This window comes from Sorex araneus, chromosome 9, assembly GCF_027595985.1.
Source record: "Sorex araneus isolate mSorAra2 chromosome 9, mSorAra2.pri, whole genome shotgun sequence".
NCBI classification, from domain to species: Eukaryota; Metazoa; Chordata; class Mammalia; order Eulipotyphla; family Soricidae; genus Sorex; species Sorex araneus.
In genome coordinates this window covers 3,739,131-3,792,929 of record NC_073310.1, presented here as the reverse complement: position 1 = coordinate 3,792,929, position 53,799 = coordinate 3,739,131, and the positions used below count along the sequence as shown (strand labels likewise).

Sequence of the window (53,799 nt, the reverse complement as noted above, 5' to 3'; positions counted from 1 at the left end):
GTTCTTGGCTGGTTGGGCCTTTGGTTCAATGTGAGGCCTGAGGATGTGATTCTGCTTGGGCCTTGTTGGTGCCTGAGGCTGGCCACATGCGTGGCATTTGTACCTTTACCACTAGATTTTTTTTTTTGGGGGGGGAACCACTGGATTTTAAGAATATTCAGGTTAGTTCATTTCTGTTCTGAGTTTTATTTCCTTCCTTTTGCCTGCTTTGGGCTTCTTGCTAGTTTCTTAAGCCTTGTGGTTAGATTACTTATGCAGCCTTTTTCCTTCCTAACATACACTTGCATTGGTATGAATTGTCCTTTTAACACTACTTTTGCTTGTCCCACAAGTTCTGGTAGCTCGTGTCCTCATTCTCCCTTGTTTCTAGGGATTTGTTTTGGGGGGGGGTCACACCCGGCAATGCACAGGGGTTACTCCTGGCTCTGCACTCAGGAATTGCTCCTGGCGGTGCTCAGGGGACTATATGGGATGCTGGGAATCGAACCCGGGTCGACCGCGTGCAAGGCAAACGCCCTACCCACTGTGCTATTGCTCCAGCCCCTCTAGGGATTTTTTGATTTCCTCTTTGACCCATTGGTTGTTCTGTAATGAGCTTATTTCCAGATGTTTCAGTTTTCCTCCAGTTTGGGGGGTGGGGGGAGTTGAGGGATGCCTGGCAGTGCTCAGAGATCACCCTGGCTGGGCTTGGAGGGACCATATGGGTGTTGGGGTTCAAACCTGGGTGAACCACATGCAAGGCAAGTGCCTTATCTGCTGTACTATCATTCTGACCCTCCGTTTGTGATTAACTCAGTTCATCATGGTCTGAAAATATAGTTGGCATTATTTCTATCCTCTTGACTTTATGGAAGCATGTTTCATGGCTCAGCATGTGGTCTGTTTTGGAGAATGTCTCATGTGCATAGAAGAGTTTGTATTTAACTAAAGGCCTTATCTGCTAAGGCCCTCTTCCATTGTTAGGGTTATAACAGTGACAGAATTTGTGGTGTTGATGTACAAGGTTATATTGTTGATATATTTGGGCTTGAACTGGCCATCTACGATCCTTCCTATTTAATCTTTTTGGGACAAAAAACCCTGCACAGCAGTGCTTTGGAAATTCTTGGCCTGGCAAGGTGCACAGAGCCAGTGGTGCCATGACGCTGGGATTGAAGTGGGATTTACTGGGTGCATATACAGTACGTGCTCCAATGCTGAGCCCTATCTCAGCATTTAAACAAGTAGGAATGTTAGGCTTGCAGAAAGGCATAGAAACAGTTGGGCTTCCCTATGCCTAAACCATCTACCATATTATGAACATCTACCAGACTATTCAATCATGCTCTGGAATCAGCCTGTTTGATCCCAGGAGTAAGTTCTGAGCACCTCAGGGTGTCAGCCAAATTCCATCCCCCAGTTAATTATCCAGTAAACTTTTTTGTGGGGGCCATACTCAGGGGTGCTCAGAGATTACTTTGTTGGTATTGGGCAGCTAGGTCAGCCTCATGCAAGGCTTTACCTGCTCATCCTATATGGACTCCAGAGCACTGCACCAGTAGTAGCCTCCTGGTATCATAGGGGTGGCCCCCAAATAAAACTGGTCAGGTGTTTTCCTGAATGTCTTTAGGGGTTGTCATGTTTTCCCTTGGTTTGGCAGAGAGCATGTGTTTTGGGAAACAAGACCACAGGAAAATGCCTTTCTCATCACTTTCTATCAAGGGTGGGTGTTCTCAAGATGACTTCATTTGGATGAGGTCGCGCCTGTAAGGTTTCAGTACTGTGGCTTTTTGGGTCACACCCAGTGATGCTCAAGGATTATTCCTGGCTCTGCACTCAGGAATTACTCCAGGCAACGCTTGGGGAATCTTACGTGGGTCAGCTGCATGCAAGCAAAGACCGTACCCGCTGTACTATTGCTTTCACCTGCTCACACTCTGAACTCTTTGGAAGGTGGTCACTGTGTAGCCTTCACAATTTAAGGAAGGGGTGTTGTGCTTTCCCCCCATCCATCACAAGGGCAGGGCAGAGAGTAGCTATAGAACTTAGAATGCTTCTGCATGGAGAAAACTTGCCTCTTCCATATGATCAATGTACAATGGGTATTCATTTTATAGTGCTTATTATAAGCCAGTGTTCTGGGAATAGGGACTTTGGGCTACACCTGGCTTTACTCAGGGAATTTTATCTGTTTGCCAGGGATTGAAACAGCTGCATGCAATGCAGGTACATTCACACCCCATACTGTTTCTGATACATTACCACTTCATCATGTTGCTTAATTCTTCCTAGAAGACTTGCTTAAGATCAAGATTCTCATTATGAGTTTTGGTGCGTTTTGTTCTAATCTAGGCATATTCCCTATTCTTTCTTTAATCCTTATTTTCTATTTTATTTTTGCTTTTTTGGGTCACACCTGGTGATGCCCAGGGGCCATATGGGATGCTGGAAATTGAACCTGGGTCGGCTGTGTGCAAGGCAAAGGCCCTACCCACTGTGCTCTAGCCTCCATAATCCCTATTCTTGATTGCAAAGACTGTATCTAGAAAAAATTGGGTGGTTATGGTATTATGTAGTTTCACTGTTGTGCTAGACTTTTTTTTTTTTGCATCCAAGTGATGAACGCTTTTAAAAGTTTCACTCTAAATTTTTCCGTGACAGATGAATTCTAATACTGTATTTCAGTTTTCTCTTCCATGTTACCATTAGGGAATAGTTTTATATTTGACTCCAAGCAGTACTAGAGTAACAATTCCTCACTTCTATTTACAGTCACCAATCTGCTAACTTTTTGCTGTCATAATTTTCTCTCAATTTCTTCTTTTCATACTTAGAAAGTGCAGCTTGAGTGAACTACCACCTTCTCTTACTCAGAGTTAAACCTAAAAACTCCCCCTATTCCTTGTACCCGCACAAAGGTAAAAGCAGCTCAAGGTTAGGCAGATAGAGGTAGTCGCTGAACATCCCCATCCCTCCCTCCGAACAGGCAACACACTGCAGCTTATCGTAGAATAGATTTATTTACCTGAAACCATGTCTGTGCAATGCTTGTTACCAGCACAGAAATAACTGATCTCTATTTACAGTCTAAAGTCAAACATGCGTTGTGATAAATTGACATTTAGCATTTTATTAAGATAAATGCATCACAATAGTTGTATCGCACCACATCTGTCTACTGCTTCTGATTTCATTAAATAAGTTACATTTGATACAGTGCAAAATAGCTGTTTGCACACTCAAAAAATAACTGAAGTTAACTGAAGGCCTACATTTTAACCATTCAACACCTGTAGTGTTTCCAATAAATTTATAAATAAGCAAACTGTACAGGGCCAATTAAAAAGTAGCATTTCATTAACAGTGTAGAGAAATCTGGCTACTTACAACTGAAGGCATGCATTACAATTGAATATTAAACATTTTTTATAAGCTATGACATTTTGCACAGAAAAATATGGAGACTTGGCTGATGGCTTCTAAGGTTTCAGAACCTTCTTGCGGCAAAGAAACCAAATTTCTCTGGAGAGACTTTCTGATTAAGTTAAATTGTACATTTGTAATTATTTTAAAAGCTAAAAACCCCACTGGTAATACACATTTCCTCCACATAACACACAATGAGTTGGGGACTTTTTTTTCTACTTTTCTTTTTTCCCCCAACCTCAATCATGCAGAGGGCTGGTAGATGTGTTGCTAAAAACGCACATGCACGCAACCGAACACCCTTATATTTCTGCAAAATGGTTTAGGAAGCGGTTACTCCAGTATTGCTGAAAAGGAAAGAGAGAGGAAATCAGCTTTATGAAATATGGGGTGAAAAAGTTAGAGTAACTATATAAGACGAATGGTGATAGATTAAAGGAATACTCAGTTTGATCTTTTAAGGCCAGCATTTCTGATTAAACTGTCCCTGAGGCACTGCCCACACGGGGTAGCATGTCTGGGTGCACTGGACATCGAATCCTCTTTGTGTATTTGGCTACAGCCCAGAGGCCACCATGGACTTACAGGACTCCCACCAGGCAGACACTTCACTGCAGCAGCAGAAGGGAGGGCTGGGTTAACAGTGCAGAGGGTGAGGATGATAAAAAGGGAGTGAGCAGTGTAGCATTCGGCACCGCCTTCTTTCCCCAGAGACCAGCCCAGCTTGGTCCCAGAAGGGGAGGCTACTCTGCAGATTCCCTTTAAAGGCAGCTGCAGTGTCCCGTTGCCTTGTGTCGGCATGGACAGAACTGGGTAGTAAGACAAAGGACTTTTGAGTGCATGCTTTAAAGACAGGCCCGAGTTTAGTCCTGGCCCCCCATGCATGCACTGCCAGGAATGACCCGGTGCACCATGCCAAGTGTGGTGTGCCCCTCCCCCCGCCCTTTCAAACAGTTTATTTTAGTTCTTGTGCACTGCAGAGGCGTAGACTCTGGGCAGGTGCTCCACAGACAATGAGCTAATGCTTGATATTTCTGAGGGGGATGTTGCCCCCTCCTCTGTAAGCTTTCCCTGTGGGGGAAATCCATCTCAGCTGCAGAACAAGCTACTACAGTGAATCCACTCTTGGGGGGCCCCTGGTGGGATGGGCCTGACTCCTCACCCCCTCATACTGCCTTGACAGCATATGAAGCCTCAGGTGACACAGGTCTGAAGCAGTGAGAAACTAGAGGCAGCAGCTGATCCAGGGCTATTTCGGACTAGCAGGTCTCTCCTACAGCCCCCACCAAGGAAAACAGGTGAAACAGCTTTGGCTTGTTTCCCCGAGAGCTGCACCCAGCAGCTCAGACATCTGTCAGCTGAGCCGGTCAGCCCACACCGTGATGCTAGGTTGTTTTGTACAGGTAAAACTTATGCCACCAGGCTGTATCCCTTAGGCTTAGGGAGCTGGAACAGGACTGTCCATTTAGCATTAGTAGCCATTTAAATCACATTTGGGGGGGGGGGGGGAGATTGGATTTTGCCCCGAAAAGTGAGAAAAGGTGGCTTATTAATTAAGATAGGGTTTGAGTTCCTGTTTCAGTTACTCGGTTTCTTTTTTAAGTGAACCAGGTTCTGGGACGAGTTCCTGCAGCTTGTAACAAAGGCCAAAAGAATCTGACAACATTTTGATTCATCTCAGCAACAGCAAAGGTACAGCATTCTTAGTCTGACCCAAACGATGTTTCTCTCCCCCTCAGGCTTTTGCTAGTCTCCGTGTCACTCACCTTGGGTCTGCTATGACCTGGGTGTACACAGGGACCGCCTGTCTTCAGCCTGCTACCCCTGGTTGCCTGACCATAGGGATTCTCTCACTAAGAGCTTAGCTCATCAGGCTAAGGTATCCAAATCCCAGGGAGAATACTCACGTTAGTTGATGGATGTTGGAAGGCATTGGAGAAAAACACCACAGTTAGGACTGTTAATGACTTATACACTGTTGGTAAGACTGATCTTGAACATGCGCAAACATTTATGATGGTGGTGGTTAGTGCCACAGTCAAATAAAAATAGTTCTATACAATATGTTCATTTGGTCATGTGCTATTTACAGATTTTACAAAACACATACACGCACATACACACACTTGCCCTTATGTTCTCTACACCAGGTTCTCTAAAACAGGCCAGCAGAAACTTGCATAAAATGTACATTGATGACAATTAGTGCCTATACATAAAAAAATAAGAAAATTCCTACAGCTACTAATGCAGCAGAACAGATCCTTCTTCCCCTTAGCGTAGAAGATTAAAGTCCTAAGAACTTAAGAGAAAGTTGGACACATCTATTGCAGTTGAAGCTAAGCCACTTGGAAGAGTTAAAAACAAGACCTTTAATTTTTCTCTGTCCATTTAAAATGTTTTATTTTTCGGTTTAAACTAGATTATGAAGTGCCACTGAAATAGGCAATGTTGGCAAAACAATGTCTGTTACAATAAAATACATTTAGACATTTAAATAAATAACTTTAAAAACTATGTGAGGGGACATGAACTCATTTGACTGAATCTGGAACAATGTTTTCTGCACAAGCGAGAACAGGCATACCTCTTAAGACTGATGTAAACAGAACCATGGAAACCCTACAGGAGAAGCAGCTGAGCAGGGCCGGGGTGTGGGTGGGGTGAACAGGGTGGAGAGGGTGAGGGGAGCGGCAAATCAAAAAAATACTGACTGAGGTAGCAGTACTCTGCTCAGTGCAGAAAAATTGGCTTATGATAAAATTAGACTGTGATCTCAGATTAAATCCAGATGATCATGCAAAAGACACAATACATGCTATTTAGTTTTAGAAAACACCACACACATTCATTTCCTAAAATCTGCTGCCAATTAATTTGCTCACAATGTCTGCTGGCTCAACTATTTTTTTTTTATACAAGGATGTATTAAACAGAACACTGTACATGCTTTTTCATCTACAAAAAAATATTTGCATAAAATAGTGTTAGTTCTCTGTACATGTCAATGGCCACTTTAATTATGTGTATAAAAAAAGGAAAATCTTGCCCCACTGGAGTCAGAAAAAGCAAAACAAAATCTAGAGTATGAAACCTCCTTCACCAGCCAATATGTTCATGTGAAAATTCAGCAGAAATAGACAGTTGCTTTAAACAATAAAAAAATTAATTGATTAAGTTAAACATCTTTATGTAAAACTGTCAGTCAAGACCAGAACATATCACTAAAGTTAGTGTCTGTGCTATAGACCCAGATCACCAGGGGCATTATGAGCAGCACAAACGGCCAGGAAATCCCATCGGTGCATGCCGAAAACGAGCAGGATTTGGTGGCAGGCTGCACACACTCTTTACCAGGTTGTTCCAGATAGTTGCGGGCCACAAACTTGAGTGTCTCATCCATTAGAATCACAGGCAAGGAGATTTTCAGCACCATCAGCCACTGGGTCAAATTCAGTGGTGTGATCTGGAAGATAAGCTGAAACGGCAAAGAAGCCTCATCAGGTTTCTAAGGCTCACTGAGCAGACAGTGGTGAAAGCCCCTAGCCAGGCCCGGCACCACTTACGGGCAAGGGCTCCACGTAGAGGATCAGGAAGTGGAGTGACATGGACAAGCAGATGGAGCCCACAAGCCAGATATTCTCCCAAGGAGGCATCCTCAGCAGGGACTGGTTTTCTGACAAGCTGCAGAACAAGGAGAGGCTCGTGAAGTATGCCACTAAGAAGGCAAAGGCACCCACCTGTCACCCAAGTGACCACATCTTAATCGTGTTTGTAAGGGGCTTTGTCCACTGACCTAATTCTACCAATTCACGTTTCTAACTATGGAGACTTCAGATGTAGGACAAACCCAATTTAAAAATCTAGGCTTTGGCACAGCAGATTCCATTTTAGTTGACTGGAAGCTTTTTTTCTCAATTGCCCTTGACAGGCTATTTAGAAATTTCCATTTTTGTCACCAACTTAATTGGACGATATAATTTGTCTCTGTGCTACAGGGCAAGCGCTCCTTCCCCGTGGGGAGGCATGCAAGGGGCAGGCAGTCCCTATTTCTGGCCTCTACTCTAAAAGAACATCATTACTTCCTGGAGATTTAAGATTTTAAAACCATATTGCTTGTTCTCAAAGAACTTTTCTGCAATCCTCACTTAACCATGACACACAGAAATCCCCCCATGCCCTGGCCAACCAGAGTTCCTGCCCCAGCTTGCTGAGAAGACTCACTGACCTGTTGAGTGCATTGCACATCTCTATGGTTACTAGCACAGAGAGCGCCATTGTCATTGGGTATGGAGATTCAAAGATTGCACAATCCACGCCTTCAAAGTCCGGATTGTCCTCTTTACACTGTAGGAAATGACTCTGCAATAAAAAGTCCGATCAATTAGGAAATGACTGCAATAAAAGTCCGATCAATTTCCTGATCAGCCAGGTAGATTTCCAAAACCCATTCACCAGTTCCACAAAGTACGACCATGAGATCTCAACCCATTTCCCAGAGAAGACCCGTTTCCTCAGAATAATATTAGATACAGTGCTCACTGCTAGAGCTGTAAAGTTACTTTGTTTTGGGGCTACACCTGGCTGTGCTCCGGGCTCACTCTGCGCTGTGTGTAGGGATCACTCCTGGTGGGTATCAAACCTGGGTCAGCCACACAGGCAATACAAAGTTATTTAACAAGACACCCAAAGCACAAAAAAAGTTACAGATAGGGGCTGGAGCAATAGCACAGCGGGTAAGGCATTTGCGGGTAAGGCATTTGCGTTGCATGCAGCTGACCCAGGTTTGATTCCCAGCATCTCATATGGTCCCCTGAGCACCACTAGGAGTAATTCCTGAGTGCATATGCCAGGAGTAACCCCTGTGCATCGCCGGGTGTGACCCAAAATCAACAAGTTACCGATAAACCTGATTGGGACGCTTAATGCTCCATCTTACAGTAATAAAGACATACCAGCTGGTAGAAGGACACTCTTGGACCACCATCGGCAGCAATAAACCACCAGGCAGCAGCACCCACAGTAGCAGCGCCAACATAACCTGGAAAAAAATGGCAGACACTGAAAAACACATGGCAAATTAGCAGTCTGCTGTGTTCACTGTAGGAGTCGCTTCAAAGGCCTGTTCCCAAGAGGACAGAGGAAAAGATGCTGATGACAGTGGGAGCCCGTGCTGTCACTAGCAGCATCTGCTCAGTTGCATCAGCCAACGCATTTAGACTAAAGTGTTTCTGGGTGGAGAATCAGGCAAGAACTTCTAGGACCTGTAAGAAAATGTACTGATTGGAATTGGTACGAAATCTGCTAGCTGTGTCCACCTCTAATTAGCAGCCAATAGTAATACATTAAAGACCGCAGGCTTTTAGTTTTAGGCATACTGAAGCTACAACCACCTTTTTGTTTTTATGCCACACTTCTTCACTGCTCAGGGGACCATATGGTGTGTGAAGAAGGAACCCCAAACCAGGTAAACAGCATGCAAGGCAAGTGTTGACTGCTGTACTAATCGCGTCAGCCCCAAATCTACTGGTTCCAATTTATTTGTTCCACCCAAGGCCTAGCAGGAACTCTGTAGAGAAATGCTGCTAAGTGCAATAAGGCAATGCCTCAATTTTATTCTGAAGCTATCCACCTCCTGCCCCACACAAACTGCTTCTGAATTCAGGAAGGTTACTATACAAAGGAGCAATGTGGGTCACCCAGAGACACGTAAACAGGACAATGTCCCAATTGATAGATAGCACCCAGCAAAAGGTACAACTTATATTCTTACTAGACAAAGCTAGTAGTAGGTGACTGGGGACGGGGATGTAGCACTATTTAAGTAATATTAAAATTTTAAAAGAGAAATTTAAAAATTTTAAAAGATTCACAAGATCAGGTTACATTAGAGACCTTTCTTCCCCTCACTAGGAAAAACCACATAGTGGAGCAGGTCCTTACTGCTTGGGTGCATGTTAATTTTCCCAGTCTCATTAACGGCCTTCTGTGATTTTTTTAGGTCACTGAACTACCTTCTGGTTCCTTTGTTTTCTGAGCACACCTGATGGTCAGAGCTTACTCCTGGTGGGCCTTGGGAACCATATGTAATGCTGGGGATTAAAGTCAGGTCAGCTGTGTGCAAGGCAAATGCTTTGCTTGATGGATAATTTTTCAGTCTTTCTCACTGGCATGATTGCTTTCATTATTCCTATGGGTGGTACTGGAATTTGAACTCCCAAATCATACACATGCTATGCAAGTTCCTTTTGAACCACTGAGTCATCTGAGCCCCATGCTCTGAACTTGAGCATATCAACACCTATGGAACCCTTAGGAAGTTACTTAATTGCCCTGTGTTTCCCCCTCTCTTTTGGTTTTTGGGCCCCACTTGGAGGTGCTCAGGGGTCTGGTAGATTATCTGGCGTGCCAGAGACTGAACTGGCAAGCTCCGACTGTACTGTCTCCAGCCCAAGGCTTCTCCTTTCTTCTCAATGAAATAGGGGAAGAGACTCAGCACCCTAGGTTAGGAGGAGAGCTGTGTAGGGACACATGTAGGAAAACCTGGTTGGTGGGCCAATCACTGCTAATGAAGGCATGGATTCTTTCTCTTAAAGTCCAAGAAAGAATAAGGATGCTATAACAAATGGCTAACTTTACTATAAACAGTCTGCTGAACTACAAGAGTGCACCCTCCATTATTTATGAATTTTTGCTACTCTAACACGAGAATGAAAAATACACAAGGGAAAAAAACACATCCACACTTCGCTTAAACCACATTATAGAAAACTATACTCACAGCCAATAGCCAGGTAACGGAAGAAGAGCCACCCACTGATCAGTGGTTCCTTTGGGTTCCGGGGTGGCTTATTCATGATGTCTAGATCAGGAGGGTTGAAACCCAATGCAGTGGCAGGCAGGCCATCTGTCACCAGATTGACCCAAAGCAGCTGGACAGGAATTAAAGCCTCAGGAAAGCCAAGGGCCGCTGTCAGGAAAATACTGTTCCCATCCAACGGAAGAAGAGAAAGACCCCAAATTATTTTTGGTCATCATATCATTTCCAATAGCATTACCAATCCCTTCCCCCATAAAAACCAATAAACAGCAGGTGAAATGTGTTACTTGGTACTGTTAATCTGAACACCATTCCATGTTAAAGGGTGTCTCACAGACAGTCCTCCAAGAGCCAGATTATCTCTCCCTCCACAAAGGCTTCCTTTGTAGGGCCTGGCCGCCCGCCCCCTCCTGGACTTGCGTACAAAGCCCAATGCCGCTGGGCACAAAGCAAACCTGGAGAAGCGGGAATTACAAGCCCTGGCTTAAGTGACCCACCACCAGGACACACCAGACAACTTCCCCCACGTTGGAGGAGATGAGGTAGCGGATGAACTGCTTCATGTTGTTATAGATTGCCCGCCCCTCTTCAACAGCGGCCACTATGGTAGAGAAGTTGTCATCAGCGAGCACCATCTCTGAGGCAGTTTTGGCCACTGCAGTGCCAGAGCCCATGGCGATGCCGATCTCTGATTTCTTCAGAGCAGGCGCATCATTGACGCCGTCTCCAGTCTGAAAGGAAATGCACCAACGGTCACTCACAACTGTCACCGAGCACTTACAGAAAGATGAGATAAAAATACCTCTTCAGTATTTCAAATCTGAAAGCTACTACTTTAATGGTGAAAATTATACTACATTTATGTAATTTGAGTCACATATAAAATGTATATACTCACCATAGCTGTGATCTCATCAAAAGACTGAAGAAATTCTACAATTTTAGACTTGTGGGATGGTTCCACACGAGCAAAACAACGGGCATTCAAGCAGGCATCTCTCTGTGCTGACGGACTGAGCTCATCAAACTCTCGTCCTGTAAAAGCTTTTGATGTTACATCCTCTTCTTGCCCAAAGATGCCAATTCGGCGACAGATGGCTACTGCAGTGCCCTTATTGTCCCCTGTGATCATGATGACCCGGATGCCTGCTTGTCGGCACAGTTTTACAGAAGAAGCCACTTCAATTCTTGGAGGGTCCAGCATGCCCACGCAGCCAACGAAAGTCAGGTTGGTCTAAAGCAAAATAATCGCCTTATGTTAAAACAGAAAATTCTGCTTTCTCCCCTGCTGTGGGCAAGGGCAGATTATGCACTAAGGCTCCCAGATTTGCTTACAAAAAAAATCTGTACCTTTGACTCTTACCTAACTTAAACAGTTTGGATTTTTGGCTTTAGGGCCACACGTGGTAGTGCTCAGGGTTACTCCTGGCTCTGCACTCAGGAATCATTCCTGGTGGGCTCAGGGATCAGATGGGATGCCCGGGATTGAACCCGACTGGCAACATGCAAGGCCACATGTAAGAACCTTACTGGCTCCAACTCAATGGACAGTATTAATTCTAATCTAATCGGAAACAATAAAAAAAATTATTTTGTAATAATCAGAAATAAAAATGAAACACTTAAAAAAAGAGTGCTTGAAACAGGCTATTCTTGTGCACTATCAAAGCTATTTCCTTGTCCTTTCAGCAAGTCTCATATGATAAGAACAAATTCTAGAAGGAGAAGAGGAATCTCTCTTAACTCGGATATCTTGGTCCTTAATAAAGTTTTAAATATTTCCACTTTACAAAAATATTTGTAAAATAACAAAACAGGTCGTATGAATTTTTATTTTGCTCCAATCATGAGTATTCTATTTTGCAAATAAGAGAAGGGCAAACTAAATAAACTACAATGGTGATGGAGCTGGCCTGCAGAGAATAACACCTCACCTACTTTTAGGGCAAAAAAAAGACTCCAGACTTGTTTGGCCTTTTATGAAAGGAAGCTGCTAAACACAATCAGAGTGCAGGGTGGGGGCGAGTCAACTTTTCACTAGCTAACCTCGTATTTAATGAAGTTGGCGGAGTCCTCAAGGTTCATCTCTTCTCTCCTCAGTGGATTGTCGTGAGTGGCCAGTGCCAGACACCGCAGGGTGTCGCTGCCACTCCCCCATTCCCGGATGACAGACATGATCTTCTGTTTGACCCCAGGGGTCAAAGGGACTTTAGTACTTCCAACTCGGATGTGGGTGCACCTGTCGATCACACCCTCGGGAGCACCCTGGAAATGTTAGATTTAGATCAACAATTATTATTTACTGGCCAGCCCAGGATCCTGGTCCTGGTAACAATAGATCTCAGTCACAGTGTGAGTTTCACTTGCCTTCACAAACATTTTGCTCATTGATGTCCGGCTTGGTTTGTTTGGTGTGCAGTAAACTGACATGGATTTTCTGTCACGTGAAAACTCTAGGGTAAACTCTTTTTTCATCAACTGTTTAATGACCTATAAAAAGAACACATTTAGAAAAAATTATTTCCTCCCCAGGTTCTGAAGCAGCTTTTTTTTTTTTTTTTTTGGGTCACACCTGGCGATGCACAGGGGTTACTCCTGGCTCTTCACTCAGTAATTACCCCTGGCGGTGCTCAGGGGACCATATGGGATGCTGGGATTAGAACCCGGGTCGGCCGCGTGCAAGGCAAACGCCCTACCCGCTGTGCTATCACTCCAGCCCCCAACTTTTATTTTTTTATTTTAAAATTTTTTATTAAATCACTGTGAATTACAGAACTACCAAGTTAGTCATGAATTTAAGGTTTAAGTTAATCATGATTTTAAGGTTTACGATGTTCCAACACCTCTCCCTCCACCAGTGTCTATTTCTCTTCACCAATGTTTCCAATTTCCCTCCCTCCCCCCCCCAGCCTGCCTCTCTGGCATGCATTTTTTTCCCTTTTCCTCCTTTTAGGCACTGTGGTTTACAGTACTGTTACTGACAGGGTACTGTGCACATCACTACCTCCTTTCAGCTCCTAGTCCTGGTCCAGTGACCACTTGCCTCTATCACTGTCCTAGTGCTCTCTCCCTGGCCTATTGCACGCCCCTCTTCCCATAAGCTTCCTACCAGGGACCAATTCTCCATCTATGTTTCTTTGTTTCTATTGCCTTTGTATTTTTATTCCCTACTATGCTTCTTTATATTCCATGAGTGAAATAATTTATAATGCAATTAAATGGCAATTCTGTAAATTTTCCACCAATTCAACAAATATTTATTAAGCAACTATAATGTCAACTGCTGCACTGTAGCACTGTTGTAGCATTGTCATCCTGCTGTTCACTGATTTGCTTGAGTGGGCACCAGTAACGTCTCCATTGCTAGGCTTATTGTCACTGTTTTTGGCATATCGAATATGCCACGGGTAGCTTGCCAGGCTCTGCCGTGCAGGCGCGATACTCTCGGTAGCCTGCCGGGCTCTCCGAGAGGGAGATTAAATGTCAATCGCTGACAATTAAAAAAATAAATTAAAAAAAATTTTTTTTAAAAATTAAAAAAAAGAGAGACAAGTTTTTGTCCTCATGCAACTTGTCCTCTAGTTTGGGCAAGAGACTAAAATTCAAAGTTTACTATAGAGTAAGCAATGCAGAAAAAGATTTTTGTTTTTTGTGCCACACCAAATGGTGCTTGGGACTCAAGGAATCGAATCTTGGCTGGCCATGTTCAAGTCAAGTGTCCTGCCTGCTGTACTGTTGCTCTGGCCTCACAAAATATTTTCTGATATTTACAATGGAGTCGTCGTCTTTTTTTTTTTTTTTCCCTTTTCGGGTCACACCCAGTGATGCACAGGGATTACTCCTGGCTGTACACTCAGGAATTACTCTTGGCAGTGCTGAGGGACCATATGGGATGCTGGGAATCGAATCCCGGTCGGCCTCGTGCAAGGCAAACGCCCTACCGGCTGTACTATCACTGCAGCCCCCATTGGAGTCTTCTTTAACCCATGGATTTAGAGCTTTTCGGTTTGAAATACTTGGGGAATTTGCAAATAATCTTTTTGCTACCAATTCCTACTTTAGTTTTATTCAATCCCTTTTAAATTTGCCAACTCTTGATTACTTTGTGGCCAAACAATACACAGTCTTAGGGTGAATGGCCCTCATGCATCTGAAGTCTATTTAAAGATGGGTTGTTCAGATCTCCCTTAATCATTCTTAAGGATTTTCTCTGCTTGTTCTATCAATTACTGAGTAGTTAAGAGACTACTGCTATTCTGGGCTTGCAAGACTAAGCAGAGCTGGGTACTGAATCCAGATCTCCATCAACAAAGCATGCTCAATGGCTGCCGAGTCCTCTCCCCAGGTTACTGTATGTTCTTCAGATGGGTTACCAGAGGGCCATGGAGAAATGGCTCCTGGGCCAAGCACTTCCCTTGCATGCAGGTCGAATATCTCCCACCACACAGTCCGCCCCCCCACGAGCATCACCAGAGTACCAGAAGTAGCCCAATGTGGCCCAAACACCTCTTGTAAACAATTAAATATAAACATGCTATTAAGTATATACACATAAATGAAAGACTATTCAGAGCACAAAATCATGGGAACTTTCTTAAGAGTAGATTCAAGAAAATTATTTAAGAGTGAATGAATAAATTAAGACAGCTCTTTTGAGGTGGTTATTCTGAAAATAAAAAAAAAGTGGGGTACTTAATGAAGTAAAAATAAAGTTTTTAAGATCAAATGTTTTTCTCCTGTGCTGATATTTAGTAGAGATGGAAAAGTGAAAATCCAAGAAAGGAAGCAGATTTTATTCCTAAGAAAGAGCTGTTTTTGCTAGGAGCAAGGACAACCTATTCACAGCACATGGAAGAAAAGGGCCTCACAGGCAGAGAACCAGCTACTGATTCCTTTCAGTCAGATAACCAGATCTCTTTACCTGATGGCTCTGGGGCAGGGGATACTGCGCATCTGAGAAGGGCTAAAGTTATTCATGTAAGGTGAGAGCATGTGCCAAGGATCTAAGTGGCTATGACCAAATGCAAATACTGACCGAGTTGCAGGCGTTTGCGCGTTCTATTTTAGAGAGACCTTTCAATTCAGTATCAAATACATTCATCTTCTCTACCAGACAAGTGAGGGCAGTCTCTGTTGCTTCTCCAACTTTTTCATACACACCTTTTGCCTATAGATTAAAGACGAGAAAGTCCAAATGAAGGAAGTAGCAAACAAGTACATTTCTCTTTACTGAAAGACTTTTTCTTCTCAGGAGGAAAACTTATATTCCATTACCTTATTATTCAACAGGTCATTTTTTAAAAATCTTACTCTAGAGCACATGATTTTAAAAATTAAATTCAAAACAGATGCAAACTCTTATTTCCCTCAACTGCAAAAAGTCACTATTCCCATTATCACTGCAAACATAGAATAGTATTTATATAAGAACACAGAATAGTCTTTGTAATCCTATATTCTGGTTATTATAAAAACATTATACTCTGTTCCTCAGGGGTTGAAGAGATGAGTGCTTGCCTTTCATGTAGCTGACTCTGGGTTTGATCCCATACGGTCTCTTGAGCACCGCCAGGAGTGATTCCTGAGTACAGAGCCAGGAGTAACCCCTGAGCATCAATCACTAGGGGTGACCTCCCAAACAAAACAAATCAGCAAAATCCTCCAAAAATCATGGCTTGCAAATGCAGAGGCCCGGAGTTAAATCCCCTGAGCACTACTGGGCATGGCCTTGATGGGCCCCTACAGTGGTGATAATGGGAGGTGGGCAGGGGGAAGACCCCCCAAATATATATTTATTTATACCTACATTTTGGCCTTCTTGGGTGATACTCAGGGGTTACTCCTGTCTCTGTACTTAGAATTACTCTGGCGGTGCTCAGGAAACCCTATGAAATGCCAGGGATTAAATCTGGGCCGGATGCTGCAAGGTTATTGTCCTACTTGCTGTTTATCATGCTCTGGCCTCTACAGAACAACTCTTAATTCAGTAACTGAGAGGATATATTATGCATATATTATTATATATATATGTGTGTGTGTGTATATATATGAGAAAGGCTCTTGGTTTTCTCTGAGTGGGTCACACCTGCCCTGACTGACAAAGACAGTCTCTTGAGAATGTCTGGAAATAGAATCAGGAACCCTTACTTTCCAAAAGGCTGGTGAACAGGCCGGATTAGATCGATCCAGCTCTAACTCCTGTCCCGGAAGGAGTCTTACCTCATTGTAATCCAGCGCAGAGTCATTACAGAGAGCACAGATTGTCGCCAACTCTACAAGACCATCATACTGATGGCACTTCACTGGCTTATCATCTTTATGCCTATTGAAAGAGAAGATGCCATGAGAGTATATGTAGTGATCTTTATTGATCTTAATTATGTAATACTTCTAGAAATAACATTTTTAATAATTTAACTAGAGTTATTTTGAGATGAACTGTTATGGACAACAGACTGAGAAGTACTGAAAAGAATCTGAGTCATGTCTCTTAAAAATCTGACAGAGATAATAAATGTGTATTTGACATTAGGAATCAATGGATAAAAACCAGAAAAAAAGGGGAGGTGGCAGGCCCGTGTGCGACACCGACTCTACTCAAGCTCACCCCTGAAGATGTTCAGGAGACCCGGAGGGGCGCTGGGATCCAACCAGGTTGGTGACATGAAAGGCAAGTAGCTCTCTGGCACCCCAAACTCAAAAATCCTTAAGTTATCAGAATTCCTCCACAATTGTTACCAAAAAACAGAACCCAAAGATGTGGGCGACACCCAGGGAGCTGGGGCACACGCTTTGCATGTAAGAGCCCCAGTAGGTTTAATCCTTAGAACCCAGTGACACCAAGTATGGCTCAAAAACCTGAAAGAAAATCTGCTTCAAACTGGAGCTAATTAAAAGGGACAAAATCACAGGCTGTAAGTCACCGTCTTCGAAGCTGTGCCTTTGACTAGTGAGGCCTAGCCCCCCAGCTCGGGCCAAAGATACTGTCACTGTCATCCCGTTGCTCATCGATTTGCTTGAGCGGGCACCAGTAACGTCTCCATCCTGAGACTTGTTATTGTGTTTGGCATATCGAATACGCCATGGGTAGCTAGCTTGCCCGGCTCTGCCGTGCAGGCGGGATACTCTTGGTAGCTTGCCCAGCTCTCCGAAAGGGACGGAGGAATTGACCTGGGTCGGCCATGTGCAAAGTGAATGCCCTACCCGCTGCGCTATAGTGCCAGCCCACAGAGATACAGAGAGCAGTAATCCAGTAACTGCACGAAGCCCAGCCTTATCTTTACACACTGCAGGCATAAACTGCACAGATGAATTGAACCGCCAGAAGAGATTACTCACACTTCTCCAATAGGTGCATAAGTTGACCCAGTTATTGTAAACTCATTAAGGGAGCAAGTATCACCTTCAACTTTGTCCAGGATGAACATCTAGAGAAGAGTGGGAAAAAAAGTTTAGAAGGCATAAAAACCACCTCTGAGGCAAAAAACCTCACTAACTCAGTACTGTGATCACTGTATCACTGTCATCCCGTTGCTCATCCATTTGCTCGAGCAGACACCAGTAACGTCTCCATTGTGAGACTAGTTACTGTTTTTGGCATATTGAATATGCCATGGGTAGCTGTCAGGCTCTCTGAGAGGGGAGGAGGAATCGAACCCGGGTTGGCCGCATGCAAGGCAAACACCCTACCCGCTATACTGTGGTATTATCCCTTATTCCCACTAGCTGCTGTTTTAGACAGCGTCCATCCACCGACAGCCCGAGGAAAGCATACACGAAGGCGCTAAGTCGATAAGCAGCGAAAGCACTTAAGACATAAAACTCAAGTTGTTAAGTTCCTGGGCCAGTCAATTTCAAAGACCATTCCAACTCTGCCACGTCCCAAATTTCAAGTGACTGAAAATGAAGTCCTCTAATGACCTTAGAGCTATAAAAGTCTAGAAAAATAAACTTATATTTTGGTTGCATAAACAATTCTTCAATGAAATAAGACAAACTGCTTCTGTCCTCCTGCGTTTTTATTGAGGCAACAGTTCATTTTTACTTATATTTTTGGTTTTGGGGTCATTCCTGGTTGGCAATGCTCAGGGGCCACTCCTGACTCTGTGATCAGGAATTAATCCCGATGATGCTCAGGGACCTTATAGGATGCCAGCTGGGATCGAACCCAGGTTGGCTGCATGCGAGACAAATGCCCTCTCCCCCTGCCTTTCTATTGACTCAAAAGTTCAGTTTTCTACAAGGTTCATAACTACATGTATAGAATGGGATATCTATAGTGCGGAATAAACCAATGTTACCAAAATAACACAGGTAAATCATTAAAATAACAGGAGCGAGCCTTCTTTATCATGAGGGTTGTTAAAGCATTAAAATCTTAAGCATTTTTCTTGGTTAAGATATAGTTCAGATGTCCACTCTGGAAATCAAAGATTTATGTTTTCACGGTAAACCAGAACTATATATAAAACCTTCTCTTCAAAGTATGGGGAGTTGAGGTCAAAGCAAGCAGCCAACCTGAGTTTGATCCCCAGCATCTCATGGTCCCCTAAGGCCACCAGGAGTTTTCTGAGTGCAGAGCCAGGAGTAAACCCTGAGCACTGGCAGTGTGGCCCTAAGCCACATCAAGTGGGTGGGAGAGAGGCTGGGAGCTATCTCAGAGGGCTGGAGTGCGAGCTTTGCATATGCTGGAGTCCCAGGTTCAATCCCCCGCAAGGCACTATCCCAACCAAGTGCTACTGGGAACAGCCTCTGGGGACAAAGCCAGGAAGACCCCTAGGGACCAGCAAAGTATAGCCAAAAACGTAAAAAATAGAGCCAGGCAGATAAAATAGGGTTAAGATGAACGCCCTGCACACAGTTCGATCCCCTGCTTATGATCAGGGCACTGGCCGGGTACAGTCCCGAAATTCCTAGTACCCCAGCCCTGGGCTAGCATCGAGCCACTGGCCCAGTTGGCTGAGAATCCCCAACACAAACAAAGAGAAACCCAGAGCCTGTTTTGACTACTTTATTGTGCCCAAGTCTCCCGGCATATGCGCACTGAGAATATGGCCCAGGGGCCCAGGTTGCGGCCCCGAGAGACAGCAATCTTTGAAGCGCTCCAGATTACCACATATGGCCCTGTGACACGGCCACTAGATCCCGAGAGAGGACAAAGGGAAAAGGACTAAAAAACTAAAGATCAAGCTGTTGTTTTACAAAAAGGAAATTATTAGATGCTAAGCTCAAGTATGAAAGTCACATAATGCTTTAGTGGCCAGAGAAGTTGCAGCTTCGGGCCTCAAGACCCAGCAAAGCAGACACATAGCACCCCACCCCCCCAAGAGCAACCCAGGCTGTGACCCTAAAAGAAGAAAACAGCAACAACGAAAAGCCATGTAACACTTAAACTGCTTTTCAGAGCACTGTAAGGAAAAAAAAAAAAAAGCAACTCATCTCTATTTTAAAGTAATGGTTTTGGACTAAGTATTTGCTTGTTACAGTATACTTTTGGGGAGGGTTCAGCTACATGCCAGCCCTTCACGCAGTGTCTACTTTTAAACCCCAAGTTTCGTTTCGAAGGTATACTCAGATCTTAAACAAACCTTGAACTTAACAATAAAATCTAAAATACATGCCAACATCTTTAAAAGACCCTTATTTGGGTTTTATTTTGTGGGGGGTACTTTTTTTTGTGGGGGGCACAGAAGGCAGTACTCAGGCATCATATACAGTACCAGGGAATCAAATCCAGGTTGGTTGTGTACAAGGCAAGGCCATTTCTTTACTGCTGTACTCTCTTGCCCTTAAAGTTTTTATAGATTAAAAATATAATAGAGGAAAATTGGAATCACTTCTTCAAAAGAAACTCTAGTTAAACACACACAATGTCAAAACAAAGGTAAGACCCGTGTTCAAAGTTACATGTAATAAGATCACCAACTTCTAAAGTGTTTCTGACAAGATACTTATAAAAAATAAAAGGAAAGTTTTGGGACTAGAGCAGTAATACCAGGCGAGGGTGCCCGCCAGGAGGGCTCTGAGCACAGAGCCAGGGACTAGGTCCTGACACTGCGGGGTGTGCCCTCAAAATAACTTTTGAAAGTTGAGGGTAACGCTTTTGCCTTGAAGGTGCTGATCTGGTTGGTGCAAAAACTAAAACTAAGTATCGAGGTTGTCAAAGATGTCAAACATTTTCTTAAAGACGTTCGACATTTGAGATGCTGAGGAGACCAAGAGCAGGAGAGGCTGTGCTCGAGGCTCTGGGCTTGTCTTCCTCCAGGGCGTGTGGAGATGGTTAAGGAACTGTCACCAAGTGCCAGGGATCAATCCCAGGCCGCCCACATTAAATGCATGTGCTCAGCCCCCCGGGCTCTCTCTGGCCCGGTGGACAGTTATTAAATGGGAAAGGACACGTCTAACTACCAATTTTCTTGATAGGAGAAGCCCTGAGCACTGCTGGGTGTGACCCAAAAACCAAAACACAAAAATCTAACTTTACCTTTCATTACAAGTTGTGAAAACATGTTATAGCTGTCAGATCCTTATTTCAAACACGGTTCAAGTAAATTCCCAGGTGAAAAATATTTCCATTCCATCTGTTTGACATTGGGTACAGAAAGTGGAATGGGGGGTGGGGGGAGAGTACACGGTTTAAGGTGGTTGCCCTGCCCATGGTCGTCTCACAGTTAATTCCTGGCACCCACCCCTGATCATCACCAGGAACAACTCCCCAGAGGCCTCCACCCTCAGGGTAAAACTGGGTCCATGAGCATACCAAATACTCTAATTCTAACCTACACTACCAGTATCTAAATTTATTTGGACATTTTACAATAAGCAGCCAAGCAAGCAAACCATTTAAGGAACTCTGATGAAAGTCAAGAGCAGTTATGTAATATGTAACAAGTACCACTACAGAACCCTCCCGCAGTATCCAGATCAGCATCGGCGGTGCCCAGGGCCTACTCCTAGCCCTGCATCCAGGGATCACTCTGGCGGGGCTCGGGGGACCATCTATGGTGCTGGGGACCAACTGAGACTGGCAGGGGCAGAGCAACAGCCCTGCCCAATGGAAGTCTCTCTGGCCCACAAAACCAATTTTTATTGAGGGTTCTCTTTTATTCTTAGTTTGAAATCTAATTTGATGTCAATCTTGAAATTAAAATTTAAAAAGTAGTTTTAAGGGGCAAGACAGAGACAGTACAGTGGTTAGGGTGCTTTTCTTGCACACGGTCTGAGTCTGCCAGGAGTGATTGCTGAGTGCAGAGCCAGGAGTGACCCCTGAGCATTGCAGTTATGGTCCAAAAAACAAAACAACTTAAAAAATTCCTTTGAAGGATAAGAAATAATCTATGGCTTCGGGAATATTTCTTTAAATTGGTCAACCCAATTTGTTTAAAGCACAAAAAAATGTACTTGAAGATAAACAGTAGTATATACATTTTTCTAGTAGAAGGCCTGGACTGGATCTTTTTTGGCAGGGGGAGGGGGGAGAAGAGGGCAGGGCGGCACCTTCTGTGGTGCTCAAGCATCACTGCTGGCAGTCGAAGTACTGTATGGGATGCTGGGGATCAAACCAGGCAGGCCACTTGCAAATTAAGTGCCCTACCCACTGTACTAGGTTTAATCCTTGGCACCGGAAAGTCCCAGCACCCACCTGGAGTGGCCTGCTTAGCCAAGGATCACTAGGACCTCCAGACAAAGCACATGAAATGATGGTGTTTTTTTTTTTTTTGGTCACACCAGCGTTGCACAGGGGTTACTCCTGGCTCATGCACTCAGGAAGTACTCTAGCGGTGCTCGGAGGACCATACGGGATACTGGGAATCTAACCCATTTATGCTGCGTGCAAGGCAAATGTCCTACCTGCTGTGCTATCTCTCCAGCCCCATGATATAAGTTCTGGGGGTTGGTTTTGGATCACTTAGTGTGGTGGTGGTTATTGTGATGACTTGAGCCAGTGCTGGGAATCAAACCCAGGGCCTCACACATGCAAGGCACATGTGATGTGCTATGCCACTTGAGTCATATTCCTGGTCCTCAGGCAAAGGCTACAACTGTATGAAGAAATGGGCTTAGATGAGCAGCTACACAGGGAAGACTTACCCTGCAGACTGACATCTGGTTTGTCGTAAGGGTGCCAGTCTTATCTGAGCAGATAACAGAAGTACAACCAAGAGTTTCCACAGAAGGGAGACTGCGAACAATTGCATTTTTCTTTGCCATCCTTCGAGTTCCCAGAGCGAGGCAGGTAGTGATGACGGCAGGAAGTCCTTCGGGAATGGCCGCTACGGCCAGGGCCACCGCGATTTTGAAGTAGTAAATAGCGCCTCTGATCCAGGAGCCGCCGTGAACCGGGTCATTGAAGTGGCCGATGTTTATGATCCAGACGGCAATGCAGATGAGGGAGATGACTTTGGACAGCTGCTCCCCGAACTCATCCAGCTTCTGCTGGAGGGGGGTTCTCTCCTGTTCTGTGGCCACCATCTCATCCCGAATCTTGCCGATTTCAGTGTTAACCCCGGTTGCCACGACCACGCCCATGGCTTTGCCAGCAGCAATGTTTGTCCCCTGCAGGAGAGAAATGTTTCCGTGTGTGAACACCACACCCAACACGTAGGGACTGGCAAGTGCCAGCTTATTACTACCCAGTTACTAGAGTACCCAGTTGCTTCAGCGCATTTTACTGGGTCTTCTCGCAGCAGCTATTCAGGCAAGCGGCCACACAACCTCCACAACGACGAGAAGCTCAGGCAGGCAGTCTGGCACGGCTCTCCCCGACTCTCACTGCGTGTGGCACCCACTCTGCAGAGCAGCTCTACGCTGACCTGTCTGAAATTCCAACCGAGGTCCCACTAGCTCTGGTCCGAAGCAGTGCTCCCCCGCCCCCACCCCCCACCTCTGCAGGATGGAATCCTGCTTAAGCATGCAAGGCGGTCACTTTGTCACTGAACCCCCCAACCTGGAGCCCTGCTCCCCAACCCTGGAATGTCCCTAACTTTCATGCCATTTACAACTCCCAACCCTGAATACTATCCTGTCTCTGATTCCAACACAAGGGGGGGGGGGCACGCAATGATGAGAATTAAACCCAGGATCTCCCCATACCGAGCCACATCTCCAGCCCCTTGAGATCTACCTTTTATTGAGGAGGTGCCACACTCGGCAGTACTCGGGGGGTCATATGGGAAGTCGGGGGCTGAACCAGGGGACTGAACACGAAGGCCCTTCCTGCTCTACTCTCTTCCCAGCCCCTTAACCGCTGCTGCTGTTCTTGTCAGGAATTACCATAGGAGGTTAAGTCCTCATACTAAATCACAAACACCTACCAAATGGATTATCATCTTAAGTTCCACATAAGCAAGACCTATACATTTCCCAATTATTTCAAGAAAAATTTACGAGGGAAAAAAAATTGACAAATACAGGGCCTTAGGACTTGTTTAATTCCACCAAACACTGCCAGGGGATACACTAGAAGGGAGACTGGAGGATGCCCTAAGCACCACTGGGTGTGGCCCCAAGACAAAAGATAAAAATCTTCAAAAGCTTGCCAATGAAAGAAAAGACCTCACAATCTAATATTATAATAATTAGTGTATCTTACACCTCACACAGGCCACACACTGTTTAAAATCTGACTATTTAAGGTAATGACAGGGAAAAAAATTACAGACTTAACTCTGAGATTATCTCCAAAGGAAAATACATTTAATACATTTCTTACAGAGGGCTAGAGCGATAGTGCAGTGAGTAAGGTGCCTGCCTTGCACGTGACCAACCCGGGTTCAATTGCCAGCACCCCATTTGGTTCCCCAAGCCCCGCCAGGAGTGACTCCTGAGTGCAGTGACGAGTCAGCTCTGAGCACTGCTGGGAATGCCCCCCCCCAAACAAAACAGAACAGATAATCAATTTCTTACAGAGAAGAGCATGTTCTTTTTGTCCTGGTTGACAGCACGTGGATCAGGGACAGGGTCAGTGTGCTTGATGACGGAGACGGATTCACCTGGTCGGGTAAGACAATGGTCAGACCTGCACGAGGACACCCAGGACCACAAACTGAACCCATGGCACTGCGGCTCTCACACAGTCAACAAGGCGCACAGGAAAATTTAGTAACACCATTGAGTTTCAGAGCAAAGAATGCTTAAAGTCAATGTAATTCCAAAAGGAGGGCATTTATTTACCTTAATTTCTTTTATCACAAAATAGTTTCTTTTATAGTTAACTACTCAAATTGTTATAGGTATCACTTTATATACTGTAACCATATTACCTATCTGTTGTATGCTTAGTATACTTGTATATTGGCTTTGAGGGCCAAAGCGATAGTACAGCAGGTAGGGTGCTTGCCTTGTACGTGACTAATCTGGGTTGATTCCCTGACATCTAAGAGTCTCCCGAGCACTGCCAGGAGTAATTCCTGAGTGCAGGAGCCACTCTTGAGCATCACTGGGTGGCCCGAAAGTAAAACAAAAAGAGTCTATTTACTTTTAGTTGATAATGGAGATACATCATATGAATAATGATTATTAGCTGGAAACTTAATTTGCTTTAATAATGCCAAAAGCAAAATTAGTGTTTTTTTTTTTTAATCATGGCTGGCAACCTGGCAGTGCTCAGGGAGCATGCAGTGCTGGTGATGGAACAAGTATCTACCAGCTGTACTACCACTTCAGCCCCCAGTTTGTTTTAAATTTACATAGTAAATATATGGGTGTGACCCACTAGCTAAGAAAATAAAGAAAAATTTAAGCTTTTGTTTAGATTACAGAGGCTTTGAGATAAAAGTCAAATTGTTACAAAATTATTTTTTGGATGGGGACCAGGCCCACACCTGGTGGAGGGCTTGAGGCACTATGTAGGGTCCCAGGGATTGAACCCAGGTCAGTTGTGTGCAAGACAAGCTCCCTGTTTACTCTGACCTCAAATCTGTCCTTTTTAAAAAGTCAAACCTGCAAACTCCATGTACTGGGGGTGGGGGAAGATGATGCCAACTGATATCTCATTAAAAAATAACTATCGGGAAAAGGATTACGACGGTAAACCTTAAAGGGAAGAGTTACAGACAGCTAGTGAGCTCTCAGGCTTCAGAACTCAGTCCTTCCGGTACACGCTGCTCACCTGTGAGGATGGACTGGTCGACCCTTAGAGTGGTAGATTTGATTGAAGTTAATCTTATATCAGCAGGAACTTTGTCACCAACTAATTGGGGAGAAAAAAAGCAGCTGAAGTAAGAAACTTTTATTACTGTTCCACAAAGATCAATTTATCTCCAAACAAAACACAATACTAAAACAAAATAAAAGTAATCTGTTGAAACAAGCAAGATAAACAACTTTCTTTGGGGGTGGGGTGGGGGTGGTGGCTACAGGCTACGGGTAACAGAAAAGTTTACTGAAAAGCAGAAGAGAAAAGAAAAAAAATTCTCCAGCTAGGGAGGAACTTAGTATAAGACCAAGTCTGCAAAACAATCAACAATGAATCTTTTTAGGTATGAGATTTGAATCACAAATCCCTACTCACACAACATGGTGAGGGCACTGAGCCATATAATCTCCATGTTATTTCCACAGAAAACCTTAAGAACTACCACTTTTATTTTTGGTTATGTAAGGGTTCAAACAGGGCCTCACACATGCAAGGCAAGTGTTTACCTATATCCCGCCACCAGCTGAAGAGATAAACTTCTCTTAAACTACCAAGCTGACATACAGGATTGAGAAAATGAACCACATTTGCAAGGATATATAGAAACAAGGACTCTGGTATTGGGGTCACATCCATTAGTGCTCAGGGGACCATATGCAGTACTGAGGGTCAAAAAGGCATCTGACTCCTAGAAACATGCCTATTAAAACTTCAGTTTTAACAAGTGCAAAAAAAGAAAAGAAAACCAGACACAAACCCTATGGTCCAATACTCAGGTATATAAACAGAGATTAGTGGGAATTCTGTCGGCACACTAATGAGGGCAAATTAAACAATGCCACCGATACATAATACTATACTAACAGTTCACTCTGTTTAATTCACTTATTCTTCCAAACTTTGAGACTACTCCACATAAACTGCTATCAAGAAAAAACGGCTGGGGCTAGAGTGACAGCACAGTGGGTAGGGCGTTTTCCTTGCACTCGGCCAACCTGGATTCAATTCCCAGCATCCCTTATGGTCCCCTGAGCACCGCCAGGGGTAATTCCTGAGTGCAGAGCCAGGAGTGACCCCTGAGCATCGCCGGGTGTGACCCAAAAAGAAAACCAAAAAGCAAAACCAAACAAACAAAAAAACAGCTACAGAAGTCTCTGGAGAACATTTTGGTAACATATTTTCCCATTAATTTCTATCACCTGTACCCTATCAATTCCAACACAAGTTATTTATTCTAAAGTTATGTCCACACAATATGTGGTCACAGCATTCGCTAACGAAATAAGTCAACACTTCTACATACTAATGTGAAAATTTCCTCTAGGATATACTGTATATTAAGAAAAAAAAAGTGTGAATCATCTATATGGTTATGTCAGCATATATGTATATATATCTCAGCACACAGACATATAACAGCATAGCTACAGCTCATCTGTATAGAACCATCATCCACTTATCACCACTGACATAAGAAAAGAGCCTGGAACGGTGATCTAACAAACTGCTCACAGCAGGCAGCTGCAGAAGGTGGAGGAAGACTTTTTACCTTGTGCCCTTTGTACCTTGTGAAATTTAAATTATCAAGTAATGAAATAAACAAATCTCTTGCATAATCTCTAGAAGATCTGTGAAGTATGTATATGTATGTACATATGTGTTCCAGGCAGCACAGTTTCTAGAATATAAGCCCTGAACATCCCCACCCCATAGTTTGCTTCTGTGGTTTTTAAACTACAGTTTGCCAAACAACTCTATAGTGCACGAGGCCGGGAAGATAGTAGAGCAGCTATTTGCTGTGTGTGCTGCCAGGAGTGATCTATGAGCACAGAGCCAGGAGTATGCCCTGAAAGCCGAGTGTGGGTGGTCCCATAATGAAAATGAAAAACAACCCCATGGCCTAAGCAACAGAAAATGCGGTCGCAGGGTGTCAGACTGTCAATATATAATCTCTCGAGGCGAAGATCATCCCTGCGCCTGTGCGGGGACACACTAAGGTGAAACTCCTGCTGGAAAGGCTTATGCAACGAACAGCAATATCCAAACTGGGTAAACCAGAGCCTTTCATTTCAGCTGCTCATACACTGTAGTGAAGCCACCACGTCGGAAACTTTAGTGACCTACACAGCTAAAATGCTGTTATTAAAATAAAAATGTAAAATGTGGAGCCTGAGCAATAGTACAAATAGATAAGGCTTTTGCCTTGCTCACAGCCGACACAGGTTCAATCCCCAGCATCCCACATAGTTCCCAGAACCCGCCTGGATAATTCCCGAGTGCAGAGCATTCTGAGTGTGAGCACTGCTGGGAGTGACCTTAAAGGTCCCCCCCCCTTAATTTCTTAACAAAAAGAACCGATACATGCTTGTTATAATTAATTTGACCCTACATGCTCTGGAACATGGGAAAAAACACCACCACAAGTTCAGGTATTTTGAAAGTGACTGAGTTCAGCTGCCTTGTAAGCACGAGGCTGCTGGTGTGGTCCTGGCGTCTCCGCACGGGCGGAGAGCAGAGTGCTCTCACAGCTTGGCCACTTTCCTTGCACTAGCGATCCCACTTCTAGGCAACTGTCCCCACAAACACAAAATATCAATCTAAAAAGATACGTGCACACCTATTTTACTGCAGTTTGGTACAAGAGCCAGAATAAGAAAGCAACTCAAATGTCCAACAACAGATGAATAAAGATGTAATATATATACATACATAACAGAATGTTATGTAGCCACAAGAAATACAAAGCCTTGCGGTTTGCAACAACTTGGATGGAACTGCAGGTTAGGTATTTAAAGTTAGAGGCAAATAGATGGATACAGCATCCCTAACGAAGCAGAAATCCTTATTCTTCTTAAGAAAAAAAAATATATATATATGTCTCTCTCTAGGGCTGGAGAGATAGCACAGTGGGCAGGGCGTTTGCTTTGTATGCAGCCGACCCAGGTTCAATTCTTCCGCCCCTCTCGGAGAGCCCGGCAAGCTACCAAGAGTATCTCGCCCACGTGGCAGAGTCTGGCAAGCTACCTGTGGCGTATTCGATATGCCAAAAACTCAAGCAAATCGATGAACAATGGGATGACAATGCTACGACAGTGCTGTCTGTGTGTGAGAGAGGGAGAGGGAGAGGGAGAGGGAGAGGGGGAGAGGGAGAGGGAGAGGGGGAGAGAGGGAGAGGGGGAGGGGGAGGGGGAGGGAAAGAGAGAGAGAAAGATATCTAACCCAGGTGTGTGAGTGTGTGTGAGAGAGGGAGAGGGAGAGGGGGAGGGGGAGGGGAGAAGGGGAGGGGGCAGAGGGGGGGAGAGAGGGAGAGAGAGAAAGATATCTAACCCAGGTGTGTGAGAGAGGGAGAGGGAGAGGGAGAGGGGGAGGGGAGAAGGGGGGGAGAGAGGGAGAGAGAGAGAGAGAGAAAGATATCTAACGCAGGCCTTCCACATGCATAGATGGGCTCCAGTACCACTCTGCCGTAGGAAAAAAAACGTTTTTTGGCTTTTTGGGTCATAGCCGGAGATGCTCAAGGGTTGCTCTTGCCAATGCACTCAGGAATTACTCCTGGTGGAGCTCAGGGGATCATACGGGATGCCAGGGATTGAATCCAGGTTGGTCGTGTGCAAAGCAAACGCCCTACCCGCTGTACTATCACTCCGGCCCTAGGAATCCATCTTCATGCCCTTTCCCACACTAAAAATTTAACATGCACATGCTTTGCATGTGAGAGTCCTGTGTTCAACTTGACAACACAGTCAAAAGCAGACCCTGAACACTGCTAGCTGTGGCCCCAAATCCAAAAACAAAACCACAATCCCTGACATACTCCAATATTCACCTAGCAAGACAGACCTCAACATCAGCTACACCAATTCATGCCCTCCCTTCAGAAAAAAAAACTCATGCTGGAAAATACAAGGAGCCTTGCATAGGAACTTTCATTAACAGGAAACCCGTGTGACGGAGACACTACTGGAACATTCACTGAGTGAAAATCCCCATGAAAATGAAGATTCAGCTCACACTGGGGGGTTCTGCACACGGCCCGGGAGTACGCAGCATGCTCTGACGATCGTTCCCAGTGGTATTTCCTTGACAGGGAACGTCAATGCCCTCAAGCAAGCACGAGTGGAAAATTCTTACTCTTGCCAAAAGGATGTTGGGCAATTTTTTCCCTTTATCCTCCCCAAATTTTTTTCAATGTCTAATAATTAAACAATAAACTGTTTAAAAACATGTATACCTCCAATGTGCTGAAGATTGGACATTTTTCAGGGCTGGGGCTAAGGTACAGCAGGGAGGGTGCCTGCCTGGCACGCAGCGCCCTGGGTCTGACTGCCCGCACCTGTATCATTCCCGAGCCCACCAGCACAAGTGTCCTGCGTGCAGAGCAAAGAGCAGCTCCTGGGCAGCACCTGGGGTGGCCCAAAACAAACAACGGAGACAAAAAAATCTGACATTTTCCGAATTCGACTCCTGGCTCTAAAGTCCATAGCGTCTGACCTGCTGTGAGAATAGACATTTACTCGGAACAAAATCCCCAGCGTCTGTCTGTTCTGGGCTAAGGTATCAAGAATGAAAGTCGGTTAGAGGAAATTATCACTCTGCCAATTTCAGAAGTGAACACAGGCTTTACCTTCAAGCCTAGGAATTGGGGCCAGGGCATGCTCGGCCAGGGGAGGCGGGGGCAGAGCCCCGGGGCCCAGGGCCGAGCAGCCTCTCCCTGGGTGTGCCCGACAAAACCAGCCCATCTAGGAGTGCGACATAACCGACACATACAAGAATATTGTGCCTTTTTGGGTTGTTTGTGCCACACCTGGCAGTGCTTGGGAGGACCATACGGGGTGCCGGGCATCAAACCTGAGCCCCATGCAATGCAAATGCCCTCCCCACTGTACTACTGCTCTGGCCTTGCGCCTTCCCCCACCCCCCACCCCCGCTTTTGCTTTTTGGGTCACACTCGGCGATGCTCAAGTTCCCTGGTGGTGCTTAGGGGACCATATGGGATGCCGGGGATTGGACCTGGGTCAGCTGTGGAAGGCAAATGCCCTTCCCACTGTGCTCTGGCCCCAGCCCTAGGTGTCTTAAGTTAAAAATGAAATATTTGGTTTAAATCACCATTTCCCAGAAAAAAACTTTTTGTGAATGGCTCATACGGAAAGGAAAAAATATCTAATTTACTGTGACAAACTGGAAAGTTAGTCAAATATTGTGAAAGAGAAAAATATATAGATTAGAAACTGCCTCCCGAATACCACTACTGTTTGGTATTTTTCTAGGAAAAGGCAAGCCACAATAGAAATCAACCTAAATTAAACATTCAACTATGACTCAAACATTTTCATCTGTTCAAATCTGAGTCATAACTTTTGCTCCCTGAGAAATCACTCTTGTCTAATAACTCTCCTAGAAGCCACGAGAGCAGGTCAGGGAAACGTGCAGGCTCTTGAACCCAGTTCAGCCCCTGGCACCACACAGCGTGGCCCCCATGCTATCTGCAGGGGGAGCAGGGGATACACAGTGGGGCCTGCCATAATGTGGACTGCTGGAGTGCATGTAACCTCTATGGACTTTTAAGGATGCAAACTGATTGCTATTATCATTCTTTAGGTTAAAGACTCTTTTGTTTTTGTTTTGGGCATATGTCCAGCAGTGCTTAGAGACCATATGGAGTACCAGGGATCAGAACCATATGCAAAACCAGTACCTACCCCTTGTACTCTCTCCCCAGCCCAGATTATGATCTTTTAATTGCTTCTTTCTACTAAATGAGGAAGTTTTTGCAGTTTGGGTTTTTGGTTTTGTTTTGGACCAAACCTGACTATATTCAGGGTTTACTCCTGGTGGGGTCCAGGGGACCATGGGGGACTGAACTCAGGTCAGCTTGTGTACAAGGCGAGCACTCTACCCACTGTACACTCTTTCTGGCCCCAGATTCATTCTCTTAAGCAAGGCTCAGCACCTCCCGAGAGCCAACTCTGCCAGCACCACTTCCCCTAACAAGAGCAGAGGCTTCCGTTTTCGCAACTGCACACAGGTTTGGGTAGCAAAGAGCCATCAAAATTAGAGTTTGAAAATGGCATGAAGAAGGGGCGGGGGAGACAATACAGCTAGTAAGGTGCTTCCTTGCACACGACAGACCTGGGTTTGATTCCCATCACCCCACAGGGTGCCCCAAGATCACCAGGAGTGATCTGTTGTGGAAAAAAGGAAATCCTTTTTCGATAATAAAAAGTTCTCTAAGTTCTTGTTCTTTTTCAACGGTCAACAATACTAGGGAACCATATGGGGTGTCGAGAGCGAACCTGGTAGGCTGTTCCGAGCACTTTCATGTTCAAATTTCTTTCCCTCTTTGGTGCTAGGGCTTGCATGACACCATGCCTTCATATGTAAGAAGTGTGCCCTACCACTGGAGGAACCCCTGTGCATCGCCAGGTATGACCCCCCCCACACACAAAAAAGTCATTTCCATTTTATTTTAAATCTCCATACTTTAAATGCCACCTTTAATATTTCTGTGATTTCTGAAGTCACTTAGATGTCCATATCAAAATAAAAGTGCTTTCACACTTTCATTCAGGTCCGTAAGCCTCGCCACACTAGAGAAACACGCTGACCACACCATATGGTTTCTCCTCCCTCTTCCCAGACCTCTGCTCGCAGCAGTGAGAGTGGAACGGCTGCTGTGCTTCTCCCTGAGTCATGGAAGCAGGGAGGTGACTCCAGGAAACAGGAAATGGCAGCGCTGTGCAATTCAGGTCAGGTGTCAAGATCAACTGGTCCATCGTGTCCTAGCCACTCTGCCAATGCTGAACAGACAAGCAACTGACGTGTCGACAAGCTGCGCCCTAGTCACTGACTGGTCTATGATCTGTTCTTTTGCTTATACATAAGTTCTTAGAATTAAGAACTTGCACCTTAGGGGCCAGAGAGGTAGTAGAGTGGGTAAGGCACTTATATGGCTGACCCAGGTCCCACCCTGGCATCCCTTAAGGTTCCTCAAGCCCGCCAGGAGTGATTTCTAAGTGCCCTCCACCCCCCCAACATACCCATCTGAGGGCTGTGAGAGCTCAAAGGGCTTTGGCTAGCACATGTGTTTGGTTCCTGGCCACAGTGCTCTCACTTTTTTGATCGTGCCTAGAATCACACCCAGGGCTTTACACATCCACGGCTTGTGGTTTGACCAGTAAGCCACACCCCAAGCCTCCTCACAATTTTTTTAGCTGGTGCAGCCAGAAACTATTTAAGTGCCAAGGATCACACACTGGGCTGCCAGGCGGAGTGGGAAATTCTGTCAGTGGGTGTGCCTGCGGACTGTTCACTTCAGTTAGGCTGCACCAACCCCAACAGATTTCTAAAAGCAGAGTAAGGACACTTGGACCCACGGGCCCGGGGAATTATGGCCACATATCTGAACCGGTAACTTCCATGGCTGTCTTGCTGATGATGTTGCTTGCAGTACCAGAGATAGAACTCAGGCCTTATGCATCATAGACATTACCACGGAGCCATGTCCGACATCCTAAATTAGCAGACTTTCATTGCCAGGAAAAGGGGCTCGAAGATGACTCAGTGGCAGCAAGTGCCGCCTTGTACGCAAGAGTCTACAAGGTCAGTTCCCAGGTAGGCCAAGCACAGTCCCAAAGTTCTGCTGACCAGGATGTCACTCCCCTATGCGCCAGGACAGAGTGTGGTCCCCGTGACCACCGGTGTGAGCACTACAGCTAGAAACTGCAGGAGTTCCACACTTAGAGACACCCAGTGAACACACACCAGCAGTCACTGCAACAGCAGCAGAAAGAGGGAATCGGAACATCAACAGGGCCTACTCCGGGGCTGAAGACGCCTCCCACAGTCGCTGCCCGCCATGCGCTACGCCTGAGATCTCCAGAGCCTGAGCACCACACCACAGCCACAAGCAACACACCGTCAGCCGAGCACGGCTCTTGCTGCCTGGCCAGATGGATCAGTGGCGGGAGTCGAGCGGGCAGGTCCGCACAGTGCGGGGGGGTAAGCCCACCAGCCTGTGAACGCGGCCTGCGCTGTACCAGCCCGAGCCACTTTCCCTGCCCAAGAATTATTTGGTAATGAATCCTGAAAATTTGGCACTACTAGTGCCAACTTATTCTTCAGTTCAGGAAATATACAATCAGTTTCCTCTGAAATCAGGGAAAAGATGATCTCATTTCTACCATTTACATAAAATATGATTTGTTTCAAAGTGTACTGTAGAAGTCATCTGAAGATATATGACATCTTATTATGTACATACACATGTGAATTTCCGCCCCCCCACCGCCAGTGGTGCTCAGGGCTTACTTCCTTGCCCGAACCGCCGGGGACACACAAAGTCCCTCATCTGAGGATATTTAGGTCTTTATATTAATTCATCAACTCGGGCTTACCAAGAGACATGAAATTTGTTTTAAACAATCTTAGAAACAGTGGCCTTAAAAAGTCAATACCCCCCCCACACACCTGGACATAAATATAAATTCTGAAATCTTTTATGATTATCATAGCTCAATTCACTTTGATAATATTAGCCAAGTGAAAGAGAAAGCTTGGAAACAGATATTGTGCCTGGAGAGTAGTAGTACAGGTGTTAAAACAGAAAAATCAATGCTTATTTATCATAAAAATTATACCTGATTTTACTACCCTACATTTTATTCCACTCAGAAGTTTTTCTTACATAAAAACTACTGTAGCTTCCAAGAGGAACACCATGCAGCTCTCTTCACATTTTTACTTGCCAGATCAATTCTACTAGTCTCATGTCTACTAGGTATTTCTAAGGTTTACAGAAAACATTTACCACACATGCTAATACATTTATCTCCTTATTTTTTGTGGGCCTGCCTCTATACTACTGCTCCATCCCCCAAGCACCTCCCTGAAAAGGTTAACAAAAAGGTTATCAACATCCAAAATTCAACTTACTCTTTTCCCTAAAAAAAAAAAAAAAAAAAAAAAAAAAAAAAAAAAACCACCAAAATCTACCACTTCTAATTTAGCCTTTGGCAAGTTCAGCAGAGGGCTGGGGAGCCCTTGTCCTGGACATGAGGTCCTATATTAGATCCCCAGTCCCCAGGAAAGAAAAGCGCACAAGCGCACAAAGATTCAATTTCCATAATAAAGGTCAGCAGAGCTGTCCTATCCGATGTTTCTAAGCTACAGAAGGGAACCTGAGCAGCCCGCGCACAGCAACCTGAGCTGTGTACCCCGGCTCTCCCCTCAGGTGATTCTGCCCCGAACAGCTCCCCCCCTCCTTTCTCTCTTACACTGCAATAAATTTCTCCAAATAAAATGGTTTTACTTCACTGAAAGAAAGGAATCTTAGCACCCAAAGTTAGGAGATAGTCCTTAAATTCTAAAGGAAGACTACAAAAGGGTCAGTTCCTCTCTGCAAGTACCAGAATAGCAACTTGGCTTGCTCTCATCTTTAAACACCTCCCAAACCTCTCCTTTTTCTAGCAGAGATTCCTTCTGGGGGCTGGAGAGACAGCAGAGAGGGTAGGGTGCTTGCCTTCGACCTGGGTTCTATTCCCAGGATCCCATATGGTTCCTTGAGCACTGCCAGGAGTGATTCCTGAGTGCAGAGCCTGGAATAACCACTGAGCATCCCCCCAAACAACAAAAAGACCTCTTCTCATATTTAAGAGTGTAATAGTTAACATGTCTGAAAGCACAGTCCATGCCATTTCCCTCTTCAGGCGACAAAGAGTATAAAATAAGACTAATATGAATGCCTTAGGACTAACACCCCCCGCCCCAATCCACCCATCAAAACTATCATTTAGAAAGTGGATACATAGGGCCAGAGAGAGAGATAGTACAGCAGGAGGGTGTTTCCCTTCCACACGACTGATCCACGTTTAATGTACAGCATCCCATATGGTCCCCTGAGCCCACCAGAAGTGATTCCTGAATGCAGAGCCAGGAGTAACCTGAGGATCACTTGGTTGTATCTTTATTTAAAAATTTTTAAAAATATTTTATATAAAAGTATTTAAAAATATTTTACATTTCTACTAAAAATTATATTTAAAAATTTTTAAATATAATTGAGATACAAATATACAAGGAAACAAAAGAATATGACAACCTAAATGTCATGAGTGTGACCAGGCTTTTCCAACATGATTAAAGGCCACTTATAAAGATAGCACAGTGGGTAGGGCGTTTGCCTTGCACACGGCCAACCCGAGTCGTTTCCCAGCATCCCATATGGTCCCCCAAGTCCGCCAGGAGTAACCCCTGTGCATCGCTGGGTGTGACCCCAAAAAGAAAAAAAAAAAAAAAGATGCCTGGCACTTCTAGTCCTCATTTTACTAATTTTTTTTTGAGGGATGAGGAGGCCTTGTGGTGGGGGTTGTAGGTCATACCTAGCGGTGTTCAGGGGTACTTCCGGCAGTGCTGGGGGGTCACAGAAAACCAGGGATGCACGCACCTGTTGAGCTCAACCTGTTGAGCTTTCCCGCCCACTTTCTGATTTTAATGAGAGCAATCAGACAAAAAGTGATATTGTGTGAACATTTATACGCAATGTTTGGAATAAGAAACCCCGTAAAACCCAAGTACATTACTCTTGCTGGAGAAAGGAGACAGGGAAGTAATGAAGGCAAGCGGTCAACTGCGGTCAATGGCTCTATCCAGTACTAAGTGGTCTTAAAGGAAAGAGGGAAGAATAAAGGTAACTCCAACTGGTTTAAGTTAACAAAAAAGTAAGTGTGACCTACTAACATGGCAATGACAGAGCAATCCAGAATTCAGTAAAAAAATAAAACCATCCTGTTGAAGAGAAAACAAGCTGGAAGATGACTAAAGGATCAAGATCAGTTTTTGAGACGGTTCTCTGCCTTCTACTGAAGCAAACTAAGGAGAATCTTACACACATACTCAAACAGTGTAACCTGTAATCATATCTGAGAGACACTTGTGAAGCACAAATGGTTTCCTAATTATCACTCAAAAGAGAAATCCTGCCAGTATTTATGTTGGGGCCAGACCTGGTGGCAGTGCTCAGGGCTCTTCCTGGCTCTGTGGGACCGGAGGAGGTGTCGGGATAGAAGTGGATACCCCCTACCACCTACATGCTTCTGCCATTAGTTAGCGAAAGCTGTCATGTTTCGATCTCAATCGAGGCCCATTTCTCAAACTACAGGAAGAATTAAAGTATCCCTGAATGACGTGCGCTTGCCTAAGTACTATTCAAAAACTTCTAATTATTTTCTTTGGGGAGTATGTGGATAGGTGTAAAGGGGATTGTCTTGGAGACTTGGGTGGCAGAGATGTTAGGTAACTGCATACACCAAGACCATAAACTTCAACATAATTGTAACCACATTAACAACACAAATTTTAAAAATATTCTTGGCATATATGCTGCCTGAGCCCCTGTGCTGCTTGCACCTGCATGGCCAAGCACATGTGGTGCCCGGGCACGAGTCGCCCGAATCTCCCCTCTTGAGATGTGTGGACTTTCATGCTTTCCTGTCTAACGCTGGGATGTGTGTAGGGGTCTCTCCACCCTTGGAGAAGCCCGAGTTCCTCTGTCTCTCTTACTCTCCACTCTCCCACTTTTCTCTTCCTCCTTCCCTTCAAAAATCCTCCAAATAAAATCTGTTTTACTTCAACAACAAAAATTCTCTTCATTACTGATGCGGCCCTTATTACCTCTTCACTTCACAATATAGCCTATCTGTCTAGCCTTCGTTCCCCATTCTAACCTTTTTTTTTTTTTTTTTTTGGTGTTCAGGCCACACCTAGCAACCAATGCTCAGGGGTTTTCCCTGGCTCTGCACTCAGGTGCTTGGGGGACCCTATGGGATGCTAGGAATCAAACCCGGGTCGGCCCCATGCAAGGTAAATGCCCTACCTGCTGTACTACACTCCACCCCCCAATTCTGACCTACTTTCTACATCACATTGAAATTCCTTTCCTAACCCATTTTTCTTACTTTTAATAACTAGACAAAAATCAAAGATCTATAAATAGTACTATAATTTCCTGATTTTAATAACTATTGGATTTATGTAAGAAAATATCCTTCATTTTTAAAATAAACACAAGTATTTAATAGCAATCATACCTGGAATTTACTCTCAAAATATTCAGTGTGAAAAAAAATTTAATGTGTGAATGTATAGCTACAGACTGAAAGAGAACACATTTGAAAAAGACTAATATTTGGAGCGCGTGAGTAGTGAATACAATATGGGAAGTCCTTATTTTGCCCCTGAGCTTAGAGAAACCCCAGTGGCTGGGGCAGGACAGATGGCACAAGGCTCCAAGTACTTGTCTCGCATGTGGCTGCCCAGACTTGGTCCGAAAACTGCACTCTCCGAGCACCGCCAGGGCTGAATCCGAGCACAGCGCACGCATAAGCCCTAAGCACTGCCAGGTCTAGCCCAAAAATACAAGTAATAAATCAAAAAAAACAAAACAAAACAAAAACACCTTGGTAGTCAAAACACCGTGCTTTCTTGTGGTTAATACGGTTTTTTGTCAGTAAGCACTCCTGGCGGTGCTCGGGAAAGCACGTGACTGAAGGGATCTAACCAGGTCCCCGTGCAAGCACGCCTGCCATCTAGCCCTTCGGGCCATCACCTATTTTCAGTCATAAAGTTGCCCTAATCATCAACCTAATTCGGTAGTTATGACTTAACATTTGTGGCAAGAACCGAAACAACAAAGAAAATTGCATAGTCACTGACTGGTATTCTAACAAACTGCTCACAACTGCCAAATCAAGATTAAGTTCATTATCTCACCAGTGCTAGTGTTCTATAGTATAATTAGAAAATCTAGTCCAATAAATTCAAAGCACTTTCAGCAACATGAAGGGAGTTGCCAAACTCTGAACAAGTTTTGTTTTTTTTTTTGGGTTGTTGTTGGGCCATACTTGGTGATACTCAGGGATTACCTCCGGATCAGAGCTGTACTTGGGGTTGCTCTCTGAGGTGGTTTGGGACAAGGTGACAGGAGACTGAACCTGGGCTTCCAGCATGTGACACACAAGTTCAGTGCTTTGAGCTATCTTTCTGGCCCTCTTTGTAGTAATTTTACAGAAAACCTGAAACATCTGGATGGCACTAAAATCTGTTCATATGGCAACAAGTTTCCTCCTTTATCCCGGGACCAAATTTGGAGCCTTATGTATTTTAAGCATGTGCTCTGTCATGAACCCAAATCCCCAACTTCCATGTAAGTATAGTTTGGGAAGAGGGGGAAGGGTGGTGTTGGAGGAACACCAGCAGTGCTAGGGAACCCTACCTAGTGCTGGGGTTCAAGCCAAAGTCAGTGGGATGCAAGGCAAATTTTTCCCCATACTATCCACCCCGAATTTTTTTTTCTTTTTTTGCCTATTGTCCTGAGAAACAAGCCCAGAAGCAAACCCATACAAGGCATATGCTTTATTAGGCCATACCCCAGTCTGTGGCCAGTTTGGAAAACAAACAAACAATTATGAGGGCTAAGGAGATAGCTCAAAGGGCCTGAACATGTGTTTTGCATGTGGGAGATCCAGCTGAGATTCCTGGGATTGCCTGGTCCCCAAGTACCCAAGTGACTCGGAAACTAAGCCAGAAATGACGTGGCCCCCAAATTAAAATACACATACAAGTTATAATTATGAACCCTGAGACAATAACTGCATTCATATACACAATCTAGTATTACAAAATTGCTAGCTCAACTTACCAGCAATCTCTACAATGTCACCAGGAACTATGTCTTTAGCTTTGATTCGTTGTACACTCTTTCTGTCCTGCCGATACACTTTGCCCATTTCTGGCTCATACTCCTTAAGCGCTTCAATAGCATTTTCAGCATTTCTTTCCTATTATTAAAAAAAAAAAAAAAAAGGCAAATGTACTAACAAATACATGCCTGTCACTTTAAGTACACACCATTTAAGGAATTAAAATTTTAATTTCTAATCTAAACTTTTAGAAGACTTATATAAAAGAAATATGTTCATTTATTAAAACTCCTACCTTTGGACACGCGTGCAGCTGTGTGAACATGGAGGAGCTCGGGGTCTGAGAGAAGCAGAGCGTGATCCTACCACTACCACAATCTGCCGTCCCCACCGCTCCACGAAACCCTTGCTTCCAGCCAGACCCACCCACAATCACGTGAAAACTGATGGCCTGGAACTAACCTGCCTAAGGTCAACCTAGGTTTTCCCACTTAATAAATATGACTGTGGTTAAGTCACAGAAAAGACTGTTTACTGCCCACAAAACTATGACGTAATTGCCCTCCCTCAAGGATTCTGAGGGGTATTTTTTTTTTTTTTTTTTTGCTTTTTGGGTCACGCTTGGTGGTGCTCAGGGGTTACTCCTGGCTCTGCATTCAGGAATCACTCCTGGCGGTGCTCGGGGGACCAGATGGGAACTGAACCTGGGTTGGCCACGTGCAAGGCAAAAAGCCCTACCCGCTGTGCTATCGCTCCAGCCCTGGATTCTATAGTTATTATTATCTAAAAGTTAGGATTATGTTTTAGCACATACTAATACTTTGAGTAGCAAATTAAGAAAAACAAGTTATGTCTCATTGAGTTCCAAAAATCTGTCTCCAGTGTACAGATGTGCAGTAATCCCGTTGGAGACTGCCAGAGATGACTGTTCTCACAAAAATTGAGTCATGTTGGAGAAAAAGCTACAGAAAAATTGTTTTAATGGTAAACAAAAAAGAAAAAGAAAAGCTTATGTGACAATTTTGTCTTCTTTTTGGAAAATAAAACTGTCTAGCTTTTTTTGGGGGGCGGGGGCCAGGTATGGACCACACCCAGCAGTGCTCAGGAGCTATTTCTCACTCTGGCAGAAGCGACCCTTGGTGGCAGAGGACATGTGGTGCATACGAACAGGGTCAGGGAGATGCAAAGGCACCTTCAACTCTGCCCTGTACTGTTATCCTTCCAGTCCCCTTGACAGTTTACAGGTGTGTGTGTGTGTGTGTGTATACACACACACACACACACACGTGATAGATATATATCTTACATTTGAAAAATTTATAACAAAAATTATTCCAATCTCTCAGATTGTTTCAAGAATCATTACAATTGTATTACCTTTTAACTGGCAGAAATCTAGATTTGTAACCACAATGCCACTGCTAAAAGGTCCTTCAGCTTAAGTCCAAATGTTACTGGTAATATAGAACAAATTCTGATCACTGTTGCTCTTTAACTGCATTCAAATTTGAAACTTTTCTGCAGCTCTACTAAATTTATGAATTAAAGAGTTTTACTCCCATTTCCTCCTCTTAAAGGTGAGGACAAATTTTAAATAGAATATTCAAGGTTAAGGAGCTATCCCAAGAAAACTATTTTGCTCCTATTAAAAATAGCAAAGATGTATTTAGATGTATGTATAAGCTGAAAATTACTTAAAAAGCTCTTCTCGGGGCTGGAGCAATAGCACAGCGGGTAGGGCGTTTGCCTTGCACGCGGCCGACCCGGGTTCAATTCCCAGCATCCCAATATGATCCCCTGAGCACCGCCAGGGGTGATTCCTGAGTGCAGAGCCAGGAGTAACCCCTGTGCATCGCCGGGTGTGACCCAAAAAGCAAAAAAAAAAAAACAAAAACAAAAACAAAACTCTTCTCATCTCCCTCAAAAGACCAAACCCGAATCAAAAAAAGCTGTTTCCACAACTATTAAAATATCCAGTAGGGTGGGAAAAGGAAGCAAGTGAAGATTTACTCAATTTCACCAAGAGCAGTGTTTCTTGGGAAAACACAAATATACCTAAATATACCTTAAAGTGTACTATCAAAAAATTATGACCCAGAGTGCCTCCTAGTATTTCTTTTGCTCTAAAGCAGTACTTCCCTGTAGGATAACATAGCCTCAGGTAGTTTAGGTTTATTGTGTTACTCCAGTCACAGTGCTCCCATTCCTTTGTGTTTATTTGTAGCTTCTTTCTTAGTGTTCTGTTGACTTGTAAATATTGTTTTTCTCTTCTCCTTGAGTCCTTTGCATAGTTTATTCAGAGCAATGTCCTTTTTGTATGGACACAGGAAGACTTAGCAAATGCTATGCTTTTGTAACCTGGGAGTCATTTGACTCTACGTGATATTTTCCTCTTGGGCATCTGTTCTCTTGACCTAAGCCTCAGCTGCTGCCCTTACTTCCTAGCACCCCCAAAAGCAGGGTCCCGACGAGGGACGAGACGGACCCAGGGCAAGCGGTGAGTTGTGTGCTACCCTGGCATCGAGATGGGCCTGGCCGAAGTGCTAACGCTTAACTATAAGTTAAGAGCTTGGTCATGGACAAATGCTGTCATGATCCAAACAGTGATAACTAGATTTGGAAAATTTTTTTCACAATACCTGGGATCAAATCCAGGGCCTTAATGGATACATGGCATGAAGTTTACCACTAGCCATATATCCAGAGATAACACAATTTTTATAGTTATACACACTCACTTACTCTGTCTCTCACTAAAGAAAACAAAGACAGCAATGAAGCTTAAAAATAAAGCTATCGGGGCTGGAGCAATAGCACAGCAGGTAGGGCATTTGCCGACCCAGGTTCAATTCCCAGCATCCCATATGGTTCCCTGAGCAATGCCAGGAGTAATTCCTGAGAGTGCATGAGCCAGGAGTAGCCCCTGTACATCACTGGGTGTGACCCAAAAAGCAAAACAAATAAATAATAATAATAAAAAGGTATCATAAGAGGCAGCTAGGAAATAAAGTTTTCTGATTTCCTTTAACAAACTTTTCCCATTCACTGTTCATTGTGCAAAGGTAAGCAAAAGAAAAAAAAAATTAAAAATGGGGAAGAGGGACCTCTGGAGATTAGTATAGCGGACAGGGTATTTTTGCCTTGCATGCAGCTGACCCGGGTCCAGCCCTCAGTACCCCATGCAGTCTCCTGAATCCCATCAGAAATGATCCCTAAGCACAGTCAGGATTATGCTCAGAAGCACTGGGTGTGGTCCAAAAACAAAACCAAAAAAAGAATTTTTTTTGGTGAATTAGTGTCTGCTCTCAGCCACATGCCAGGCAAATGCTTAAACCTCTGTACTATTTCTCCAACCCAAGGATAAACAGTTTTTAAGAGGAATGAATATATTGTATAAGCAATCTCAAATCTGTTAAATAAAATGACAAGAGATAAAAATACAAGCAGAAGACATTTCAGTTGTTTTAGTCAAAATGTTGAGGTATTTTTAGTCAACACATCAAAAGAAACATAACAAATCACTTAAGAAAATTTAGCATTATAGAATCTGCTGCTTACCTGCCATACACCCACAATTGCGTTGGCTACTAATATAAGTAAGATTACAAAGGGTTCTACAAAGGCTGTGATTGTTTCTTCACCTTCTTCAAACCAAGCCAAAACCTAAAGAAGAAATAATATTGTTGCATTAAATACTGTTGCAAAAAGAACTGTTGCATACTTTTAGGATTACTGACACTCCACAACCATAGAATTCAGGCAAAAAGAATCTTTTTACTTAAACACAGTGGTAAATGTTGTAACAACCAGTTTATATCTTGTTCATGGATCTTGAAAATCAAAACTACAATTTCTTTTTTTTTTTTTTTTTGCTTTTTGGGTCACACCTGGCAATGCACAGGGGTTACTCCTGGCTCATGCACTCAGGAATTACTCCTGGCGGTGCTCAGGGGACCATATGGGATGCTGGGGATTGAACCCGGGTTGGCCGCGTGCAAGGCAAACGCCCTACCCGCTGTGCTATCTCTCCAGCCCCAAAACTACAATTTCTTAATGCTATAAAATCACAACTCCTTAACAAACTCATAGAATCAAAGTCGATCATCTAAGCATTAAGCCATGAATAGCCCTGAGTACCACCCTGACCCCTTTCCCAAAGAAACATTTAAAAGCGGAGGCCAAGTTAAGAAAGTGGACCACCTATCAGAGCTGAGCACCTGTAAGATGGAAAGAGAGGACTGTCAAATAGCAATGAACGGCCGGAGGCAGTACAGGGGTGAAGGCGCTTGCCTTGCACTGAACTGACCTGGTTCAACCCCAGCAAGAGCCTTCGCTCCCTGAATCACCACCAGGAGTGAACCCTGAGCAGAGAGCCAGGAAGAAGCCCTAGGCATCACTAGGAATTGGTTCTGAATTTTTAAGCATTTAGATTTTTTTTAACATTAAACAATTTGGGGTGAGAGCCAGCAAGACAGCATGGTGAGCCAAGCGCTTGCTTTGCACGCACTGACCCAAGTTCCACCCCCAGAACCCATTACAGTCCCCTGAGCACCATAAGGAGTGATCCCTGAGCCCAAATCCTCCCCTCCCAAATTTTCTTAAATGATCAATATAGGCAGTTAAAAATTAAGAACCTTTCTGCCATCCAGAAAAAGGATATTAAACATATCTATTGATTTAATCTGGGAGGCAAAATTTGCCTTTTTAAGACATTGTTTAAATGTTTACAAACTTTGTAAGTCTTTTTTCTTTGAAGATCTATTTAGGGCCAAGTCTATAGCTCAAAAGGTAAGAGTGCAGGGCTGGAGCGATAGCACAGCGGGTAGGAGTGTTTGCCTTGCATTCGGTCGACCCGGGTTCAATCTCCGGCATCCCATATGGTTCCTCAGCAATACCAGGAATAACTCCTGAGTGCAGAGCCAAGAGTAACCCCTGAGCATCACTGGGTGTGGACCACCCCCCTAAAAAAAAAAAAAAAAAAAAAAAAAAGCCCAAAACAAACCAACCAAAAAGAGAAACAAAAGATAAACGTGCATGCATGGCTTGTATGCTTGTATGCTTGCGGCCCTGGGCTCCTTCCACCCCCAGCACAAGGCCCCCGGAACACACCCAGAAAGGCAAGTGCAACACTGCAGTAAGACCACCAGGCCCAGTGTCAAGGGGTACCTAAGCTCAAGTACAGCTGGGACCACACCCTACAATAAAATGAAATTCAAATTAAGATGTATTCATTAAACAATGCTGCAGCATTAGTGAAACCAATAATGACTACATCTGTAATCAGCAGAACTTTGAAACTGGGTAAGATACCCCAAAGTTGAAAAAAATAAAAACAGGTAATTTTCAAGTAAAAAAAGTAGGTAACACTCCACAGACAATATCCATTAAGCAGGGGAAAAAACCAAATCAACCAGGCCCGGGTTCTGGAAGATGCCATTCATCAGCAACGCTACAAAGTAAGGGCAGGCAGAAAAGCAGAATATAAATGCTGCTGCAAGTTTTCAACAGGGCATTCCAGACGTTAATACCAGGCCTAAAGCCAGAATGAAACCTCCTCTAGGAAGCCATAAAATTTGAAAGATGCAAGATCACAGCTGCGCAGATACTACTCTTCCAAACATTTGCCAAGGAGAATATATCAAAAATAAGAAGCTTAATTGGCTCTTGGAGAAAAATTGCTCAACTTGAAGAGTAACTAGGACCTTTCCAAAAGGTCAGTGAGGCATTAGCAAGTCTAAGATAAGCTTCACACCTTGTTAAAATGGGTATGAAATTTCCCTTTTGGCAGTGAGGCCTGAGGAACTGCAGTGACAGTTGGCGCAAAGAAAAATAAAACAAGATTGCTAGGACAAACCTCTATTAATTACAAAATGTGTAGTCCTTTAGCATAAATGATACCTTTTTTTTGTGTGTCCTGGGGGCCATACCTGGTGGTGCTTGGGAAGCCAGGGATCAAGCCTGGGTCACGAAAGCAAGACCGGGAGCGCTCCACTGTACTATTGCTCTGGCCCCTCTAATAATCCTAATCTGTAAAACATAGTAGCCTTTTCTTCCATGGTTTTTGATGTTTCTGTTTAATAAATGCAGGCATAAGGCCAGAGAGATAGTACAGAAGTTAAGGTGCTTGCCGTCCTGGGTTCAACCCCTGGCACTCCACACAGTAACCCCCCCCCAAGCTCCACCAGGAACAATCCTGGAATGCAGTCAGGAGTGAGTCCTGAACTCACCGGATGTGGCCCAACACCCAAAAGAAAAATAGAAAGAGAAACAGGCATTCAATTATTTGAAGATTCTACATCTATACTAATTATTGCTTGATGAAAAACTAGTGGACATAAAGCATATAAACATTTACACTCTTGTAAACCAATGTTACTTCTATAAAGTATAAATTAAAATTAGTGGTGGGGGCTAGAGCGATTAGCACAGTGGGTAGGGCGTTTGCCTTGCACACGGCCAACCCGGGTTCGATTCCCAGCATCCCATATGGTCCCCCGAGCAACGCCAGGAGTAATCCCTGAGTGCATGAGCCAGCGATAACCCCTGTGTATCACCGGGTGTGACCCAAAAAAGGAAAAAAAAGAAATTAAAAACGAGTGGACAAATCGGGGCTGGAGAGATAGTGCAGCAGGTAGGGCGTTTGCCTTGCATGCAGCCGACCCGGGTTCAATTCCCAGCATCCCATATGGTCCCCTGAGCACCGCCAGGAGTAATTCCTGAGTGCAGAGCCAGGAGTAACCCCTGCGCATCGCCGGGTGTGACCCAAAAAGTAAAAAACAAACAAACAAAAACTAGTGGACAAATCAAGTTTAGGAGCAGACAGGTGATGCTGAACCTATTTAAAATTGACATCCACCGATTTCCTGAATAATATTCATTTTTAAAACCACAAATTACCCAAAGAATTTTAAATACAAGAGAGCTCAAAATGAAGATCAACCATGTTTCATCAATAAAGAACCAATGAAGTCAATTATATTCTGGTCCCATGTCTTTACTGGTTTTGTCCTACTGAAAAGTAAAACTTTAACTCACAAACCAAAGATTCTGAGATGAGGAAGCAGGTAGGAAGGAGAGTAAGGAGAGGCCAAGGGGACGAGTAATATATTATTGAAATGCAAGATGCCTTACAGCATTATAATGATACAGCCTCTATACTCCACAACTATGGCTTACATAAAAAGCACACAAAATATACTGACACTGGACAGGCAGAAAATGTTTCCAAATACTCCATAAAGAATAAGTTAAATATGACAGCCATATGCACGGCCAACCCGGGTTCAATTCCCGGCATATTCCATATGGTCCCCTTTCAAACACCATCAGGAGTAATTCCGGAGTGCAGAGCCAAGAGTAACCCCTGAGGGTCGCCAGACATGGTCCATAAGTTCACCTCTCACCCCCAAGCAATGCAGACAGATCATTTTTAATTTTTAACCTGTCTGCACTGCTTTTGCTCAGTCGTATCTCCAGAAACTTAACTTATACGCAGCTGCTTAACGCTATATTCCCAGAGGCCGCATCCTGTACCGGGTGCTCAATAAATACCAAACAAAGCAGTAAGAGAGGGAAGGCAGGCATTCAAAATGACAAAATCCCAAACACCCAAGTAGGGAATTCCTGTTACTTCATACATAATGAGAGAAAATAGAGTTCTCTTCTTCCAACTCAAGTGCCCTTAAAAAAAAAAAAAAAAAAAACCCAAACTATTTTGGTGATAGTACAAGTTAAATTTTTTTCTTTACAGGTCGGTCACAAGTGTAAAACATTAATGCAGTTTCCTACTTTCTGCCACAGCAAAATATTAACTATGGTTAACTGTTTACTACTTAGTTTAATATTTGAAATAAATCACCAAAACCCATCTTTTATTTTGGTGGTGGTAGAAGAGGAGGTTGGCTACACGCAGTAGTGCTCAGGGGTTTCTCCTGGCCGCGAGCCTGGGGACCATATGGGGTGCTGGGGATGACCGTGGGTCAAGGCGGGCAATGCTAGCACCACCCGCTGCACTATCCCTCCAGCCCAGACTTGACATTTTTAACTTGCGCAGAATCTGATGATGTGCTTGTCGTGTCTACGTAAGAACTGCCTTTTCACCTCTCCAAAAGAAACGAAACGTTCAGTGTCTTTCCTAACTAGAAAGAATAAACTACACAAAAAAAGATAAAGGAGGAATGAAAAGGTCAAGTACGATGAAGTCACAGAACCAAACTTACAAAGAAAATAAACAAAACAGGTTTAATAGTTGAAATTTCTTAAATCAAAGCCAATAGATTTCTATAGCAACCATACTTACATGTTTTAAAACTCATTTTTTAGAAACTCAAAATAATTTAATGTAGTTCACTTCCTGAGCAAAAACCCACCCGAACCTAAACTCCAGAACTCGGCTCTATAAAGCTAAAATTCAGCGTCAGAGGAGAGAGTACTTGCCTATACCTCGCCAACCAGGGTTCAGCCCCCAGTACCACACACAGTCCTCTGAGCTGTGCCAGGAATGATCCCTGAGGACAGACTCAGGAGAAACACTTGGAGGGCTGGATGCAACCCGAGACCTGCTCCCCAACACACACACATAAAAAACCCTCAGCATCCTACCTTACAACAAAAGTCCTAAAATTACATCCAACAAGGTGCAGAGGGGCCAAAGAGATAGTACAGTGGGCAGGGTGCTTGCTTCCCTTGTACACAGCAGACCCTGGGATTCGATCCCTGGCATCCCATATGGTTCCCCGAGCCAGGAGTGATCCCTAAGAGCAGAGCCAGGAGCAAACCCTGAGCACTGCTGGGTGTGGCCCCAAAACCAGAATAAAAAGGCCTTGAAACTAGAAACACATTCGCTTAAAAAAAAAAAAAAAATCATTAAATTCAACATAAACTCAAAATGGCCACAAGAGTCTTCAGAAATTCCAATAACCAATGGCTTACTTAGAAACACCACTGTTGCCATAACACTGAAGTTACACACATGGAATAATGCAATAAAAATTTATTTATCTCTGGCTTATATACACTGGCTAATTTTAACTCCCTGATGACCTTAACAGACCCCAGTAATTTAAGTCAAAGGTGTATGACTATTTCAGAATTACGTATCTAAATTAGAGATATCATACTAGCGTCAAACACATCATTTGTTTTGTCCAATGACAATGTATTAAAACTACTTAATCAAACAGCTCTACCACTTCCGTACCTTAACTGGTGAAGTGGCAGCTCTGTGAGATAAGGGGAAATGGATTTTTCAGCACGCTAAATAATATGAAGACTACATTAAAGCCCACTGGCAGATACTGACTTTAAAAACGCCCACTGCTTCATTTATGTAGTCCTGAAAACAGCTCTCTATGGCATGGCTGTGACAGAGATAAAGGGGCCTGCAGACCATAAAACACACAAAAATGAAACTAAAGTCGACTCAATTTGCAAAGCCTTTAAAAAAAAAAAAGTGGTAATGGGTGAATTTCACTTCCCCTGATGTTTTTCATCGGAATAAAATACTGCAACTTTGAAAAAGGTATCTTGTATCATATGGTGGCCATTTTAAGGAAAATACAAAGTCCTCAGTCCAAGAAATAAATGCAGTACAAAATATGGAGCAAAAATGTTAATAACCTCAGAATAGTCTCTATAACCAACAGCACCTTTCTTCTGCTGTAACTCTTGGCATTTCAACAGTTTCTTAGCAACCATATAGGACTGCAGGCAAGCACATACGGAAAAAGAGAAAATACTTTTTTTTTCCCCATTTAAGATCTAGAACCAAGTGTACCTTGTTCTCTCACTCAACAAGTCACTCAAGACAGGGGTCCAATCTAGATAAATATACCACCCTAAAGGTCAGTGACCAAATTTGGTCAACAGTGGTGCCATCGTTGCCGTCATCATTCTTGTCACTGTCAGAAACAACTGTCACCTTGCCACTACCAGGAAGGAGTAACTGGAATATTCCTTTTTGTAAGTTCTATTTAAGACCACAAAGAGCACATCATCATCTTTGCGTGATCTCACATGATGGAAGAGACACAACAGAAAAAGGCTCCCAGTGAGAGTTTTTTAAATCAAGATACGGTCCTAAGAACTGATAAAGCCCTGCCACGCTCAGGAAAGCTTTTCCTAACTGCAGTGCAAAAGCGGGACAGCCACTGATTTTCCGTACGTAGGTGAAGAACCGAAGCTGTTCTCATAATTTAAAAACAGCCAAATTAACAGCAACAATATGGAGAGCCAACTCCCATCTCCCTGTAAGACAGCTCTCCCGAGACGCCGTTCTTTTCGGGGGATTTTTCATCTGCGGCATAAACACCCTTAACTTTTTTTCTTTTTTTTTTTTTTTGGAGAAAAATAACAAAACCCTCTGTACTTACAAAAGATATACACGCCGCCAGCAACAAAATTCTAACTAGTAGGTCTTCGAACTGCTCGATCACAAGTTCCAGCAGGGTTTTCCCTGTTAGAAACAAACACGTTCGTCGTAAACGTCATCTCAACATCTACACACGCGGAGCTGAAAAACGGGTGGGGGCGGGGGGGGCGTTAAAAAAGCACTCACCTTCTTCAGCCGGCAACTCTGCAGGATGTCGACATTCGCCAGGCAACGTGTCAAGGGGGGGGGGGGGAGAAAAAGATTTTATTTAGCTCGGGCTTTCCCAGACCCGCCGGACCCACCGCCGTCTCGGGAAAAAGGGCGGCTGGACGCGTGGACGTGCCACCATTCCGGGGTGTTTGTGTGTGTTTGTGTGTGTGTGCGTGTGTGCGCGTGTCCGGGAGCCGCGCTACACGTTGCCCCGAGAGCCTCCGACCAGACCCGGAGCCCCCCGGGGCGCGCGCGGCCGCCGCCCCCGACGGCGGCTCCCGCCCCGGGGCCTCCCTGCGGCTCCGTCCGCGCCGGCGCCCCGGCCGGGCCCCCGTCGGCGCGGGCCGGGCGGCCGCGGGGCCGCGGCGGGAAGGTCACGGGCGGGCGGCGGGCCGCGGCGCACGAGGTGGGGCCCGTCAGCCATCTTCCCCGGCCCGCGCCTACCGTTGGAGCCCCATTTCTCCTTGAGCTTCTTGACCTGCTCCAGGCTCAGCCCCGTGCTCTCGTTGACGCCGAAGTGGCCCAGCACCTCCTCCACCGTCTTTGTGTGCGCGTTCTCCATGGCGGCGGGGCGGCCCGGCCGGCCTCGCCTCCCGTCCCCGCGGCCGCCGGCTCGGCGCCTCGCACCCGGGCCGCGGCGGGCTCGTGCCGCTCGGGGCGCCCGGGCTGCCCGCGGGCCGCTCCCGCCGCCCCCCGGCCCGGACAACCGCCCCCGGCGCGGCGCCCGCCCGCGAGGGCCTCCTGGGGCCTCGAGGCGCCCGGCGCGCAGGCCGCGGCCCCCGCGCCCGCTCCCGGCTCTCCCGCGGCCACTCGCGGCCCCCGCGGCAGGGGCGCCCGACCGACCCCCGAGGGCGGCACGGAGAGGCGGCGGCGAGGAGGCGGCGGGGCGCGCGGCGCGCTCGCCCGGGGCCCTCGGCTCCGCGGCCCCGACAGCGGCGGAGGAAACTGCGGCGAGCGCGGCGCGGGAGGTGGCGTCGGGGACGGCGCGGCGGCGGCTGCTCTAATAGCATTTATCGGCCGCTGCCTCCCCTCTCGCCGCCGCCGCGGCATGTGGACGCCGCTCATTGGCCGAGAGCGCCCGGCGCGGCGCGGGCGGCGCGGCCCCGCCCCCTCCGCCCCCGCCCTCCGGAGCGCGCGCGCCCCCGCCGCCGCGCAAGCCCCGCCCCACCGCGCCGCCCCCAGGAACCCGGATCGAGGCCGCGCGCGCCGCGCCGCGCCGTGCCGCGCCGCGCCCGCGCCCTGCCGGGCTGCGGCCCGCGGACCCCGGGCCGGGCGCCTCTGCCGACGCGCTGCTGCGTGCCCGCCGCGTGGACGGCGCCTCCCCGGGCGTGCGGGGCTCGCCGCCCCCTCGGGGTGCGCCGCGGGCGCGCTCGGGCAGTGTCCGCGCGGGGCCGTGTCCTTGGCGCGACCCCTCGCCCTCCGCTGCCAGGCGGGCACGCCGGCCTCGCGCTCGCCGCCTGCAGACGCCCCTCCGGCAGCCGCGCGCAGGAATTCCGCAGTCGGCTGCCCACACGCCCCGATCCCTCATCTGTCGCCTCAGAACGCCGCATCCCGCAGCCCCAGCCAAGTTCCCAGGCACGCAAACACCCGCCCTTCCCCCCGCTCCTGGGTCGAGGGGAGCCCCACCCCGGGACGGGGACGGAGGCCCGGTCTCCTTCCTTCCTAGTGGCCCCGAAAACCTTGGGGACAGTCCCCCTAAGGCGTCAGAGTAGGCGACTGTAACTGCCAGAGCAGGAGCCATTTCCCTCAGGCATGAAGATCACCCTCACTCCCCCCAGGAGGGAAATTTATTTATTTTTTTTTAATTTATTGGGTTGTGGAATATTCGGAAGACACAGATGACTTGCTCCCCAGATTCAAAGCCCGAGGCAGAGCCCAGAGAGGGGCTGTTGCCGCTGCAAAGCGAGGTTAACAGGGGAAGGAGCGGGTGCGGGGTACTGGAACAGCAGGTGAATGAACGTATGTGCCCCCAGAAGAGGAGCTTGCTGAGAGGGTTGTGTCCTAGAATAAGACATTTGGTCCATTTTGGCTTTTGGCAATCGCGTACCCTCCACACAGAATAAGCGAGGCAGAAATGACTTCAGATGGCTCGGCCTCGGGATTTAAGCTCAATTCCTTCAACAAATGCAAATCGCAAGGCATTACCCAGCTGAAAAGGAAAAAAAAAAAAAAAACCAAACAAACCAACAGGCACGTCATTTCATTTCATTTTTTCCAAGGAGTGGAGGCTGGCATGGAGTTTTGATTGATACTTGGAAAGGGACCAACAAAACCCTACACGAAACAAACAAACAAAAGAAAAAAATTCTGGTGTATGTCAATCCACTAGGAGAAGCAAGGCAGAAACTGGTTAGGGCACAGGGGTTGTCCTCTTTCTGGAGTGGCACGTGACTGCATGGTGGGGGGTGTGGTGACTAGGGCTGGGGCTGCCTTGCAAACTGGGAGGCCAGGTCCTCACCCCCAGGAGTTTTTTGCCAGTTCTTTGCCTCTCCTCCCTTCAGCAGCCTTAGCAGCACTGCAGGCAGAGGATTTGTTCCCTTTCACAGCCTGAAATTACCTTTGGCATCTGACTTTAAAGCTCTGTAGTCTTGCCTGGGTCTTCACAATTGGAAGCGGCAATGGTGCGATTATGAGCTTCCTGCGGGTTTCCTGCCCTGGCCTTTTGTACTGCCTGCACTACCTCGGATCTCTGCATGCCTAGTTCTAGTCTGTCCTTCAGATCTCAGCTCACATGCACTTCCTCAGACATGCCTCGGCTGACCCTGCCAGAAAGCAAATGCTCCCTTAAGAACGGGACCTTGTCCAGCTTGCTCATCCTCAAGATGCAGAAGGCCCCTGGTACACATATGTTCCTCAGTTAGCGAGCACCTAAGGGGGGCTCATCAGCTCTGATCAAACAGTGCCTTGCAAGGGTCTTGCCTTAGGAAGACCTTGGGAGATTTTTGCTGAATTCAAGCTCATTGATTTCCAATTTGAGAAATGAACAGGAGGACCCCTCAACTACATGGCTCCTGGGACTGGCTGTGAAGGTTAGCTGTTGTTTAACACACACAAACACAAAGTGAAAGGCATTAGATGTTTCTCAGGCCTGAGTGAAATGTAAGTGAAGCATTGGTCTGTTACCAGATTGTCATCATCCTCTGACTGTTCTTTGCAAGCCTTCTATTTTTTGGAGGTTGGAATGCTCCCTTTAACTGAAAAGGATTTTTTTTTTCAGCCTTGGATGTGACTCCTTCATGTCACATACCAATTATGTCCTTGGTTCCTCAACCCGTTGGTGTCTCTGAAATCTGTTTATAGATTACCAAAATTTAGCATGCAATCCAGCAAAAGCCAAAAAAAAAATCTATATTTTCTTGTATGGAAGCTAACTTGGGCTCAATCTGTATTATGCATTGAAATACATGTGCTTCTTGTTAACAGGGTTTTAAAAAGTAAGAATGGGCTTTAGACAGACTATTTTTACCAAGGACTGCTGCTATATTTAATCAATTCAGGCTAGGGAGAGGAAAACTAAGAGGACCTATGATTCAGAATGACGAATGATTCGATCAAAGAGTTTCAAAGGACCTCACAAAGGTGGCTTGAGTAGCGACAGGCAGGCCAGCTTAACATCTGGGCAGACAGAAAGGGCCCAGCAGCAAAGGGTGACTTGCAAAAGAGGCCCAGGCCATCCCGTCCTCCTGCAAAGCGCTGAGGATTGCAAAAGGCAGCGTGTTGCATATTTGGACAGTTCTAATCGCCAAAGCAGCCTCATTCGGAGCTCAGCACCCCTTCCACCAACTGACTTCTCCGATACATTGGTTCTTTGGCAGCCTCTGGAACAACTCTGAATAAATGTAATCCCTCCTCTATGTGGGAGCCCTTTGAATATTTCAAGGTATTCTGCAGGTCTCTTTTCTCTGCTAAAAATACATAAATACGTACATAAATAAATAAATAAAACCCAGCTCCATCTCTGAGCTGCTCCTTCAAAGCCTGAGTCTCCGGTCCGTCAGCGCCCTTGTTGTTCAGGGATGGACACAGGCTGCTGAGCACAGGAGGCTGAGCATGGCTCGTCAGTGATCGCTGTCCCCCCACCCTGCACAGACCATCACTGCAGAGAAGGGCCTGTACATAGAGGCTGCAGTCGGCTTCAATCTTCCCATCACGGACGTGCGGCATTGCT

The 53,799-nt window shown here is 45.3% G+C and overlaps 1 protein-coding gene across 2 annotated transcripts; it reads right to left on the bottom strand.

Moving 5' to 3' along the window:
• Positions 1-2,980: 2,980 nt before the first annotated feature.
• ATP2A2 (ATPase sarcoplasmic/endoplasmic reticulum Ca2+ transporting 2) lies at positions 2,981-50,308 on the bottom strand. 2 transcript variants are annotated; one of them, XR_008631369.1, is made up of 21 exons: positions 50,076-50,308; positions 49,608-49,625; positions 49,423-49,505; positions 42,611-42,715; positions 39,052-39,190; positions 25,335-25,415; positions 24,131-24,216; positions 22,316-22,780; positions 17,564-17,652; positions 16,445-16,547; positions 15,261-15,392; positions 12,593-12,715; positions 12,272-12,490; positions 11,124-11,459; positions 10,736-10,956; positions 10,187-10,389; positions 8,361-8,446; positions 7,634-7,767; positions 6,972-7,089; positions 5,313-6,883; positions 2,981-3,752 (listed from the first exon to the last, which is right to left on the bottom strand). XR_008631369.1 is itself a non-coding variant. In XM_055146618.1 (21 exons), the coding sequence occupies exons 1-21, from the start codon at positions 50,191-50,193 to the stop codon at positions 3,739-3,741; spliced, it is 2,997 nt and encodes a 998-aa protein (XP_055002593.1). In that variant the 5' UTR covers positions 50,194-50,308; the 3' UTR covers positions 2,981-3,738. The 2 variants fall into 2 exon arrangements, 1 of the variants encoding a protein (XP_055002593.1); XM_055146618.1 differs by having other exon boundaries at positions 6,760-6,883.
• Between the last annotated feature and the right edge of the window lie 3,491 nt (positions 50,309-53,799).

Coding starts and splice junctions, on each gene's coding strand:
- ATP2A2 (XM_055146618.1), bottom strand. CDS start 50,193: ATGGAGAACGCGCACACAAAGACGGTGGAGGAGGTGCTGGGCCACTTC. Junction 25,416..39,051: donor TGACATTGTAGAGATTGCTG/GTAAGTTGAGCT, acceptor CTCCCCAATTAG/TTGGTGACAAAGTTCCTGCT. Junction 8,447..10,186: donor CCGTTACCTGGCTATTGGCT/GTGAGTATAGTT, acceptor ATTTTTTTCCAG/GTTATGTTGGCGCTGCTACT.